The 72089-nt window shown below is 39.6% G+C and overlaps 2 protein-coding genes, 3 long non-coding RNA genes and 2 gene segments (V, D, J or C); 6 read left to right on the top strand and 1 right to left on the bottom strand.

The window, feature by feature from the left end:
• Positions 1-2368: 2368 nt before the first annotated feature.
• Positions 2369-4190, top strand: LOC131723301 (uncharacterized). Its single transcript, XR_009320217.1, has 3 exons — positions 2369-2508; positions 2949-3038; positions 3914-4190. It is a non-coding gene; the product is annotated as an uncharacterized LOC131723301 (long non-coding RNA).
• Positions 4191-6471: 2281 nt separating this feature from the next.
• On the top strand, positions 6472-8318 carry LOC131723297 (uncharacterized). The gene is made up of 3 exons (XR_009320216.1): positions 6472-6612; positions 7053-7142; positions 8018-8318. It is a non-coding gene; the product is annotated as an uncharacterized LOC131723297 (long non-coding RNA).
• Positions 8319-10584: 2266 nt separating this feature from the next.
• LOC131723296 (uncharacterized) lies at positions 10585-13519 on the top strand. Its single transcript, XR_009320215.1, has 4 exons — positions 10585-10716; positions 11157-11246; positions 12122-12879; positions 13409-13519. It is a non-coding gene; the product is annotated as an uncharacterized LOC131723296 (long non-coding RNA).
• Positions 13520-18131: 4612 nt separating this feature from the next.
• LOC131723270 (keratin-associated protein 10-1-like) lies at positions 18132-31006 on the top strand. The gene is made up of 13 exons (XM_059016906.1): positions 18132-18208; positions 18804-18923; positions 19362-19451; positions 21151-21270; positions 22745-22825; positions 23439-23552; positions 24370-24453; positions 24577-24696; positions 26069-26173; positions 27382-27501; positions 29101-29193; positions 29653-29769; positions 30203-31006. The coding sequence occupies exons 2-13, from the start codon at positions 18851-18853 to the stop codon at positions 30403-30405; spliced, it is 1320 nt and encodes a 439-aa protein (XP_058872889.1). The 5' UTR covers positions 18132-18208; positions 18804-18850; the 3' UTR covers positions 30406-31006.
• A 5303-nt stretch (positions 31007-36309) lies between these two features.
• On the bottom strand, positions 36310-42043 carry LOC131723272 (oocyte zinc finger protein XlCOF2-like). 3 transcript variants are annotated; one of them, XM_059016916.1, is made up of 2 exons: positions 41865-42043; positions 36310-37099 (listed from the first exon to the last, which is right to left on the bottom strand). In XM_059016916.1, the coding sequence occupies exon 2, from the start codon at positions 37043-37045 to the stop codon at positions 36332-36334; it is 714 nt and encodes a 237-aa protein (XP_058872899.1). In that variant the 5' UTR covers positions 37046-37099; positions 41865-42043; the 3' UTR covers positions 36310-36331. The 3 variants fall into 3 exon arrangements, with proteins under 3 accessions (XP_058872899.1, XP_058872897.1, XP_058872898.1); XM_059016914.1 differs by lacking the exon at positions 41865-42043 and adding an exon at positions 39104-39211; XM_059016915.1 differs by lacking the exon at positions 41865-42043 and adding an exon at positions 39104-39211 and having other exon boundaries at positions 36310-37094.
• Positions 42044-51777: 9734 nt separating this feature from the next.
• On the top strand, positions 51778-65007 carry LOC131723255 (immunoglobulin heavy variable 3-30-3-like). The segment is given in 4 exon segments: positions 51778-51963; positions 52059-52370; positions 56273-56422; positions 64892-65007. Coding segments are annotated over 4 exon segments (624 nt in total).
• Positions 65008-68543: 3536 nt separating this feature from the next.
• Positions 68544-69109, top strand: LOC131723254 (immunoglobulin heavy variable 5-51-like). The segment is given in 2 exon segments: positions 68544-68628; positions 68784-69109. Coding segments are annotated over 2 exon segments (372 nt in total).
• The last annotated feature ends 2980 nt before the right edge of the window (positions 69110-72089 follow it).

The following is a 72089-nucleotide window of genomic DNA, read 5'->3' as shown; positions in this document are numbered from 1 at the left end:
GGCCGTTGAGAGCAGTTGTGTTCATGTCTAAGGAGTCCATTCCTAGCAATCCTTTTCGTAATCCTCAAATCTAACATCACATACACCTCACTGCTTCATTGCTACTTTGCAGCCACATTTCCCATGTTTAGAGATTTAAAATACATAACTTTATTATCATCAACTGACTATTATTAAGCATGGTAGAGCCCTGTTTTAGAATAACGGAACACATAACTTTGTACAGTAACTTATGCCTCACATATTAACCTTCAGTGGACACTTTCTTTTTTCAAGAGCATGCAATATTGTCCCACATGGAAAAATAAAAGCAGTATGCTGGTACCGTAATATGTACATGTTAGTGTAGAGTCACCGAGGATTTGATTCTGTATAAATGCCCTGCTTATTGATTTGTCAGAATCACTGATTTGGCACTAGCTGGTTCTGTCACCACTAACCTTGCTTTTCTCCACCTTACAGGAGTGCCTGTTGTCACTAAGTCCTGTGCAGCTGATTGCAAAGCTGTTGACAATACAGCAGACAAAAACGTGAGGACAACTTGCTGCAAAACAGGCTATTGTAATGGTAAGGCTGCTATTAAACGTTAAAACAGTTCCACCCAAGCCTTAAAATCCACCAAATTGATACATTTTTGGTTTGCTTGTGTATGTTTTATTTTCACATTAATCTTTGATATGTATATAGTTTAAAAACACCATGGGATGTTTTATTAATTATATTTTTATTACATTTTTGAAGAGAGACAATGTAGGTTTATGTTACAAAATGAGAAACAAGGACACAATATTACTAAAGTGTTATATTAACCCTTTTTATTGTTTAAAATTAATATTCAAGTGATCTAATCCCTAAATCCTCTCTTCGTTTGTATCACGAAGACAGCCCTTCTCCTCGCTCACATAGTTATTTCTACAGGAAGAGGTTTGACTTTCTTAATCTTGCCACACAAAGCATCAGGTTCCTAGTTTAATTAGCCATTACAGATCGACCACAGTTTAGCTCAATTGAATAGCCCTCCATGCCTTTGATTCTGGATGGCAGTGCAATGAGCTGCTGGAGACCGATTCATTAAACCCCTGTGTTTGACTTTCAGGAAATGCCTTGAGTTGCAACACTTGTACTAATGAAGCTGAGGAACCAAAATGTGCAGCAACAGCCTGCGCTGCAGCTGACAAACTATGTCAGAGCACTTATACCCTCACTGCACCAGGTAAGCTGGATCACAAGGGGAAAGGTGACTGATACCTGTGTCTCTGTCACCAGCTCGTTCCTCTTTTGCACATTTAAAGGACAAGGGCCTGTGGGTCCACTCCATAGTAAATGTATGTTGTGGTATTTGTGAAGTACAGTGAGAGTCTTGAAGGTTGCAGGTTCATGATTACACTCTGAGTTGACTTATAAACAATAAAATTAATACAATAGTTAACTGTGGTTTTCCAGACCTGTAATTTGCTCTATATGGCACTTTATCACAGACCTTTTTGCACTGTATTTTAATAAGGGGTTGATATATCACCCAGGCTGTGGGAATCACCTGTGAGATTAATAAAGAGTTCATACGATGGTGGTATTGAGATCTATATTTACATACATTACATGCAGTGGTGTTGTGCCTTCCAGGACCCCCTTGACAATGAGAATACATTCAATGTCAATTGATTGCTAAGGGTGTCTGGTGCTGAATCTTGTTTGTTGTATTACTTTTATAGATGTTCCAGTATCAAAGGCATGTGCTGAGGCTTGCACACCATCCGCTACTGTGAAGTGCTGCGGTACATCTCAGTGTAACGGTAATGCTAACGTTATTGTTAATTATACAATGGCAGTCACTGAGGCGGCACACTGATTGGTCACATGTTCACATGTTCTAACTGGAGAACTTTAACAAAACACCACCTGGAGGCAAACAAACAAAACAACGGGAATCAGAAATAAAATAAAAAATAAAAGGGCTGTAATCATCCTCCAGTGTAGCTGCTCTCGCTCAAACTAGAAACCTTATTGAATCCTTGCACTACACTGTCTCTTTGTGTAGTCACACAACTTCACCCTGGTAAATGGGATCTCATTGCAGAAAGAGATTGCTAAAAAATAGTTATCGTTCAAGTTAATAGTTATAACTCAGCTGCATCCGGGTTAGGCTTTTAGCAGAGATACTGAGATGAGATGGGCTGGGTAACAGTCAATGATAAGGGGAGCACTGAAATGTTCACATTTACAAATGTCAGGTAGACAGTAATGTTTTATCAATAAGACTTTATCAATGTTTCATTATGAAGAGATTGATAAACGTATTGAAACACTATCAGGTATGTGTCTAATTGAGCCAGCCGTAGCCCAGCCTCTCCTTCCTTATTCATTGGCTCTCCCTGGCTTGTTTTGCAGTGGACCTCTTGAAATGCTACACCTGCACTGACTTGACAGATGAATCTAATTGTAAAGATATAACAGTCTGTGGGTATGGTGACAAGTTCTGTAAAACCACTTACAAACTAACTGGAACTGGTAAGTAATGATCCCGAAGGGCCGGGTTTCTCTGACTATAACAAGTTTAACTGGCTTCTCTTTCTCTCGTACATTCCTACTTAGTGTTGGGATTAACATAGATTTTTCCAGCAGCTTCTTTCTAAATAAGGACAAGAACATATTTGCAGTCATCACAAGAGACAAGTTTACATTGCACTAATGTTTCCCACATTTAAGTCACCATTCAATCAGCTAACAATAGTATTCAAGCCAGATAAATGTATCTCTACAATCAGGGCTGTTTTGAAAATGTACCTCCACCTACAAATCCAAGCTAAAATACTTTTTATTACAGGCTTCACATTGTTTTTATTCTCTAATACAATGTTTGAAATGGCAAGAGTAACAAAGGCCTGTGTCAATTGATGAGATAATAGTTATAGAATTATGACTAACTTTCTTTTTGCATTCATTGATAGTTGTCACCGTCAGCAAGGGATGTGCATCAACTTGTACTGTAACAACAGCTTTCCCGCGAGATGAGTGCTGTGAGGGAGAACTGTGTAACGGTAATACAGATACTATTGTAATATTGTTTATAAAATTAAAACTACAGGTGTTCTAATACATTTTTTTTGACTGCATATATATTTATTGTAAAACGTACATATATAAACAGAGCAGTCAGTACTTTTTTTTACACCTTGCTTAAAACAACTATGAAAGCACTTTTATCTGTCAAATGGCAATTATTTAAAATGTTGATTAAATGCTGTAAATAAAAAAAAAAAAAACAGAATGAAGAGCTCCCTCAATTTTCAAGTACCATTACCACAGATAATCCCCAATGAAATGCATGCACTAGAATGTCAGATTAATACATAGTTATTAATAAACGGTACCATTAATTATTCTCTTACCTGATGGGGAGCATTTACACTTGCTTCTTAGTAAATGGGATTTGAAGCCATTTGTACTTAAGATATTTATGTGATTCTTTCTAAATTTCACACCATTGAGTGTTGTAGTGTAATGGATTCGGTTGTAGGGTCTGTAAGTTTTATGTATTAAGTAGTTTTATTTTTAAACTGATATAGAGATTGAAGATATTCTTTATAAGAGGAAAGGAACCATGTGTGCCTGTTAAGACTTTCATCTTTATAAACATATTTATAGCTCTATATTATTATGAATTAGTTATTTAACAGATGTTTTTATCCAAAGCGACTCAACAACTGCTGCTGCAGTCACTTCCAATCGGACCTCGTTTGTTTAACGTCTCATCCGAGGGACGGAGCACAAGGAGGTTAAGAGACTTGCTCAGGGTCTCACACACTCAGCTTGACACGATGGTTGAGCTGGGATTGAATCTTTAACCACTGGACCACCAAGCCCCCTACTTACTCAAATGTATTGTTTAAACTAGGTCTTGCTTGTTTTACAGATAAATTGATTTGCTTCAAATGTGCTGAAACAACCGATGAAAGTTCCTGTACTTCGAGTCCATGTGCAGCTGAAGCATTCTGCAAGAGTGACTACAAACTGAACGGGGCAGGTAAGAGCTTCTCCTTCATTTGGGGTTTCTATTCTTTGTGTTTCCAGTTTGGTGCTTGTGAATTCCAGCTGGTGAACGGAGGCCGTTGAGAGCAGTTGTGTTCATGTCTAAGGAGTCCATTCCTAGCAATCCTTTTCGTAATCCTCAAATCTAACATCACATACACCTCACTGCTTCATTGCTACTTTGCAGCCACATTTCCCATGTTTAGAGATTTAAAATACATAACTTTATTATCATCAACTGACTATTATTAAGCATGGTAGAGCCCTGTTTTAGAATAACGGAACACATAACTTTGTACAGTAACTTATGCCTCACATATTAACCTTCAGTGGACACTTTCTTTTTTCAAGAGCATGCAATATTGTCCCACATGGAAAAATAAAAGCAGTATGCTGGTACCGTAATATGTACATGTTAGTGTAGAGTCACCGAGGATTTGATTCTGTATAAATGCCCTGCTTATTGATTTGTCAGAATCACTGATTTGGCACTAGCTGGTTCTGTCACCACTAACCTTGCTTTTCTCCACCTTACAGGAGTGCCTGTTGTCACTAAGTCCTGTGCAGCTGATTGCAAAGCTGTTGACAATACAGCAGACAAAAACGTGAGGACAACTTGCTGCAAAACAGGCTATTGTAATGGTAAGGCTGCTATTAAACGTTAAAACAGTTCCACCCAAGCCTTAAAATCCACCAAATTGATACATTTTTGGTTTGCTTGTGTATGTTTTATTTTCACATTAATCTTTGATATGTATATAGTTTAAAAACACCATGGGATGTTTTATTAATTATATTTTTATTACATTTTTGAAGAGAGACAATGTAGGTTTATGTTACAAAATGAGAAACAAGGACACAATATTACTAAAGTGTTATATTAACCCTTTTTATTGTTTAAAATTAATATTCAAGTGATCTAATCCCTAAATCCTCTCTTCGTTTGTATCACGAAGACAGCCCTTCTCCTCGCTCACATAGTTATTTCTACAGGAAGAGGTTTGACTTTCTTAATCTTGCCACACAAAGCATCAGGTTCCTAGTTTAATTAGCCATTACAGATCGACCACAGTTTAGCTCAGTTGAATAGCCCTCCATGCCTTTGATTCTGGATGGCAGTGCAATGAGCTGCTGGAGACCGATTCATTAAACCCCTGTGTTTGACTTTCAGGAAATGCCTTGAGTTGCAACACTTGTACTAATGAAGCTGACGAACCAAAATGTGCAGCAACAGCCTGCGCTGCAGCTGACAAACTATGTCAGAGCACTTATACCCTCACTGCACCAGGTAAGCTGGATCACAAGGGGAAAGGTGACTGATACCTGTGTCTCTGTCACCAGCTCGTTCCTCTTTTGCACATTTAAAGGACAAGGGCCTGTGGGTCCACTCCATAGTAAATGTATGTTGTGGTATTTGTGAAGTACAGTGAGAGTCTTGAAGGTTGCAGGTTCATGATGACACTCTGAGTTGACTTATAAACAATAAAATTAATACAATAGTTAACTGTGGTTTTCCAGACCTGTAATTTGCTCTATATGGCACTTTATCACAGACCTTTTTGCACTGTATTTTAATAAGGGGTTGATATATCACCCAGGCTGTGGGAATCACCTGTGAGATTAATAAAGAGTTCATACGATGGTGGTATTGAGATCTATATTTACATACATTACATGCAGTGGTGTTGTGCCTTCCAGGACCCCCTTGACAATGAGAATACATTCAATGTCAATTGATTGCTAAGGGTGTCTGGTGCTGAATCTTGTTTGTTGTATTACTTTTATAGATGTTCCAGTATCAAAGGCATGTGCTGAGGCTTGCACACCATCCGCTACTGTGAAGTGCTGCGGTACATCTCAGTGTAACGGTAATGCTAACGTTATTGTTAATTATACAATGGCAGTCACTGAGGCGGCACACTGATTGGTCACATGTTCACATGTTCTAACTGGAGAACTTTAACAAAACACCACCTGGAGGCAAACAAACAAAACAACGGGAATCAGAAATAAAATAAAAAATAAAAGGGCTGTAATCATCCTCCAGTGTAGCTGCTCTCGCTCAAACTAGAAACCTTATTGAATCCTTGCACTACACTGTCTCTTTGTGTAGTCACACAACTTCACCCTGGTAAATGGGATCTCATTGCAGAAAGAGATTGCTAAAAAATAGTTATCGTTCAAGTTAATAGTTATAACTCAGCTGCATCCGGGTTAGGCTTTTAGCAGAGATACTGAGATGAGATGGGCTGGGTAACAGTCAATGATAAGGGGAGCAGTGAAATGTTCACATTTACAAATGTCAGGTAGACAGTAATGTTTTATCAATAAGACTTCATCAATGTTTCATTATGAAGAGATTGATAAACGTGTTGAAACACTATCAGGTATGTGTCTAATTGAGCCAGCCGTAGCCCAGCCTCTCCTTCCTTATTCATTGGCTCTCCCTGGCTTGTTTTGCAGTGGACCTCTTGAAATGCTACACCTGCACTGACTTGACAGATGAATCTAATTGTAAAGATATAACAGTCTGTGGGTATGGTGACAAGTTCTGTAAAACCACTTACAAACTAACTGGAACTGGTAAGTAATGATCCCGAAGGGCCGGGTTTCTCTGACTATAACAAGTTTAACTGGCTTCTCTTTCTCTCGTACATTCCTACTTAGTGTTGGGATTAACATAGATTTTTCCAGCAGCTTCTTTCTAAATAAGGACAAGAACATATTTGCAGTCATCACAAGAGACAAGTTTACATTGCACTAATGTTTCCCACATTTAAGTCACCATTCAATCAGCTAACAATAGTATTCAAGCCAGATAAATGTATCTCTACAATCAGGGCTGTTTTGAAAATGTACCTCCACCTACAAATCCAAGCTAAAATACTTTTTATTACAGGCTTCACATTGTTTTTATTCTCTAATACAATGTTTGAAATGGCAAGAGTAACAAAGGCCTGTGTCAATTGATGAGATAATAGTTATAGAATTATGACTAACTTTCTTTTTGCATTCATTGATAGTTGTCACCGTCAGCAAGGGATGTGCATCAACTTGTACTGTAACAACAGCTTTCCCGCGAGATGAGTGCTGTGAGGGAGAACTCTGTAACGGTAATACAGATACTATTGTAATATTGTTAATAAAATCAAAACTACAGGTGTTCAAATACATTTTTTTTGACAGCATATATATTTATTGTAAAACGTACATATATAAACAGAGCAGTCAGTACTTTTTTTTACACGTTGCTTAAAACAACTATGAAAGCACTTTTATCTGTCAAATGGCAATTATTTAAAATGTTGATTAAATGCTGTAAATAAAAAAAAAAAAAACAGAATGAAGAGCTCCCTCAATTTTCAAGTACCATTACCACAGATAATCCCCAATGAAATGCATGCACTAGAATGTCAGATTAATACATAGTTATTAATAAACGGTACCATTAATTATTCTCTTACCTGATGGGGAGCATTTACACTTGCTTCTTAGTAAATGGGATTTGAAGCCATTTGTACTTAAGATATTTATGTGATTCTTTCTAAATTTCACACCATTGAGTGTTGTAGTGTAATGGATTCGGTTGTAGGGTCTGTAAGTTTTATGTATTAAGTAGTTTTATTTTTAAACTGATATAGAGATTGAAGATATTCTTTATAAGAGGAAAGGAACCATGTGTGCCTGTTAAGACTTTCATCTTTATAAACATATTTATAGCTCTATATTATTATGAATTAGTTATTTAACAGATGTTTTTATCCAAAGCGACTCAACAACTGCTGCTGCAGTCACTTCCAATCGGACCTCGTTTGTTTAACGTCTCATCCGAGGGACGGAGCACAAGGAGGTTAAGAGACTTGCTCAGGGTCTCACACACTCAGCTTGACACGATGGTTGAGCTGGGATTGAATCTTTAACCACTGGACCACCAAGCCCCCTACTTACTCAAATGTATTGTTTAAACTAGGTCTTGCTTGTTTTACAGATAAATTGATTTGCTTCAAATGTGCTGAAACAACCGATGAAAGTTCCTGTACTTCGAGTCCATGTGCAGCTGAAGCATTCTGCAAGAGTGACTACAAACTGAACGGGGCAGGTAAGAGCTTCTCCTTCATTTGGGGTTTCTATTCTTTGTGTTTCCAGTTTGGTGCTTGTGAATTCCAGCTGGTGAACGGAGGCCGTTGAGAGCAGTTGTGTTCATGTCTAAGGAGTCCATTCCTAGCAATCCTTTTCGTAATCCTCAAATCTAACATCACATACACCTCACTGCTTCATTGCTACTTTGCAGCCACATTTCCCATGTTTAGAGATTTAAAATACATAACTTTATTATCATCAACTGACTATTATTAAGCATGGTAGAGCCCTGTTTTAGAATAACGGAACACATAACTTTGTACAGTAACTTATGCCTCACATATTAACCTTCAGTGGACACTTTCTTTTTTCAAGAGCATGCAATATTGTCCCACATGGAAAAATAAAAGCAGTATGCTGGTACCGTAATATGTACATGTTAGTGTAGAGTCACCGAGGATTTGATTCTGTATAAATGCCCTGCTTATTGATTTGTCAGAATCACTGATTTGGCACTAGCTGGTTCTGTCACCACTAACCTTGCTTTTCTCCACCTTACAGGAGTGCCTGTTGTCACTAAGTCCTGTGCAGCTGATTGCAAAGCTGTTGACAATACAGCAGACAAAAACGTGAGGACAACTTGCTGCAAAACAGGCTATTGTAATGGTAAGGCTGCTATTAAACGTTAAAACAGTTCCACCCAAGCCTTAAAATCCACCAAATTGATACATTTTTGGTTTGCTTGTGTATGTTTTATTTTCACATTAATCTTTGATATGTATATAGTTTAAAAACACCATGGGATGTTTTATTAATTATATTTTTATTACATTTTTGAAGAGAGACAATGTAGGTTTATGTTACAAAATGAGAAACAAGGACACAATATTACTAAAGTGTTATATTAACCCTTTTTATTGTTTAAAATTAATATTCAAGTGATCTAATCCCTAAATCCTCTCTTCGTTTGTATCACGAAGACAGCCCTTCTCCTCGCTCACATAGTTATTTCTACAGGAAGAGGTTTGACTTTCTTAATCTTGCCACACAAAGCATCAGGTTCCTAGTTTAATTAGCCATTACAGATCGACCACAGTTTAGCTCAATTGAATAGCCCTCCATGCCTTTGATTCTGGATGGCAGTGCAATGAGCTGCTGGAGACCGATTCATTAAACCCCTGTGTTTGACTTTCAGGAAATGCCTTGAGTTGCAACACTTGTACTAATGAAGCTGACGAACCAAAATGTGCAGCAACAGCCTGCGCTGCAGCTGACAAACTATGTCAGAGCACTTATACCCTCACTGCACCAGGTAAGCTGGATCACAAGGGGAAAGGTGACTGATACCTGTGTCTCTGTCACCAGCTCGTTCCTCTTTTGCACATTTAAAGGACAAGGGCCTGTGGGTCCACTCCATAGTAAATGTATGTTGTGGTATTTGTGAAGTACAGTGAGAGTCTTGAAGGTTGCAGGTTCATGATTACACTCTGAGTTGACTTATAAACAATAAAATTAATACAATAGTTAACTGTGGTTTTCCAGACCTGTAATTTGCTCTATATGGCACTTTATCACAGACCTTTTTGCACTGTATTTTAATAAGGGGTTGATATATCACCCAGGCTGTGGGAATCACCTGTGAGATTAATAAAGAGTTCATACGATGGTGGTATTGAGATCTATATTTACATACATTACATGCAGTGGTGTTGTGCCTTCCAGGACCCCCTTGACAATGAGAATACATTCAATGTCAATTGATTGCTAAGGGTGTCTGGTGCTGAATCTTGTTTGTTGTATTACTTTTATAGATGTTCCAGTATCAAAGGCATGTGCTGAGGCTTGCACACCATCCGCTACTGTGAAGTGCTGCGGTACATCTCAGTGTAACGGTAATGCTAACGTTATTGTTAATTATACAATGGCAGTCACTGAGGCGGCACACTGATTGGTCACATGTTCACATGTTCTAACTGGAGAACTTTAACAAAACACCACCTGGAGGCAAACAAACAAAACAACGGGAATCAGAAATAAAATAAAAAATAAAAGGGCTGTAATCATCCTCCAGTGTAGCTGCTCTCGCTCAAACTAGAAACCTTATTGAATCCTTGCACTACACTGTCTCTTTGTGTAGTCACACAACTTCACCCTGGTAAATGGGATCTCATTGCAGAAAGAGATTGCTAAAAAATAGTTATCGTTCAAGTTAATAGTTATAACTCAGCTGCATCCGGGTTAGGCTTTTAGCAGAGATACTGAGATGAGATGGGCTGGGTAACAGTCAATGATAAGGGGAGCAGTGAAATGTTCACATTTACAAATGTCAAGTAGACAGTAATGTTTTATCAATAGGACTTTATCAATGTTTCATTATGAAGAGATTGATAAACGTGTTGAAACACTATCAGGTATGTGTCTAATTGAGCCAGCCGTAGCCCAGCCTCTCCTTCCTTATTCATTGTCTCTCCCTGGCTTGTTTTGCAGTGGACCTCTTGAAATGCTACACCTGCACTGACTTGACAGATGAATCTAATTGTAAAGATATAACAGTCTGTGGGTATGGTGACAAGTTCTGTAAAACCACTTACAAACTAACTGGAACTGGTAAGTAATGATCCCTATGAGCCGGGTTTCTCTGACTATAACAAGTTTAACTGGCTTCTCTTTCTCTCGTACATTCCTACTTAGTGTTGGGATTAACATAGATTTTTCCAGCAGCTTCTTTCTAAATAAGGACAAGAACATATTTGCAGTCATCACAAGAGACAAGTTTACATTGCACTAATGTTTCCCACATTTAAGTCACCATTCAATCAGCTAACAATAGTATTCAAGCCAGATAAATGTATCTCTACAATCAGGGCTGTTTTGAAAATGTACCTCCACCTACAAATCCAAGCTAAAATACTTTTTATTACAGGCTTCACATTGTTTTTATTCTCTAATACAATGTTTGAAATGGCAAGAGTAACAAAGGCCTGTGTCAATTGATGAGATAATAGTTATAGAATTATGACTAACTTTCTTTTTGCATTCATTGATAGTTGTCACCGTCAGCAAGGGATGTGCATCAACTTGTACTGTAACAACAGCTTTCCCGCGAGATGAGTGCTGTGAGGGAGAACTGTGTAACGGTAATACAGATACTATTGTAATATTGTTTATAAAATTAAAACTACAGGTGTTCTAATACATTTTTTTTGACTGCATATATATTTATTGTAAAACGTACATATATAAACAGAGCAGTCAGTACTTTTTTTTACACGTTGCTTAAAACAACTATGAAAGCACTTTTATCTGTCAAATGGCAATTATTTAAAATGTTGATTAAATGCTGTAAATAAAAAAAAAAAAAACAGAATGAAGAGCTCCCTCAATTTTCAAGTACCATTACCACAGATAATCCCCAATGAAATGCATGCACTAGAATGTCAGATTAATACATAGTTATTAATAAACGGTACCATTAATTATTCTCTTACCTGATGGGGAGCATTTACACTTGCTTCTTAGTAAATGGGATTTGAAGCCATTTGTACTTAAGATATTTATGTGATTCTTTCTAAATTTCACACCATTGAGTGTTGTAGTGTAATGGATTCGGTTGTAGGGTCTGTAAGTTTTATGTATTAAGTAGTTTTATTTTTAAACTGATATAGAGATTGAAGATATTCTTTATAAGAGGAAAGGAACCATGTGTGCCTGTTAAGACTTTCATCTTTATAAACATATTTATAGCTCTATATTATTATGAATTAGTTATTTAACAGATGTTTTTATCCAAAGCGACTCAACAACTGCTGCTGCAGTCACTTCCAATCAAACCTTGTTTGTTTAACGTCTCATCCGAGGGACGGAGCACAAGGAGGTTAAGAGACTTGCTCAGGGTCTCACACACTCAGCTTGACACGATGGCTGAGCTGGGATTGAATCTTTAACCACTGGACCACCAAGCCCCCTACTTACTCAAACGTATTGTTTAAACTAGGTCTTGCTTGTTTTACAGATAAATTGATTTGCTTCAAATGTGCTGAAACAACCGATGAAAGTTCCTGTACTTCGAGTCCATGTGCAGCTGAAGCATTCTGCAAGAGTGACTACAAACTGAACGGGGCAGGTAAGAGCTTCTCCTTCATTTGGGGTTTCTATTCTTTGTGTTTCCAGTTTGGTGCTTGTGAATTCCAGCTGGTGAACGGAGGCCGTTGAGAGCAGTTGTGTTCATGTCTAAGGAGTCCATTCCTAGCAATCCTTTTCGTAATCCTCAAATCTAACATCACATACACCTCACTGCTTCATTGCTACTTTGCAGCCACATTTCCCATGTTTAGAGATTTAAAATACATAACTTTATTATCATCAACTGACTATTATTAAGCATGGTAGAGCCCTGTTTTAGAATAACGGAACACATAACTTTGTACAGTAACTTATGCCTCACATATTAACCTTCAGTGGACACTTTCTTTTTTCAAGAGCATGCAATATTGTCCCACATGGAAAAATAAAAGCAGTATGCTGGTACCGTAATATGTACATGTTAGTGTAGAGTCACCGAGGATTTGATTCTGTATAAATGCCCTGCTTATTGATTTGTCAGAATCACTGATTTGGCACTAGCTGGTTCTGTCACCACTAACCTTGCTTTTCTCCACCTTACAGGAGTGCCTGTTGTCACTAAGTCCTGTGCAGCTGATTGCAAAGCTGTTGACAATACAGCAGACAAAAACGTGAGGACAACTTGCTGCAAAACAGTCTATTGTAATGGTAAGGCTGCTATTAAACGTTAAAACAGTTCCACCCAAGCCTTAAAATCCACCAAATTGATACATTTTTGGTTTGCTTGTGTATGTTTTATTTTCACATTAATCTTTGATATGTATATAGTTTAAAAACACCATGGGATGTTTTATTAATTATATTTTTATTACATTTTTGAAGAGAGACAATGTAGGTTTATGTTACAAAATGAGAAACAAGGACACAATATTACTAAAGTGTTATATTAACCCTTTTTATTGTTTAAAATTAATATTCAAGTGATCTAATCCCTAAATCCTCTCTTCGTTTGTATCACGAAGACAGCCCTTCTCCTCGCTCACATAGTTATTTCTACAGGAAGAGGTTTGACTTTCTTAATCTTGCCACACAAAGCATCAGGTTCCTAGTTTAATTAGCCATTACAGATCGACCACAGTTTAGCTCAGTTGAATAGCCCTCCATGCCTTTGATTCTGGATGGCAGTGCAATGAGCTGCTGGAGACCGATTCATTAAACCCCTGTGTTTGACTTTCAGGAAATGCCTTGAGTTGCAACACTTGTACTAATGAAGCTGACGAACCAAAATGTGCAGCAACAGCCTGCGCTGCAGCTGACAAACTATGTCAGAGCACTTATACCCTCACTGCACCAGGTAAGCTGGATCACAAGGGGAAAGGTGACTGATACCTGTGTCTCTGTCACCAGCTCGTTCCTCTTTTGCTCATTTAAAGGACAAGGGCCTGTGGGTCCACTCCATAGTAAATGTATGTTGTGGTATTTGTGAAGTACAGTGAGAGTCTTGAAGGTTGCAGGTTCATGATTACACTCTGAGTTGACTTATAAACAATAAAATTAATACAATAGTTAACTGTGGTTTTCCAGACCTGTAATTTGCTCTATATGGCACTTTATCACAGACCTTTTTGCACTGTATTTTAATAAGGGGTTGATATATCACCCAGGCTGTGGGAATCACCTGTGAGATTAATAAAGAGTTCATACGATGGTGGTATTGAGATCTATATTTACATACATTACATGCAGTGGTGTTGTGCCTTCCAGGACCCCCTTGACAATGAGAATACATTCAATGTCAATTGATTGCTAAGGGTGTCTGGTGCTGAATCTTGTTTGTTGTATTACTTTTATAGATGTTCCAGTATCAAAGGCATGTGCTGAGGCTTGCACACCATCCGCTACTGTGAAGTGCTGCGGTACATCTCAGTGTAACGGTAATGCTAACGTTATTGTTAATTATACAATGGCAGTCACTGAGGCGGCACACTGATTGGTCACATGTTCACATGTTCTAACTGGAGAACTTTAACAAAACACCACCTGGAGGCAAACAAACAAAACAACGGGAATCAGAAATAAAATAAAAAATAAAAGGGCTGTAATCATCCTCCAGTGTAGCTGCTCTCGCTCAAACTAGAAACCTTATTGAATCCTTGCACTACACTGTCTCTTTGTGTAGTCACACAACTTCACCCTGGTAAATGGGATCTCATTGCAGAAAGAGATTGCTAAAAAATAGTTATCGTTCAAGTTAATAGTTATAACTCAGCTGCATCCGGGTTAGGCTTTTAGCAGAGATACTGAGATGAGATGGGCTGGGTAACAGTCAATGATAAGGGGAGCACTGAAATGTTCACATTTACAAATGTCAGGTAGACAGTAATGTTTTATCAATAGGACTTTATCAATGTTTCATTATGAAGAGATTGATAAACGTGTTGAAACACTATCAGGTATGTGTATGTTGAGCCAGCCGTAGCCCAGCCTCTCCTTCCTTATTCATTGGCTCTCCCTGGCTTGTTTTGCAGTGGACCTCTTGAAATGCTACACCTGCACTGACTTGACAGATGAATCTAATTGTAAAGATATAACAGTCTGTGGGTATGGTGACAAGTTCTGTAAAACCACTTACAAACTAACTGGAACTGGTAAGTAATGATCCCGAAGGGCCGGGTTTCTCTGACTATAACAAGTTTAACTGGCTTCTCTTTCTCTCGTACATTCCTACTTAGTGTTGGGATTAACATAGATTTTTCCAGCAGCTTCTTTCTAAATAAGGACAAGAACATATTTGCAGTCATCACAAGAGACAAGTTTACATTGCACTAATGTTTCCCACATTTAAGTCACCATTCAATCAGCTAACAATAGTATTCAAGCCAGATAAATGTATCTCTACAATCAGGGCTGTTTTGAAAATGTACCTCCACCTACAAATCCAAGCTAAAATACTTTTTATTACAGGCTTCACATTGTTTTTATTCTCTAATACAATGTTTGAAATGGCAAGAGTAACAAAGGCCTGTGTCAATTGATGAGATAATAGTTATAGAATTATGACTAACTTTCTTTTTGCATTCATTGATAGGTGTCACCGTCAGCAAGGGATGTGCATCAACTTGTACTGTAACAACAGCTTTCCCGCGAGATGAGTGCTGTGAGGGAGAACTGTGTAACGGTAATACAGATACTATTGTAATATTGTTTATAAAATTAAAACTACAGGTGTTATAATACATTTTTTTTGACTGCATATATATTTATTGTAAAACGTACATATATAAACAGAGCAGTCAGTACTTTTTTTTACACCTTGCTTAAAACAACTATGAAAGCACTTTTATCTGTCAAATGGCAATTATTTAAAATGTTGATTAAATGCTGTAAATAAAAAAAAAAAAAACAGAATGAAGAGCTCCCTCAATTTTCAAGTACCATTACCACAGATAATCCCCAATGAAATGCATGCACTAGAATGTCAGATTAATACATAGTTATTAATAAACGGTACCATTAATTATTCTCTTACCTGATGGGGAGCATTTACACTTGCTTCTTAGTAAATGGGATTTGAAGCCATTTGTACTTAAGATATTTATGTGATTCTTTCTAAATTTCACACCATTGAGTGTTGTAGTGTAATGGATTCGGTTGTAGGGTCTGTAAGTTTTATGTATTAAGTAGTTTTATTTTTAAACTGATATAGAGATTGAAGATATTCTTTATAAGAGGAAAGGAACCATGTGTGCCTGTTAAGACTTTCATCTTTATAAACATATTTATAGCTCTATATTATTATGAATTAGTTATTTAACAGATGTTTTTATCCAAAGCGACTCAACAACTGCTGCTGCAGTCACTTCCAATCGGACCTCGTTTGTTTAACGTCTCATCCGAGGGACGGAGCACAAGGAGGTTAAGAGACTTGCTCAGGGTCTCACACACTCAGCTTGACACGATGGTTGAGCTGGGATTGAATCTTTAACCACTGGACCACCAAGCCCCCTACTTACTCAAATGTATTGTTTAAACTAGGTCTTGCTTGTTTTACAGATAAATTGATTTGCTTCAAATGTGCTGAAACAACCGATGAAAGTTCCTGTACTTCGAGTCCATGTGCAGCTGAAGCATTCTGCAAGAGTGACTACAAACTGAACGGGGCAGGTAAGAGCTTCTCCTTCATTTGGGGTTTCTATTCTTTGTGTTTCCAGTTTGGTGCTTGTGAATTCCAGCTGGTGAACGGAGGCCGTTGAGAGCAGTTGTGTTCATGTCTAAGGAGTCCATTCCTAGCAATCCTTTTCGTAATCCTCAAATCTAACATCACATACACCTCACTGCTTCATTGCTACTTTGCAGCCACATTTCCCATGTTTAGAGATTTAAAATACATAACTTTATTATCATCAACTGACTATTATTAAGCATGGTAGAGCCCTGTTTTAGAATAACGGAACACATAACTTTGTACAGTAACTTATGCCTCACATATTAACCTTCAGTGGGCACTTTCTTTTTTCAAGAGCATGCAATATTGTCCCACATGGAAAAATAAAAGCAGTATGCTGGTACCGTAATATGTACATGTTAGTGTAGAGTCACCGAGGATTTGATTCTGTATAAATGCCCTGCTTATTGATTTGTCAGAATCACTGATTTGGCACTAGCTGGTTCTGTCACCACTAACCTTGCTTTTCTCCACCTTACAGGAGTGCCTGTTGTCACTAAGTCCTGTGCAGCTGATTGCAAAGCTGTTGACAATACAGCAGACAAAAACGTGAGGACAACTTGCTGCAAAACAGGCTATTGTAATGGTAAGGCTGCTATTAAACGTTAAAACAGTTCCACCCAAGCCTTAAAATCCACCAAATTGATACATTTTTGGTTTGCTTGTGTATGTTTTATTTTCACATTAATCTTTGATATGTATATAGTTTAAAAACACCATGGGATGTTTTATTAATTATATTTTTATTACATTTTTGAAGAGAGACAATGTAGGTTTATGTTACAAAATGAGAAACAAGGACACAATATTACTAAAGTGTTATATTAACCCTTTTTATTGTTTAAAATTAATATTCAAGTGATCTAATCCCTAAATCCTCTCTTCGTTTGTATCACGAAGACAGCCCTTCTCCTCGCTCACATAGTTATTTCTACAGGAAGAGGTTTGACTTTCTTAATCTTGCCACACAAAGCATCAGGTTCCTAGTTTAATTAGCCATTACAGATCGACCACAGTTTAGCTCAATTGAATAGCCCTCCATGCCTTTGATTCTGGATGGCAGTGCAATGAGCTGCTGGAGACCGATTCATTAAACCCCTGTGTTTGACTTTCAGGAAATGCCTTGAGTTGCAACACTTGTACTAATGAAGCTGACGAACCAAAATGTGCAGCAACAGCCTGCGCTGCAGCTGACAAACTATGTCAGAGCACTTATACCCTCACTGCACCAGGTAAGCTGGATCACAAGGGGAAAGGTGACTGATACCTGTGTCTCTGTCACCAGCTCGTTCCTCTTTTGCACATTTAAAGGACAAGGGCCTGTGGGTCCACTCCATAGTAAATGTATGTTGTGGTATTTGTGAAGTACAGTGAGAGTCTTGAAGGTTGCAGGTTCATGATTACACTCTGAGTTGACTTATAAACAATAAAATTAATACAATAGTTAACTGTGGTTTTCCAGACCTGTAATTTGCTCTATATGGCACTTTATCACAGACCTTTTTGCACTGTATTTTAATAAGGGGTTGATATATCACCCAGGCTGTGGGAATCACCTGTGAGATTAATAAAGAGTTCATACGATGGTGGTATTGAGATCTATATTTACATACATTACATGCAGTGGTGTTGTGCCTTCCAGGACCCCCTTGACAATGAGAATACATTCAATGTCAATTGATTGCTAAGGGTGTCTGGTGCTGAATCTTGTTTGTTGTATTACTTTTATAGATGTTCCAGTATCAAAGGCATGTGCTGAGGCTTGCACACCATCCGCTACTGTGAAGTGCTGCGGTACATCTCAGTGTAACGGTAATGCTAACGTTATTGTTAATTATACAATGGCAGTCACTGAGGCGGCACACTGATTGGTCACATGTTCACATGTTCTAACTGGAGAACTTTAACAAAACACCACCTGGAGGCAAACAAACAAAACAACGGGAATCAGAAATAAAATAAAAAATAAAAGGGCTGTAATCATCCTCCAGTGTAGCTGCTCTCGCTCAAACTAGAAACCTTATTGAATCCTTGCACTACACTGTCTCTTTGTGTAGTTACACAACTTCACCCTGGTAAATGGGATCTCATTGCAGAAAGAGATTGCTAAAAAATAGTTATCGTTCAAGTTAATAGTTATAACTCAGCTGCATCCGGGTTAGGCTTTTAGCAGAGATACTGAGATGAGATGGGCTGGGTAACAGTCAATGATAAGGGGAGCAGTGAAATGTTCACATTTACAAATGTCAAGTAGACAGTAATGTTTTATCAATAGGACTTTATCAATGTTTCATTATGAAGAGATTGATAAACGTGTTGAAACACTATCAGGTATGTGTCTAATTGAGCCAGCCGTAGCCCAGCCTCTCCTTCCTTATTCATTGGCTCTCCCTGGCTTGTTTTGCAGTGGACCTCTTGAAATGCTACACCTGCACTGACTTGACAGATGAATCTATGTGTAAAGATATTACAGTCTGTGGGTATGGTGACAAGTTCTGTAAAACCTCTTACAAACTAACTGGAACTGGTAAGTAATGATCCCTATGAGCCGGGTTTCTCTGAATATAACAATATTACCTCACTCCTCTCTTTCGTCCATTCCTACTTAGTGTTGGGATTAACATGGATTTTTCCAGCAGTTTCTTTCTAAATAAACACAAGAACATCTTTGCAGCCATCACAAGAGTCAAGTTTACATTGCACTAATGTTTCCCACATTCAAGTTGCCATTCAATCAGCTAACAATAGTATTCAAGCCAGATAAATGGATCTCTACAATCAGGGCTGTTTTGTAAATGTACCACCACCTACAAATCCAAGCTAAAATACTTTTTATTACATGCTTCCCACTGTCTTTATTCTCTAATACAATGTTTGAAATGGCAAGAGTAACAAAGCACTGTGTCAATTGATGAGATAATAGTTATAGAATTATGACTAACTTTCTTTTTGGATTTGTTGATAGATGTCACCGTCAGCAAGGGATGTGCATCAACTTGTACTGTAACAACAGCTTTCCCGCGAGATGAGTGCTGTCAGGGAGAACTGTGTAACGGTAATACAGATACTATTGTAATATTGTTAATAAAATCACTAACAGCTACCTCCTGCTGTCAGTACCAGTCTTCCTTCTCACTGTATATCTGAAACCTGCCCCCAACACACATGCACACCAACTGGACTGTATAAGAGAGTGTCTTTGCAATGTGACCTATAACTTATGCTCAGTAACCTTTGGGTGGAAAATAACTAAGTGCTAAAGTGTTTAAGAGTGTCAAAGAGGGGGGGGGGGGTTAAAGGTCAGCGCTGGTGCACGACTTCAGCTGCTGCAAAACTCAGAGCAAAAGCATGTTGTAAGCAAACTGCAAAATCATGAGACGGAGCAGGAAATGGAACAGCACGTGGTAAGAGTGTGATTAAAGTAACGTTCTGTGGAAACAACTCTGCTGAGAAGAATGTAGACATAAGAGGTAATTTTAGCACAGCACACAGGCCTGTTTATCTGTCTGTATAAACTGGGAGTGCTCACAAGCGTTCAGAGAGACAGACTTTTGAGACAGCTTCCATTCTCCTCCCCGGGCATCGTGCTGAGGTGTGCCCAACGTGACTCCCAATGGGAAGGTAATCTGGCCGACTACCTAACTATGGTTTAGAGCCTAGTGACCATTTTAACATTCTAATATTGTTCTCTTCTGATGCATAAGTGCATCGGACTTATACTGAGTCAAATGAATCAGTATTATGAATGTAAGAAATTAAATCCACAACCTTACACTCACAGTCTGCTTTACCACCAGATTTGTTTTGCTTAGCACAAGCAACAGTTTATCACAGCATGTCAATCTGTCCCTTTATTGCATGAGAATCCACACTTTGTTTTTTTTTTTCTGGTCGTTACTATGACCAGGAACAATAAGAGAAGATATATCTCACTTCAAGGATAAATAATACAAACATTGAAATCCACATTCCTTTCCATTTCTGCTTAGATGGTTTACCAAGATGATGTCAATTTTCAGTCCTGAAAAAGATCAAAGATGATTTAGAAATGACCACTAAACCTGAGGGAACACAAAGTCATTTGGCTTGAAACTCTCTTCTGGGATGTCACACAGCAATAATTAGCCAGGGGGCAATCAAATCAGTCATTCTGAGCCTTGTATTTGAATAAGGCTAAGCACTAGGAACAAAATAAATTGTATCTCTACATTCCAATGACAGACTTCAAAAACATCATTGATTTTTTGTTGATTTGCTATTTGTGGTTTTATTGAATTCTGACTTTTCTATGATTTTCTCTTCATACTGCAAAATTATTCAAAGTCAGGAAATATACAGTACATTATGTTTAATTATGCCAAAAATGAAATGAAATCTTTATACTAGAAACATTTTAAAAACCTGTGTGACACAGTTAATAAATGAATGACCAGACGTATAATTAAAAAGCAAGCAATAGTCACAACTGTTTTGCAGGCCAAGAAAAGAGAAAGAAATATAACAAGCTACTTTTTTTTATTAAGTTATAAGTAAGGACATTATATTACTTTTTTTCTGAAGAAATTAACATGTAAGACTCTGGATTCTACAGAGACATGCAGTCTGGTGTGAAAGCAGGCCCTTCAGAGATTTTTGTCCTTAAATCCCAATTATATTTGATTTATATAATCTATACAATATATTTAAACATTTATAAATGGTGTATCTTTTTACTTCCCACATTATCCACTGTGTTCTCTGGGCTTATTTTGCAGCACCTCTAATCAAGTCTTGTCAGACATGTGATAATGAGAAGGTTGAAAGTAACTGTGTGGAGAAAGATTGTGCAACCCCTAGCTCCTTCTGCCAAAGAAAAATCGACTTCACTAAAGATGGTAAGCAATGAAACTCTCGACATTTCTGCCATCAGTTTGTCTTTCTCCATTTCATCCTGACATTCATGCCATCTCTCGCCTCCTCCAGCTCTGAGTTACAGCTGAGCAAAGTTTGCAATTCTTCTTGAAATGAAAATTACCACCAGTTGCCTGCACACCCATGTGATTAAAATACATCTCTGTTCCAATTCTATTTTTCAGATGTTCCCTTTTATGATACAGTATCATAGTTTAGCCTTCATGGTGTTGTAAATACATTACCTGAAAAAAAGTGTTTGTGCTGTTGTAACGGGCAGTGTTGTGAAATGCACTGCCGTTACGGATTCTGTCCCCTGTCAGTGAGATGAGGTTAAAAGCTCCAAGCTATTTGTAGAACCTATTCTGTCAATTATTCTTTTATGTTAACTGTGAACTAAAATATCACCTAAATTAGCTTCTCTTTGAATGCTACAACTGGGGACTTAAGAAATATTTTTTTCAGTTTTTTTTTTTAATTATGTAGAATTTGCAAGTGTTTTCGAACTATCTGAGAAATATTAAGGAAAAATTTAGAGTAAATCATTACTAATGGGACTCTTTTGAGAGTCCTTTTTATCTCTATTTTTATAATCTAGTAGATCATCTCTTTTTAGTTTATCTGCTTTTCTTAACTCCGTCTCTAATTATTTCTTTGTATCCTCTTTTTTTAAGATTTGTTTTTAATACATTTCTTTGTTTTACAGAGTCACTTTCTTTTGAGCATATTCTTCGTATTCTTATTCCTAGACCCTTTGGGGTTGCTCTTTTAGTGTGTATTGGATGTGCAGAGGACATGTGTAAATACTGGTGCAATTGAACCTACAAGCTTTACTGTGGTACCTAAAAATTCTATTTATTTTCTTGTCCATCGAAGGTCCAGCTTAATATTACTGTGTATTTAATTTGCTATTTTATGAAACTGGAAAAGAGATTCTTCTCCATGTGTCCAAAACCTAAAAATATCATCTATAAACCGAGTGTATTCTAAAGGTTCTCTTTCCAATTTTTTAAGTAATTGTTCTTCCCATTTCCATGTATGCACTGGCAAAATGCATTCCTAATTTAGATCCTATTGCTGTACCATCGTTTTGTTTGTAATTCTTATCAACAAATGTAAAAACTGTTTTCTATCATCTAGTGCTTTTTGACAAGCTTCTAAAGTTTCTTTAAGAGCGACACTTGGGTACATGATTTATCATCCATGCAAAATAAAATTGTATCCTCTGGAAGGTTGTGCTTTAGTGATTCAGGTCTTTTTAAAAATGATGCTGTATCCTTAACATAGCTTGATAATTTCTCACCGTGTGACCCAAATCATTTTTTCACTGTTTCAGCTGTTATGTGTGTTGGATTATCAAATGTTCTTTTTCCCACAGAATCCTGTTTCTTTAGTCCTGGGGATATCTTTTCCCAAACCAGCTGGAGTCTAAATCTCCTTTTTGTATCCTGATTACAGGATTCCCTGTTACAAAGGGATGTGCAGCACAATGCACTGCAAGTGACACAGCGTCGTGCTGTCAGGTATCGAACTGCAGAGGTAATGCGCATTTTCTTATTCATTGATATTAGTGTTATCTCTTGTTATTCACAGTACAGCAATTACAAAAGAGTGTGCATTAAAGTATACATCAGTGCATCAGATTGGACTTGACTGAAGTCTTTAAAACCATAAATGGTATAGATAAAGTTAGCCCAAGACACTACTTCAAATTTAGCAGAGAGACCTAAATGGAAGTAAAAATACATTTAGAACAGAAAGTAGGACGCACTTTTTACACAGAGTTAGAAATGCTTGGAATAGCCAACCAGCTGAAGTAGTAGGCTCTAAAACTTTTCTTAAGTGTTTATGTTCTAGAACAAGAAATCATGTTATAAATCATGTTATAGCCAAAATGCTTTTCACACTTGGCTTAGCTTGGATTTTTTTATATACTTTAAGTAGGGATACAGTATTTTCTGTTTTTTACCACTTTATGTTACTTTGTTGTGCAAACGTACATTTCTGGTGGGGGTGTCTTTGGTATACTTGTTTCAAAACTGATGATTCAGTACGACACAGACCCTCCATGCACAACTCATACTGGGTAAACTCATACTACTACTGCACGTCTGCCTTATTATTGATTGTGTCCCCTGTGCTTGCTTTGCAGTAAACACCTTGAGTTGCCTGCAGTGTGATGCTCAGACTGATGAAACTCAGTGCAAGGCGGGCGTGTGCACTGTAGGCACTTTCTGTCAGAACAGCTACACCTTCACTAACCTTGGTAAGCAGTAAACAGCAGGGTTAACTGTGCAAAGCTGTTTCCTCTGTGTGGCTTCCTGCAGTCCATGTTACAAGCCTCTTGCCTTATTGCTGCTGTATAAGCCTCCTTCTTGTCAATACTGACAGATTTATCTAGAAATAGTACATACAGTAGTACTGGGATAAACTTGGTATTCTCATGTTCAAATATCTGGTCAAAATTCAGACAGCTACTTGGATATTCGTTCATTTACAAAACATTGTCAAAGTCATCATATTTAAAACGATATTAAAGTTAAAAATAAATAGGCCAGAAGAATAGGTTGTCAAAGCCTTACTTTACCCTCCCCTCCCTGAATTATCTACAAAGCAAAGAAATAAAAAGTCAATAAAGTAGATATCACACTTTTTTTTAATTCCTGCCATTGTCACTTCTTTGCAATAAACAAAGTGGCAAAAGACACATTTTCATGAAGTAATAGCATCACTGAGGTTTATTTATGCCTTTTATGGCTGAACAAGCAAGTGAAAACTCGAATTTAAGTAAAAAAAAATATATATAAAATAAAATAAATGAATCCAACTGCTATTGAGTGAGATTTCCTGCTCAAATGTAATAATGCTGGCGTTTAAATTAGGAATTCATTAGCATGTCATACTCTCTAAACAAGCTGGGATCCCTTTCAGGAAATGTACTGCACAAGATTGTATGCCCAGCAGTCACTGGAAACGCATGGCATGTGAATCTTTGAAAAATATAACCCTAGCTATCTGTACAGAGTGTGCAGTACCTCGTGGGTGTGTGGCCTCTAACATTCTCTCTTGTATCTCTATCACAGCCAGCATCAAAGTCACAAAGACATGTGAGTCCGCTTGCACAGCAACCAACACAGTGAACTGCTGCCAAACATCCAACTGCAATGGTAATGCTGACATTGCTCTTAATCACGGAACTAACTCCGGTCTTTCTAGTTTCATAGTCTCTCAGGTATCACCCAACAACCCTTTCTGCATTATTCATTGTGTCTCCTTTGCTTGTTTTGCAGTGAAAGCCTTGTTCTGTTATACCTGTGACAAACAGAGTGATGAAACGCTGTGTACAACTGTAAAAGCCTGCGGATCAGCTTCGGGAAAATGTTCATCTGTTTATGAAACAGGTGTAGATGGTAAGCAATGACTGATATGGGCAGCTTTGGAGATAATACTGTACCCTGTCCTTCTCTCTCTGCCTCTTATATAAATCCTTTCCCTTTCAATGTACGTTTTTTTCTGTTTTACTCAGTGTGAACAATTGCAGGCTTGGTGGTCCAGTGCTTAGAGAAAGGGACTTGTTACCAGGAGGTTCCAGGTTCAATCCCAGCTCAGCCACTGACTTACTGTGTGTGTGTGTGTGTTACCCTGAGCAAGCCACTTAACCTCCTTGTGCTCCGTCCTTCGGATGAGACGTAAAACAAACGAGGTCCTATTGGAAGGGACTCTGCAGCAGCAGTTGTGATGCATGGTTCACCCTCTAGTCTCTATAAGTCGCTTTGGATAAAAGAGTACTATATGATTTATGAAGAACTGAACTGTAGTAAAAGTTTAACCTCCAAATCATGCAGTTAAATTAATTGTAAGTAACACAATCATTCCATGAAGCCATTTGGCAGCTCAATTAGCTATATGCAGTTTTAAATAGTTCACATGTTATAGCACACATGTATTTAAATTAGAAAACATGCTATCTGGTTCTACTTTAGGTTAAAGGAGACTCTTCGTTTCTATTCCTTTTTCTTGGTCCGATGTTTGCACTTGTACTCACTCGGTCATTTCACCTCAGCAGTGTCTTCTGGTTGAAAGCATAATACTGCTGAAAGTGTGTCAGTCAATAGCGGAAGCAGCTGATTGGTTATTGAGTTGAAAGAAGCCAGTGAAGGGGTGGGAACAATTTCACTCTCCTGGTGAAATGACCCAGGAAGTAGAAGACAGTCAGAAAGCATGGCTCCCTAATAGTTTTCTTTAACCAAGTGTAGCACCAGAGATCACGCTCTGAAATGAAAATACACATGTGCTACAACATCTGTTTCTGGCCGTTTGAGACGCATAGATGTGCACTGCCTAGACATTTAATGGAACTCGTTCTTTTAATTACTTTAAATAAGAACAAAACACAGTTACAATTGAGCTCAGAAAAAGTCATGGAATTCATATGATTGATGAAACTTAACATGTTTCATCAAACAGTGAGTGAGTGGACTGATGAATGTTATTATTATTATTATTATTTATTTCTTAGCAGACGCCCTTATCCAGGGCGACTTACAATTGTTACAAGATATCACATTATTTCACATTATACAGATATCACATTATTTTACATACAATTACCCATTTATACAGTTGGGTTTTTACTGGAGCAATCTAGGTAAAGTACCTTGCTCAAGGGTACAACAGCAGTGTCCCCCACTGGGGATTGAACCCACAACCCTCCGGTCAAGAGTCCAGAGCCCTAACCACTACTCCACACTGCTGAATGTTTTATTTTTACTTCACTGTTAGGTAAACTCACTGTGACAAAGGGCTGTGAGGCGTCTCGTGGTGCCTGTGTACCCGGAAGAGTGGGCAACAAGCAGACAACATGCTGCGATACGGACCTCTGTAATGGTAATACCAATACTGCTAATTTCACTGTATTTACTTAACCTCTATTCCCACTGTTAAGACAATTGCCTCTTTTAACGAGCTGAACCTAGCGGCTTGTTAATCAGCTGAATCCTGGAGGTTTGGGCACAGCCTGGCTCGTGTCAGTAGGGGTCGCTATAGAGGTGGACTAAACCAGAGGATTTTCCTCCCCAACCCACAGGGACGCAAACAGCAATGGGCAGCCACGCTTAGTACCTCAGCACAAACAGGATTTGAACTAGCATGCCATGCCTTGTGAATGCATGCCATGCCCTCGATGTGGCCTTGCCTTATCCCCCTTAGATATTTAAAGATATTTCAAGAGTTCATATTACGTGGTACTGCACCATGATATTCTGTGCATCCCCCTATTTACATGTAAAAATTTAAAGTTTGACGTATATTGGGGCCCCAAATAATCCTTGTCCCTGATACACTCAATACAGTGTGGGCCTTATTTAAATTGTATTAACCAGGAGTATTTAATTGCTTCCCCCTTTTTAAATCAAACAAGTGCTTTTGTTTTCCAGCTAATTCAATGGCCCAGTTTCAAAGAGCCAGTTTCGCACTACTCTTGGACTGCCTTACCTAAATTAACATTAACTAGTCTGAAGACTAGTGCTAATCAGGGTCTGTGAAACCAGCCTTAAATGTGTTTAAGTTCAAACACTTAGGAAATGGAATGAATTCTAACGTGCCTAATTAGCACAAGTGATCTAATGCCAAGACTCCCTTATTTGCATGCATTTTATAGTTGAGTTTGGAATGCGCAGACGTTTCAAAGACAATGGGAACTGCACTGTTGGTTCTTGTTAGCCAGTCCCCTAACAGCAATCAGTCTGTGGTACAGTCAAGATACCAGGTTGTATCTGTATGTCTTTTGCATTGTAATTGAAATGTTTGCTAATGATGAACTTTTTTACAAAGAATTGTGAAGGTCTGGAACCAACTCCCCAGTAATGCTGTTGAAGCTGACAGCCTGGGATCCTTCAAGAAGCAGCTTGATGAGATTCTGGGATCAATCAGCAACTAACAACCAAACGAGCAAGATGGGCTGAATGGCCACCTCTCGTTTGTAAACTTTCTTATGTTCTTAACTAAAAAATAACCATCGCCTGTCCCTCCTCGATGTGCAATTATTACACAAACCCTCCTGCATATTCATTATCTCTCTCATGCTTGTTTTTCAGTGCCAGTTTTGAAATGCTACACTTGCAACAAAATTAAGTCTGAAACTGACTGCACTACCTTAACTGCCTGCGACTTCAGTGTCGGGTCCTGTTTTGCCTATTATGATACAACTCCAACAGGTGAGCCATTACGATACAACTCCAACAGGTGAGCCATTACGATACAACTCCAACAGGTGAGCCATTACCATACAACTCCAACAGGTGAGCCATTACGATACAACTCCAACAGGTGAGCCATTACCATACAACTCCAACAGGTGAGCCATTACGATACAACTCCAACAGGTGAGCCATTACCATACAACTCCAACAGGTGAGCCATTACCATACAACTCCAACAGGTGAGCCATTACCATACAACTCCAACAGGTGAGCCATTACGATACAACTCCAACAGGTGAGCCATTACGATACAACTCCAACAGGTGAGCCATTACGATACAACTCCAACAGGTGAGCCATTATGTGTGAGTGCACATGTATTTACTATGTAAATGCACAGTGATTAGAGACACTTCATGGAAAGTTACCATTTTGACTATTTTGTTTAGACACCATTTACAAAACTATTACTTATACCCTGCAGATTTATCCAGCTTTTAGTCATTTATAGAAATAAACACCATTGTTAAAAAGCATACTAATATGTTGCCCAGTACATGATATCACATTTGCAATCTTAGTAAAGTTAATATCTTACACATGAAAAGAAACTTCTCATTACACCCAACCCCCCACACAGACAGTACTGGGTTAAAGAAAGGTATAGTCTGTCTGCACCACTTTCTTATTAACTAAAGGGGGACCTCAACACACACTGAATGGCTGCTAAGCCATGCTGTATTATTTGCTTTAGCACACTCTAGAAACAACATCACTGCTCCATCGTTTTTTTTTCTTTCTGTGCTGCTGGTCAATCCAATGGTCTTGCATAACATCACATTCTAAAGAGTAAGTAGCGGGGTTCTGAAAAATACAGCGTTCCACGTCCCCACGTGTTGCTACAACTGTAAATAACTCACCTGTCATTTCTCTTTTCATTGTTAACATCCTGACATATTTTTTACACTTCTAACTTTAAAGTCTGTTTCAAAGCTCTTTTTACAATGTCCGCTCTAGTGCACTGATAGTGTCAGGATTATTGCCCACATTGTCAAACCAGTAACACAGCAATAACAATCCATGATGTGGTACGGAACAGAAAAGTCAGGGCACTTGTTCGGGTTTATTAATTTTTTGTTTTATTGCTCTTCCTGCAGTGATTTAGAGGACAGATCTCAAACCCCAGGGCACTAGAGCAGACATTTTGAAAAGAGCTTTGAAACAAACTTTAAAAAGTTAGAAGTGTAAACAAGATGTCAGGATGTTAACAATGAAAAGAACTGACAGGTACATTATTTAAACAGTTGTAGCAGCACTCGGGGACGGGTAACGCTATAACGTTGTCATTCTTGACTGAGACAAGATAGTTCTTGATTTATATAGGTGATAAAGGCCTATACAGTAGACTGAAAACTAACCAGACTCTCACAGTGCAGTGTGCTTAATGCAACCTGCAGAGCAGTGACTGTTTCCAGCACCACTGTAGGGGTGATTTCAAGAAAGGTTACAAGAGGCTGTTGTGGCTGCACACATTCACCCTGTTGACTGCATTTCAGAAACACTGATATTCTTGAGTGGGTGAAGGCTAATCATATTCTTTGAACCCGGTCTTAGGAACGACCGTCACAAAGGGCTGTGACAGAACCTGTGCCAGTCTTGATGATCTGTCAAAGAGGAGAACTTGCTGCACTACAGACCTGTGCAATGGTAAGACAGACCCTACAGTTTTTCAAAAACACTTCCACAAAGAAAGAGATGATTCTGTTTCTGTTTAGATGAGTAGGTGCTAGTGTAACAGGGCGTAGGCTGGGCGTGAACGGGCGACACCCGGGCACCGCACGCGAGTGTCTTAACCACAATGCTAAAACAGCCGGGCTCGTCTGTGCTCGTGGTTTTAGAGCTTTTAATCTCATCTGACTGACAGGGGACAGAGTCCATAACGACAGTGCATCTCACACCCGTTACACTAGTACCCACCCTGGTTTTCCCTGGCAGATCTCAAAAGTTCTGTGATACCTTGAAGGTTCTCCTGCCTCAATCCTACTTAATTTGCCAAATCAGAATCAGAAAGTGTCCAATGATCCTGAAAAGCCATGGATCAAAGGTAAGCTGCTTCTAATAGTTTTACATCTTGTGTTTACTGTGTTTCTTGTGCTTGTCATGCAGAGCCTAAACTGAGTTGCTACACCTGTAATGGACTGGCAGATGAAAAGCTGTGTAGAATGGTCACAGCATGCAGTGCTGAAAACAAGTTCTGCAAGACAGTTCGCAACACCATTGCAGGTAAGCATCCTCTTAACCCCAGCACCAGGGATTGAAATGAGTGATCCACGTGCGGCTTAGAATATAAACATGCAGAATTCATAACAAAGATCCTTAGCACAAACGTGGACCAGAGGTTGTTGGGGTGGATTATCTGTGGAGAGATTAGGAGAGGTAGGCAGTCAAAAAATAAAAAAGGGCAGACTCCTTTTTTATATCTAACCTGGCCGTGTTTGTAGAAATCACATCTCTGTATGGCTGGTCGCTCTAACTTTCTGGACAGGTTATGTTTTTGGACAGATGGTATGTTACTGTTGCCCCTTGAAGAGACCTCACAGGTTGACTGGAGCTCCTGACTCTGAAGCAGTTGGGATGTTTAAATCTTTGCTTTCTGATTGGAGAACGCACTTAGTCTGGGGGAAGGTTAACCTTCTTTGTAAATTCTTCCTCTCAGGAAAAATGACTGCTGTCACGAAGACCTGTGAGGCCACTTGCACAGCATCGTGCACAGCCTTCCAATCTATAGAGTGCTGCCAGGCCAGCCAGTGTAACGAATACCAAGAAAGGGGTACAGGTGCGTCCCCGTCCACCCAAGCCAGCCCCCTCCTGCTGGCCGTGTCGATCAGCCTGCTCACCATGCTGCTCAAATCAGCATGAGAGGATTCTACCACCAAAAACTCTGAATGCAATGAATTGGTTGGCAATACAATGAGTCATTCAGGTTGTGAAAGATATACATTAAAAACAATTACTTAGGTATTTAGTACCAGAGCATATATTACACAGTACTCACTCAGGTGTTATGTGGTAGCTATAGTTTAGTTTAAAGGGAAGGAAGGTAACTTTGTAAAGAATTATGTAGGTGGGTTGTAACGGTAGTAAGTGGCACCAAGGCTTCGTTTTCTGTGCTTCAGTGTACGCAGTCTTGTCACTAAGCCCCTCTTTCGTTGTGGTGGAAATCATTTGTTTGTTTGTAATTTAATTGAGGATTTATATTTCAAACAACTGCCTGACATGAATTAAAAAAATAGAACCAAAACCAGAACCAAATGATAAACACTAGAAAGGGGGGCCTGTGATAATGCTGCTCCAGCTAATGCAAGGCCACAGAGAGGAGTTTCTTTAATTCTGGGCTTTGGGATTTCTTATAGGACTTGTACTCTGCAGTACTTACTGTCTAGCTTGTGTTTCAGAATATGTTGTTCATGTATCGTGTTTCGTACAATAAACACTATTTTTCTGATGCTATCATTGTTAAATCAGACCTCTTTTTTTCTGTGTAAATGTTTTTTGTCTGCTATGCAGAGTTGGGGGTAACACAACGCATTACTGTAATCATATTGCTAATATTGCATTAGATTTGTAACGGGAGTAATAATATTTATTACCTTCCACAAAACAAAGTTACCTTTTCTCTGTGGTACAATTACAATAGTGGTCTTTTCAGTTGTAATGATAAACTGCTGTTGATATTCCTTACAGACGCACCCTCTCTTTCTACTCTGTGCTTCAGTAACTGAAGCTCCTTTTGATGCAATACAACAGGGACTATTTAGATTTATAAACAAAACGTTTAAAATAGTTTCACTGAATGTGCGCTTTGAAGAACTCAAAATTGCATGCATATGAAACACACTGCAGTATAATTAACACATATTATATATCAATGCATCTACATAATACCCGTGTGCATCTATTGTGTGAAGTCATTTAACCATCTTTTCTATACATTGTCAGTTTTTTTACTTCACGTTTTCATGTTTGGACTACAGCTGTAAAATGCCATTTTCTGGTCTTTCTACACTTTTTTTCTGCAAACCTTCGTATACCTGAACGTTTGAATATGTCCTGCAAGCTCATTTTCTGTTGTACAAACCGAAATACTATAAATTGATGTTTTGATTCTCGAACCATCAGCGCTGAAGGTTAATTCAGCTTTTTGTAGTAATGTTAAGGGTTAGGATTTTAGTTCTGCAAGCCTTTTAAGAAAAAGAAAAAAAGTATATTGATTTGAATTACTTCTATTCTTACAGCTTTGTTTAGTAAATACAATCTTTTCTGTGTCCTTTTTAATGCTGAACCCTTGCAAATTAACAAAACATGTCCTACTTTTCACACTGAACATTAGATAGAGATAGATAGATAGATAGAGAGATGGAGATAGAGATAGATGGATATAGAGAGATAGAAATAGATAGATAGAGAGATAGATAGATAAACGACCAGTTAGATTGCTGGTAGTGAGGGCATGCAGGTGACATTGTAGTTTAAAAAAAGAAAAAGCACAAAGAGATTTAATTATTAGTATCATTTTTTGCTTAAAATCATAGCATTTGAATTATTGAAAGACTAGTAATAGTCAGCGAAACTTTGACATCATAAAGCTCTATAACAAGACAACATATTCCTAATTCTTAAACTGATTTGTTTGTTACCCGACAGTTAATACAATTGTTTTAATTAAGATATTTTAAATATCTTTAAAAAACAAAAAAAATCATAATACAGGTTAAATATTTGTATGCCCATCAGACTGTGTTAAACATCTATCCTCATTGCAGCTGTGTAACAGTAAAACCACTTGCAAATCTCACTTTCTCCTCCTCGAGCTGTCTTCTACTCCACATTTGCTTATTTTCCCCTTATTTTTATGGATCTCCAGTAGCTTTTAATTGCAGCTAGAAAATATATGTATATTTAAATACTGTAATAAAATCATTCAAGGTAGATATTCCCTGCCATGTCGCATTTTAACCACTAGAGGTCTCTGGAAACGCGGTCAAATGGAATAAATATTAAATTATGCATACAGGCTGAGGTACTGCGCTTTTTATGGCGTTTTAAGCCATGTTTCCTCACTAAAGTAATTTGATAAAGTGTTATTTAAAACTAATTAAAATGTACCATTAATTAGATCCAGTGCTTAATTTGTGCCAGCACCTCTGGGCTTGACGAGGCACAGCCCTGGCATCTCTTCAGCTGTGAAAGTTAAAAATGTCATGAAACGTTTTGCTGTCCAATGCGTTTTCTTACAATTCTTGTCACAGTTTCATCCATTCTCAAAAAGGACTGTGACTCTATTGTCGTTTTTTTATACACAAATAAGCTTACTTGGTTTGAAAAACGTCTTGAACGAAACAAGCAAATTCCTACACTACTTGGTTTGACTGAAAGAGTCGTAGACAACAAGCTTCTATATGAAAACTGAACATCAACATACGCTGAACGAGGGCTTTCGTTTCTAGAGCCCCCTGCAAGCACAGTGTAATCAGCTGGACCCCTCCCCCCTCTCACTTTTTGTAAATTACAAGCTGGCCATAGTGAAATGCATTAAAATATCAGATTCATTTTAATAGAGCTCTAGCAAACAATACAGTTTAACTAGTATTGCAGGCATTCGCTATTGTCGCATTAACACAGGGCTGTAGTTAGGTTAGAGGCAGGAATCAAAGCTGATTGCCTTCAATCAACAAAGATGTATGTTAATGAAACACAAAACACAGTTAACCACAGTCCACAGCTCTGTAAGCTTCTCAGGACATGACTGTGATAACAGTGACAGATCCCACCACCCACCCCCCCAAAAAAAACATTTACAATTGCCTTTAATACCTCTTTAAAATCAGCATAGAAGTAGATTTGAAAAAGCATGTTCCTTATTGTAGGCAAATGCATTGAACTGTGAGGCACACAGGGATATGTAATTCACAGGCATCTACTGTTTGTATTTTTATAAGAAATGTGCTTCTCTTCAGTAACAGTTAACAGGAATATGTAAGCATGTATGTAATTAATTGGAATGCACTATACTTGTATAATTAATAAACCTACAGTCATATGACATTGGCACACTGTGGCTAGATTGTAAAACACTAATCTGTAAATGTAGTTTTGTCTTCATTTTCCAGAATATATATTCACTGCTGGCACTACACTTAAACAAGGCTCTTACAACTGAATTACTTTCCTCTGCCACATGCGTTAGGCATCCACCTGTGCCCAATACCTGCTGCACATGAAGTGATCAGTCAAAGTAAATCTAACATAATACTAGAGGTCAGAGGTCAGAGGTCACGGCTGCCACTTGGCATGATGTCACAGTACATCCACCATCTTGGTAAAGGAAGGACTTTCACATTATGAATAAATCTTAGGGAACAAAATGTTTTCAGACTGGAAAAAAATGCTTTAGAACATCCTCTAAAACTAAAAAAAAATATTAAAACACAATTTTAAAGTGGATTAATAAAAAGCACACAAACCACAAGTAGCCTGTCTGAACTTCAGACGAACCTGTTTGAAGTGACTGAAGAGAAAGCTTCATTCGTTAATCTCCTTTTCTGTTACATTGCTGAGATGCACAAAAGAACCAAACACGTTTTATTAAAAAAAATAAGACAATTTAACACCTCAAAATACTGCAGCAAATTAAATTAAATATACAGACGCATCTTCTGTTTAAGTTTTACGTTACAATATAGTATCCAACACAATATACATATATATTTTTTTTTTATCAAGCTTCTTACCTTGAAACTTTTCTCTTATTTTTCTTAAACGTTTATTATTTTTATTGCAAAAGCCTTCCGCTTAATAGAGCAACACCGATTTACTAATTTGAGCGGGCTGAGTGATATTTACATAAACCGCGCGGGCGCTCACGAGCTGGAAAGTCCCTAGCCAATTGCGTTTCTGCATTCTTTCGTATTCTCGTGCACTGGACACACGTAATTATTTTTTAAAATTGAGAAATAAGGTTGATTATATTAGTTATGGGGGCACTGTGATCAGACGTTTCACTAATTTGTCTTATCACTAGACTGTCCTGGTTCGCAGAGCTTAATGTGTAAAGAAAGAGGTGCCGGGTCGCGAGCAATGACAATAATAGCGTTCTTAAGAAGCGCGCATTCAAAATCATAACACGTTTATTTGAAAGAGTATTGTACGTAATGGTGCTAGATTTTATAAACACATATTCTACATCATATACAAACGAGTAATATGTGCAGAAAAATACATTAAAGGCAACCGCAGTGCAAAAAAAACCACAAATACGCCTGTATGCATATCCACGTAACCCGTAGGGCAGAGAGGACAGTGCCACCCGCTCTTTGGTGGGGGGTGAGACGGGACGATGTGTGTTTGGTCCATCCATTTTTCTTTGTATTTGCAATATGATTCAATGTTTTGTTACGGTTACTGTTTAAAATTAAATAAAAAGTGGAAAGGCATTCAGACGACTCCAGAAGGCCGACATTGATAATAAAAAAAGATACACCGCACCCTACACAAACATTGGTTTGACCCATGGTCCGCGCTGTTGTGATAATTTAGAGCGCGTTTTAAAACGCTATCAGTGCCGTGAATCCAACAGAACCCGCAGTTGATTGCAAAAAATAGAAAAATTCTATTTAGGCTACATAGTTGTTAGCTTGGTTTGTTTCTCTTCTCTGTTAATTAAATTATATTTCTAACAGCAACCAGAATTATCCTGGGTTTAAAAGGGGACTTTTTCGACCTGAAAAAAGAAACAAGGACCAGGGGTCACAAATGGAGATTAGATAAAGGGGCATTCAGAACAGAAAATAGGAGGCACGTTTTTACACAGAGAATTGTGAGGGTCTGGAACCAACTCTCTGGTAATGTTGTTGAAGCTGACACCCTGGATCCTTCAAGAAGCTGCTTGATGGGATTCTGGGATCAATAAGCTACCAAACGAGCAAGATGGGCTGAATGGCCTCCTCTCGTTTGTAAACTTTCTTATGTTCTTCTTATTATTCTTGAATTAGCAGCTCTTTAGTGGGCCTCAAATTTATCCGTGTTGTTATGGTTACCAAACTAGTCTCCCTTTCTCATTCTGGGTATATATATTTTTGAAGGCGCAGCACAGTTATCATTAACTCAAGAAAGGGGCCCTGGTTGTCATAGAGACCAGGCCAGCTGACTTTCAGAAGGACACTGGATCCAATGAGTCTCTTCTGTTCCAACAGTATTACCTGCAGCACTTAGAGTCGGGTGCAAATGTATTCAAACTCCTCAGGGCCTTATCGAGCAATATATTCTGCAATTTCGAATACTGACTTGGGATACTGTTTTAAATTCTGGATAACATTTTGAATTTATTTTGCTGTTGGGTCCTTAACGAGGAATTTTACACACTGCTACAGTATGTACCGGATTTCAAAGTATGTCCTGTATTACAGTTAACATGTCGTCTCTTTAATTTTGGCAAGTGATATTTTCAGAATCCTATCGTCCTGAATTAAAATACTAATGTTGAAATTATAGTACTGTACCAACAAAGCCAATACATCTAAATGGAAGCCTACTTATTTTAAAACAGTCCTTTCAGATATGTATTTTTTAATGGCCAATGCCCAATGAGAAAAGCTACTTTTTTTGTTCATGTCTGGCAACACAATGTACTGCATATGAAAAATACTGGACTGTGAGGCTGGATTTCAAAGATAATACTACAGCAGAGTGGCTAAGCATTACAGGGTTAAGCAGAGGGTGGGGTAACACAGACAACAAATCCACCACAAAAAGTCAAGGGACAAATTATTATTATTATTATTATTATTTACATTCCAGTTTTATTTATGAACTCGTTAAGGTTTCCTAACAGATTAAAATTCTTCCCACATTCCGTACAGTGAAACGGTTTCTCTCCCGTATGAACTTGCTGGTGAATTTTAAAGCTATTTAAATGTCGGAAACTCTTCCCACAATCTGGACAGCGTAGCGGTTTCTCTCCCGTGTGAATTCTCTGGTGGATTTTAAGATTGTAGAAATCCCTAAAGCTCTTCCCACACTCCGTACAGGAATGCGGTTTCGCTCCAGTGTGACTTCCCAGATGCTTTTTAAGGTCGTTTATCTTCTTGAAATTCTTCCCACATTCTATACAGCGATACGGCTTCCCGTCCGTGTGAGTTCGTAAGTGCCGTTTGAGCGATTTTAAGAGACTGAAACACTTTCCACATTCAGCACACTGATGGAAGTTGCCAGCAGTTTGTGAATGGTTATCAGATACTGGATTCACTGTCGAACCATTTCTTGATTGTAAGGAGGGATGTATTTGGATGGGGTGTTTAAATGGAGTGGGACCCATCTCAGTCTCCTCTTCAGTATTGGGACCCATGCTGTTACTTAATACAGCTTCTGGGGTCTCCTCTTTAAAATGGATTAATCCCAGTTCACTGATATCCTTTGCAAACTGCACAGGTTCTAGGTCAGCAGGCTCCTCCTTAATGTGGACAGGTTCTAAAACTTCCTGTTTTATGTTGACAGCCTGCATCTTTACTGCTGGGTTTAAACCAAGGTAAGCTAGTTGGTTTTCAGCAGCCCTGTACTGGAATAAAAAAACATAATTCAGGATTTTACAATGTCTTTGTATATATTGCACATATTCACCATACATACATGCAATGGGAAGTATCGATTTTGAACAATATGCTTTGAACTTTATGGTTTTTGTTCTGATATGAACGAAAACCACAATCCAAACCCAACTGTATAAATGGGTAATTGTATGTAAAAAATAATGTGATATCTTGTAACAATTGTAAGCCACCCTGGATAAGGGTGTCTGCTAAGAAATAAATAATAATAATAATAATAATAATAATAATAATAATAATAATAATAATAATAATAATAATAATAAATGGAGGAATAAGAAGGGTACATCCATCCATCCGTTCCCATGGCGTTGCTATTGTAAAAAAAACGTAGTTGAATAGATAGAAAAGAGTTAACTTTCCAGGTAACATTAGCATTTTTGTTTCGTTTTATTAATAAATTTGGTGGCACTTTATGAAGTAAACACTCTTGAATTAACATAAATGTTTAAATAAAAAAGATGGTATGTATTCATTAGTGCTGGGACGATCACTGCATTTTCATGTTCAGATATTCACTTATAAAAGGCATGTCGTATGCAGACAGGCTAAAAGAATTGAATCTATTCAGTCTTGAACAAAGAAGACTACGCGGCGATCTGATTCAAACATTCAAAATCCTAAAAGGTATAGACAATGTCGACCCAGGGGGCTTTTTTGACCTGAAAAAAAAAACAAGGACCAGGGGTCACAAATGGAGATTAGATAAAGGGGCATTCAGAACAGAAAATAGGAGGCACTTTTTGACACACAGAATTGTGAGGGTCTGGAACCAACTCCCCAGTAATGTTGTTGAAGCTGACACCCTGGGATCCTTCAAGAAGCTGCTTGATGAGATTCTGGGATCAATAAGCTACTAACAACCAAACTAGCAAGAGGGGCTGAATGGCCTCCTCTCGTTTGTAAACTTTATGTTCTTATAATTTAAATATTTGTTTGTTTTCAAAGTAATAAAAGCCATTATATTAATGTGAACGCAGGTAGAGATGCTAGCAGCAGGGGGCGTGGCCCTTGTGTGTGACTTTACAAAAAATACCTTAACACAAAAATAGAGAAATATCCGAGGATTAAAGCATATGTTGTGTAGGTCTTACTTTACCCCAGTGAATGAACTACAAAACAAAGGATGCCAAATAGCAGCTCAAGTCAAACGTTGTTATTCCCGAAATAAATAGAACATAAAGCTGACACCTTATAGGATAATAATTCAAGAGGTATGTCTTCCGGACACATAGCATTAACCAAGTATATCATCTTTGTTTTTCGAAATACCGTCCCAAAAAATGTTTTTTTTTTTCCGACTTCAGAACGTTACCTTTGCTGTTTAAACTGCCTGGCGTTCAGCACAGGAGACAAACTCGTAATTCAAATTCAAAATATTTACATTTTGTCAATAAGCTTTGTAGGAAAAACGTAACTATAGTAAATGCACTCGAAAGCTTACTGCTAAAAGTAAAACACCTTATTTTTAAAATAAAAATATTAGTTTACCACTGTACTTATTTAAAATCGCCGTTTTTAAAATGTATTTTAAAAATGACATTATACCGTGGTGTGAAGATAACTGCGGTATATTTTTTGTTGGTTATTAACGTTGTGAACAATGCCTTCGTCACAGTATTAACGCTTTGAAATGCGCTGCTATTACAAGCATTACAGTACATCTGCACGCCGCCTCCACTCAGCAGAACATTGGTAAATAACTCATTTTACTGCATGTATATTTTATAATCCCGACACTTACATTTAAACCATCATTCTCTAATAGTGAAAAGTATTGCATCTGTTTTTGTTTTGTTTTTTTTTAAATCCCCTTTGAATAGGACGGTTGTGGGACATGTCTTCAATTCCTAATGGACAGATTGATTCGTGACGTCAACAGCCAAGGCAGGGCACCTTAAGAAACACACATCGAGCAAGCACACAATTAAAAGAAAGAAAAAATTATACCGTACCGTTATTATCTAGTAAATAAAATGTAGCTGCAATCTCTCTCTCTCTCAGATTCTGCAAATTTGGGTAAACAGCATGATTTTCCTGTGTGAGTCACAGGAATTACACTCCCCCTGCTTCCCGCACATTAGTTCCGCCTAACTTTGATTCCCTTTAGTACAAATAACGGTGTGTTTGTAACCACAAAGGATGATTAATATTGTGCAAAGTAATGCGTGTATTGAGCATATTTGTATAATGTCTAAATGTGGTTAGCTACAATGATTGAGGAGTGGTCTAAAATGAAGTATTTTCAGATCTATACGATATAGGCGATACATAAATGGGAAATTAAATATTAGTCAACATGTTTGCAGAAATATACGTTTGGGGCCACTTTCCTGCTCCCAGGCAGAATATCTCCCTGTAAACTCTTCATGTTGCATTCTCCAGTCAATCTGTGTGTCATTACTGTATAATACATGGATGAAGGCTATATTTGCATCCTGAGCCATTCAAAAAAGGCATAAAACCACAGTAGTGACGTCAAGAAGTGATGAGTCCTCTCTAGAGGAAAATATACTTGAACTTTGACCCATTCGACTCCTCTAGACCGTCGCTTTCAATTCAAACACAAAATGTTTCGTTTTCAATCACACGACAACACAGAAATGTTCATTAATGACCAACAAAATGAGAATACATAAAAAAAATGATGTAAACTGACACATTTGTATCTCAGCGAAACTGGAGAGGAACGGGAAATTAAAACAAGGTAAAGGCAATCATCCAATCATACAGCTGAAGCGCTAAAGGATAACGACACAGAACGTCTGTACAGCACTGAAACAAGGTTTTAAAAAAAACAACTGTACTGCTGAACCTCGTCTTCTTTAATATTAGCATCACAAGGGTATCAGTGGATTATAAAAACTAATAGATGGGCCTCTTCAGTGAGTCACAGGGAAACAATTCCACCTGGGGTTTGTGTGACAGTTATTTTTATAAACTGTAACAGAAACCCGAGATATAACTGTTTTCCTGTAACTCACTGAAGAGACCCATCTATTATTCTATATATAATATTACTATCGCCTAAATACAACGTGGATAATCCATCTCTCTCTCGGAGTTCTCCTCGTTGTTCAGGACTTAGGAGTCCATCCCAAATATGTCTTAAAATAATGTCCAACTGTCACACGCAGCTATTAGAACATCACCCGCGCTCACGTTTAAACATGTCTCCGCCCACACAAGACAACCAACGAATCACTGACGACCAGCTGGAGCGACAGCCAATCCCAGAGGCGAGGAAAATGGTTCTATTTTAGCTCGAGGTTTGACCAGTCGATTTGATTGGCTGTTTGGCTGTCTTCTGATTTATACTCATGAATATGCATTTCAGTTCTATTAATGTGATTGGCCAGTTGGCAGTCTCCTTGCAAATCGCAGCCCTGAACTCGACACAACCCTCAACTCCACTAGCTGCTTGCCAATCGGGCACTGTCTGAAATAAACCTTCAAGTATCCCAATGGCTTCAAATGCAAAAGTCAAATGCATCTAAATACACCAGAACAGAGTTTTCTGGTTTGGGGGTTTATTTTTGAGAACTATCTGCACACAACGAAGGATGCAAAGCGTTTTATTTTGCGGCAAAGCAAATTGTAAAAGGACCTAAATGAAGAATTATTAGTATAATTTGCACCGAGGCCCGTGCCTCTAGCTGGCTCCGGCTGCAAGTTCATTCAATCCACACAGTGCCTGTCATTAAGAAACACAGACTCAAGTTGGGACAGGCCGGGAAACGCTTGTTCTCCTCCTGTAACAAAAAATGAACGCGCTTCTTTGGTGTGACGTCACATCCACGGTGATTGTTGCTAGGCGGTTCCAAACAAACAGGCGAGTGTAAGAGTAATTAGTGCGTTTTAAAACATCTGTGCAATTGTATAGTAAGAGAATAATGAAAAAATGCAGTCCGAACACCATGAGACGCCCATTTCACATCTATGCCATTCTAGATTGCGTGGTGACCTTAATCATTCAGAAACAGTTAAGCTTGTTACTAATTAATGTATCTATTGTTCGGGTCTGCTCTTTGCGATAGAGTATTGGAAATCTGCTTCACGAAAACAAGAATATCAGATTAACAAAGGCTTTCCACTCAAAACACGTATTACAATATTCTGAGGTAATGTGTCCATACGGAGAACAACGAAGTGAAACTCTTAATTTATAGCAGACTAATACATCGGTGACCGCTATTGCACGTCTTTCTCAATAATATTATCTACTATTATTATTCTTGTTTAAAAATGGATTTTTAAAGCATTTTATATCAAACGATAAAGTCTGAGAAAGTTACCTAAACATCGTAAGTTTTAGCCTTCATAACGGCATTAACTTTGGCTTTCAAGACACCAAGTCTGCCATCATATAAGAATGATTGAAATTCCCCTCACTTGAGGGAGTTCTCTCCCTTTTTAATTCGTTGTTCTTCCAAAACATTGACAGCGTCATGTTGTTGGTACAGTTGTGTTATTTAATTTATATTTCCCCAAACGTTTTAACATAACAATGTACTAATAGAAACGGTAACTGTACAAACGTAATGTATATCAAAATACGGAGTTGAAATACAAAGCAAAAAATAAAATAAACTATATATGACACACACATTAAAAAAAAAACAAACATAGTACTACATCCAGAACAACCCCCACACACACACACGAATACAGTAAATATAAATCTATGGTTAACGGGTGACATTATTTCAAGCATACCGGTTTAAGTTATTTTGCTTCAAAAATGTAACCCCGGTTCCCTGAAAGAGAAGATGACCGCCAAACCATACTTTTGGGAAAGTATACCAAAGCCGTCATGAGGGAGAATGAGCGGACAGCATCTGAAGGACATCTCGCTACCGCCATCTAGTGTTGGTGGTGAGAGCGTGCAACCTCAAGGACCCTGGTGCCTATTGAAGGCAAAGAGGGATCTACGACATTAAGTCGGTAGAACCTGGACAGTGTCTGCTTACAGAGGGCGTGACCTGGGGTAACCATGACAGATGAAGAGCTGGTCAGACTGATGCAGTGTTCTCGTTCTATCCACATAGCATCTCAATGCCCGAACCAAGCATAGGGAATTCAATCTCCTATCCGACTCCTCTGCCAAGGGACTAACAAACCCTATTATTAATTTAATTGATCTTAAATGATTCATTCATTAAATTAGTCTTATCTATACAGAACACGATCATCTGGCCAGGTTTCTGTCACTCAGTTAAGTGCAGAACGCAGCAAAATTCCTTATGCTGTTGTGATGTAGCCAATGCTACAAGTTCACTCCCATCAATATACACAACTGAGTAACACTTTCCATGAAGTGTCTCTAATGTGTATTTACACAGCAGTGACTTAGTAAACATGTGCACTTACACATCATTACAATGCTATCATGCATCCTTACAATGGACTTAACGTGTAAATCTGAATGGAAAGTGTTACAAAGTACTGAAATACAGGACAATGCAGATATTACCATTGTCATTTACAACCGCAACATTGCAAATGCTAGGAGGCTTTTGAGAGTTTGCTAAGTGTGATTTACAGCACCTCCACACACTACAGTTCTCATCTCCTGACAGTAGATGGCAGTGTCTCCTTCAGAATGGCAGCACTGGAACAGAACAAAGTTCAATGTGAAAACACTGCAGGCTGTGTATTACTGAGCTCCAGAGTAACAGTGAGAGCAGCCTGCTGTGCTTCCCTGCAAAACAGATTCACACTCCCCCACCTAATCAGCTCACTGCAGCATGGATGTGTGGAAGACTGCATGTGTGCAGCATGGATTTATACATGGAATATCTGCTTTGAACGCATTTCTCTAGATCTCTTACATGCAGGATCAAGGAGATGGAATTAAAACAGTTTACTTGTGAATTCTCAAAAGAAATATTGAAAAAAGCTTCTTTCCTAAAATCAATAAGGGGTGTATATTTCAAGCCTGATGCCTGTGCCAGTTACCCTTTAAACAATGATCTGTGTGAATCAATCAGGGCCCAGGTGTTTGCTAATAATCTGTGCTAATGGGCTGATTGTTCTATTAGTGCTCAATACACAGTCTAGGCTGAGTCTAAACTGACACATGGGACTGAATTAAAGAGGAGAAAATCCCTCCTTGAAATACTCAAGGTCCTGTTTAGAAATGAGAAATGATCAATTATAAAACACATGACTTGAGTTGATGAGAATAATCAGATTTCTTTGACACATCTCTCCAGCCCCTCTGTCTTTGTAGAGGGATTCCAGTGTGCAGTGTTTCTAGGAGTCAGCAATATAAACAAGCTGCTTTAAATAATGCAGAGAAACATATGCAAATGTCCAGGGCTTCACTTCCTATTTAACTCTGCTGCAGTGCAGATAGGAGCAGGAGAGGTAGCCTGTCTGCTGGTTACAACACTTTCTTCTTTCAATAACCACAATACTGCAGTACAATGGGGATTTTAACAGCTCTCTGTATAATAATGACAGCTCTATCAAGTAAGTATCTGACACTTGTGGAAATTAGCCTGCATTGATTCTGTATATTACTTGATGTTTTAGCAGTAGTTACTGTACGTTGTTTGCTTTTTTCCTCAAGGTGTCCGGTCTGATGTAGTGTTGACTGAGTCCGGACCAGCAGTTGTAAAGCCTGGAGAGTCCCATAAACTGTCCTGTAAAGCCTCTGGATTCACATTCAGCAGCTATGGAATGGGCTGGGTTCGACAAGCTCCTGGAAAGGGTCTGGAATGGGTGTCTACTATAAGCTATGATGGCAGTGATACATACTATGCCCAGTCTGTCCAGGGAAGATTCACCATCTCCAGAGACGATTCCAACAGCATGGTGCATTTACAAATGAACAGCCTGAAGACTGAAGACACTGCCGTGTATTACTGTGCTCGAGGCCCACAGTGAGGAAGTGCAATGCAGGACTCGTACAAAAACTATTCCATTAGATACATGTGTATAGAAAGAGGAAGTGTGACTGGTAACTGGTATTCTGGTCTCTACATGCTCCTGATGAATTCACACTGTGATAAATGTGTTTCATGAAAATAAAATAAAGAGAGACGCTGTTCTGCTTTGATACTTACCCTAATATTGAATTAAAATGTCACTGCTGTATTTATTTTGAGGTGATCATCAATATGTATAATTCCACTATTCTAACAGAAATGGGAATTTTCACAGTGAACGACATATTACACAACAATGGGAACGTTTCACTGAAATCATGAAATCTGTGAGAACCATGAAAAAATACAGCCTTACTTATATGGTACTGTGAAAGAGTGGGGGGATCTGCTGTGAGAGAAACAGAGAGACAGAGGGACAAAGAGACAGAGATACACAGGAACAGAGATACAGAGAGACACAGAGACAGAGAGAGAGAGAGGGATAGAGGGACAGAGACATAGGGACAGGAAGCCGGAGTTCAGACTGTACATCAACCTGCCTGCAAACCCCTACAACCGTGGGGACAATGAGGGATGCTGTGCGATAGTTTGCCAACCCTACTGCTCACATGTTAAAAATAAAGAAATCAATATTAATAAAAGCAATCCTTGTTGTGAGTGCAGTACTGGGGCCCCTTTTCAGAGGCTTCATGAGGCAGCTTGTATCTTTGACATGGCTCCCCACTGTAGTATTGGAGATCAAACACTGCTTTGAGCTAATTATAATCAAAACTACTTCAACGTTTTCAGAACTATTTTATTCATAACAGGGCTGAAACTCCCAAAATACATGGGGAACTATATTTGATTTGATGTTTAAAAATAGTTTTCCTATCAATAGCAAAGTTGCCTCAAGCTAGGTCTCCTGGAACCAGGAACCAAAAATGGACGACAAAGCAAAACAAGCACAGTATATTTCGTCTGAGGACCGTGTCGAGACATTCCCCAAAGAAACTGTACATGCAGATGGAGGGAATTGTTTTGCACATCTTGTAATGTGACTCAAAGAAAATACGATAGATCGCGAGAACTTCAGAATCCCACATTAAACAAAAGGCGACTACAGAGGCTGCTGAACAGAACAGAAAACAAACAGCTTTCAGAAAACAAACTGGAAAGTCAGCGCAGACGAAAAAGTATTCCTGTGTCGGTTGTAGCCAAGTTAAATCAGCACTAAAGTTCCAATCAAGCACAGCTACCTCGCTTCAAACAGCCTGCTCTTTACTTTTTAAACGCAGTTAGAATTGTAGACCTGAATAGGTTTCCAAGGATGGAGCAGGCTGCAGATTGTGCAATAAAAAGCAATGGGCTTTCATCAGCGCAGAATTCATGTACAGCTCTTACGGATGCTTTTCATTTTCTGTTACAGATGTCCGATCTGACGTGGTCTTGACCCAGTGTGACCCAGCCATGAAGAAGCCTGGAGAATCTGTCCAGTTGTCCTGTCGGATCTCGGGGTTCACCTACGCTGGCAGCAGGAGCTATTATATGAACTGGATGAGACAAGAGCCTGGGAAGAGTCTGGAGTGGCTCGCAAACATGAGAGGAGACAAAACTTACACTAACAATACCGACTCCATCAAAGTTCATCTACTACTCTGTACCTGCAGATGAACAGCCTGAAGCCTGTGTGCGTGTGTGTGTGTGTGTGTGTGCATGTGCGTGTGTGTGTGTGTGTTTTGCGTGCGTGCGTGCGTGCGTGTGTGTGCGTGTATTTACGTTTTTTTTGTCACATTTGATGTAAGAGTGTTTCAGTCTTTTGGTACAGATGGTAATTCTAAGTGATTTCGTTTTGCCGCTGCAACATGGTGAAAACAGCTAAACTCTTGGAGCTGTATAGAGACTCTCGGTCGTTTCAAACACGTTTTTCTAACTCCTCTCAATCCCATGACAAAAACATTGTCAATGTAAAAAAACAAGTTAGAAAAACGCAACAGCCGTTTAAAGGGGTGATATCAAACACAAAAGCCCAAGTTAGGAGAAGCAATTAGGCCAGTCTTGTCAAGCATCAAGCAAATAGGCACACTTGGAAAGGTGCTGGGGCCCAAGATTCACACAATTCCTGCTTCTAACTTGGCGCCTTTTTTTGATCGCGTCGCTCCACTTTATCGCTCCACTTGAAATGCTCTTTGTATGACTTGAAGTGACTGAGACACACACACACACACACACACACACACACACACACACACACACACACACACACACACACACACACACACACACACACACACACACACACTGAGACACACACACACTTATGCTATGCACTTGTTATGCTAATTGTAAATATGCAAATGTAAACATTACAAGAGCCAATCAAATCGTGTGAAAGCATGAAGCGAGCAGAGCTCATTTGCATACAAACTCCAGATTTAGTTGCCAGTTAAATATTTAACTAAATGTTAAATCTAGCTAAGAGATTTAAGATTTATTTAAATATTTAGCAAACTGTTAAATCTAGCTAAGAGATTTAAGATTTATTTAAATATTTAGATGAATGTTAAATCTTGTAACTAGATTTCTAAATGATATCTGAATGCACACATTTATAAAAAGCTGTATTTATTTTCTCCTCATTTCTGGCAGCCCATACTAACGGCGCTCGGAACTTTCGCATTTTTAAATCCTAACGGTCTCTGCTCAGCGGAGTGGAATGTTCAGGAGCCGGTTGCCTAGCAGCGTCTCCGCCTCCTTCTCTGCCCCGCCCCCTCTCTCCCTCTCTCGTTGCTCCAGCTAGGAGTTCACATTCAGCTTCCTTAGATTATATAGCGCCATTCTTTACTAACTTTTACAAATGAGCTTATTGGAGGCTTCGTGTTTTTAAGATGGTTCAGGTGCGGTCCGGGCAGACTGACTGCAGCATCATTACAGTATACCGCACTGCGCTCGGCTTTGTGTGGAGGCTGATACACAAAATAATGAACGACTGGTAAAGAAATCACATGGATTGCTTTTTAATGCTAAATGTGTCTCTGGTATTCTAAGTATTACCTACAGTTAATAACTCAGCTATATTCATATTCAGAATGTGATACAGTATTAAGACAGGGTCCAGTATTAGAAATAAATAAACACGCTTTGAGGGTGGATTGCTCAGATTGAGATTCAGTCTGGATCAGACTCGATCTCGGATTGAATCTTGGATTGATATTTTTTTCCGTTGTGCAGATCGAGATTGAAATTCACACACACACACACACACACACACACACACACACACACACACATACACACACACACACACACACACACACACATACACACACACACACACACACACACACACACATATATATATATTAAGAGGAAGTGAGAATGTTTACAGATGTTTGGTCTGATATTGTTTTGAGCCAGTCTGGTTCTTAACTGAGAAAGCCAGGGGAGTCTGTAAAGATGTCTTGTGAAGTCTCTGGATTCACATTAAGCAGCAGCTATTGGATACACTGGATCAGACAAGCTCCTGGGAAAGCTCTGGAATGGTTGCTGAACTGAACATAACCAATATTCAATACTGTCCATCGATATAAGATCATTCTACTGGTTTCCATGGATACTTCCACCACAGCATAGCTGCAAATGAACAGCCTGAAGACTGAAGACACTGCCGTGTATTACTGTGCTCGAGACTCACAGTGAGAGAAGTGAAGCCTGAGCCCTTACAAAAACCCACTTGTGTGAATCCACTCATTCATGTCAATGGGGAATTCATCCCATGTGCATGTGTTGTTTCAGTTCACACACAACGGCATCATTACAGTTACAGAGACAGAATATAACAATGTGGTTTAGAATATCCTACGTGTGGCTCAAGCCTTTACTCAAACACAAGACCTGAATATCCTCATTACAATGTCCCTCCCCATTTCTCCCAAATACAATGAAACAACACAGTGAGCCACACAGAGAGACGTTCTCCAACATTAAATTCACACAGACAGGTCAGACCCCTTCCCTAGCAAGTATTGGGACAGATTCGGGCTGGGGGGACATTACCCAAAAACAATGGGTTTCTGCAATGAAAAAGTCAGTACAAACCTCTAGTAACTCTAGTATTAGTTTGCTCAGGATTTCCAGAGACTGCTCCTCCACCCTGGTGTAGCTGCAAATGAACAGCCTGCAATCTGAAGACTGCTGTACCAGTGCATTGTCTCTTTCCTTCTCATTGTGTGCTATTGCTTTACATGCAGCAGTTCTCATTTCCTGCCAGTAGATAGCAGTGTCTCCCTCAGAGTGGCAGCACTGTAACAGTATAAAGATCTGACACATGTGCATTACTGAGCTTCACAGGAACAGAGAGATCAGTCTGCTGTTCTGCCTGCAAAACACAGTCACACTTCAACACCTCAGCAGCTTCATAGGACACAGAGAAGTCAAGAAGCATTTAGGGTTTATTGGAAGCAGTTTACGGCTGGATATTGTTAAAATACAGCAAACAAAAAACCCAACTCTCTCCCCCCTGTATGAACATAATGTTTGTGTTTCAAATGCCACTGATCAACACTGTTCCAAGGTTGTGGATTTCCCCAGCCCCTCTATCATAGTCGAGGGATTCCAGTGTGCAGTGTTTCTGGGAGGCAGCAATATAAACAAGCTGCTTTAAATAATGCAGAGAAACGTATGCAAATGTCCAGGGCTTCACTTCCTATTTAACTCTGCTGCAGTGCAGATAGGAGCAGGAGGAGAGGTAGCCTGTCTGCTGGTTACAACACTTTCTTCTTTCAATAACCACAATACTGCAGTACAATGGGGATTTTAACAGCTCTCTGTATAATAATGACAGCTCTATCAAGTAAGTATCTGACACTTGTGGAAATTAGCCTGCATTGATTCTGTATATTACTTGATGTTTTAGCAGTAGTTACTGTACGTTGTTTGCTTTTTTCCTCAAGGTGTCCGGTCTGATGTAGTGTTGACTGAGTCCGGACCAGCAGTTGTAAAGCCTGGAGAGTCCCATAAACTGTCCTGTAAAGCCTCTGGATTCACATTCAGCAGCTATGCTATGGGCTGGGTTCGACAAGCTCCTAGAAAGGGTCTGGAATGGGTGGCTCTTATTTACTATGACAGCAGTCGTACAGTTTATGCCCCGTCTGTCCAGGGAAGATTCACCATCTCCAGAGACAATTCCAACAGCATGCTGTATTTACAAATGAACAGCCTGAAGACTGAAGACACTGCCGTGTATTACTGTGCTCGAGACCCACAGTGATGCAATCAAACCAAGCAGCCGTACAAAAACCCCTCTCTTCAGGACTGCAGCAGTGATCACTCACAGGTTTTGCTTTCTTTTTCATGGTTGAGTTGTGGTCGATCAACCATGAGATTCAGACTCTTGTCTGTTGGAAAACCACACCCTCAATTTCAAAGAAAACACAAACAAGTGGCAGATCTATCTGTCGTGTTTTACTTGTACCTGCAGTCAGGGCCAGCGTGACCATATAGGCAGAACAGGGCAGCAAATTGAAGGGGGCGGCAATCTGCTCTCCCGTGGTAACAGGCTCGTGGCTGTTGAGCCCGTTGCTAAGCAAAGGACGCTTTGAAGTTCCTTGCGTATTCAAAAGGGGCGGGGTTTCATATGCCGCACCCCTAAACATTACCATTGTATTACAAATAAAAAATACACAGCTGCAGCTCATGAGCGCAGACTTGTCTTTGTAATTTAGTTGTAAAACTGTTATAGTTATAAGAACCTTTTATATCATCTGATACAAGGTTAGACTCCTACAGAAAATATAGTGAGTGGACTCTAGGGCACGCAATGTGGACACAACGGTGCATATTCTCCTACGCAGGGGTCTGGGATCAGGCTACCCCAGTGGGGTCTAGGGTCCAAGCCCCTGGGGAATTTTTCTGATTTATAGTGTCAGTGCAGTCCATTTTACCCCTAAAAAGATGAAGATGTTAATAGGGGAGCCTGGGTCCATGACAAATCATACTGTTATTTGGATGGGAAAATGTTAATTTGCATATAAATAATTATATTATATTAAGTTTTAGGCTACCAATAATCTGTATAATAATTAGAATTAATGATTGAACACGCTCAATTGTAAAATGCTGCCAACCTCACTGTTGGGTAGATTGTCTATGGAAGCTTCCCAGCCCAGAATAAAAAAGGAGACTCTCACTCTAAACTAGGAGGGCTATCCTTGCCTGTTCTATATTATTTGGCTGCAAGGATATATTCGGCAATACTGGATTTTCAAAAATGTTAATGTCGAATGTACCCACATGAAACCATTTGGAAAACAATCTGACAATTCAGATTTTGTAACTGGTCCCAAAGAAAAGGGTTAAACATTTTAAAAAAATAACATAAAATAAATAATAACAGTTATTAAATACACTAAATGGCTGGTATAATGTTTAAAACAGTGTTAGGGTTAGACAATGATTATTTAAAACCAGAGAACAAAGATAAATCTCCCACAAAAAGAGAGGCAACTAACAAGGCCTTGATGTAACATGTCCACTGTAATGATGAACACCCTTCCTGCTTTCCATCATCGGTGTGTTATTTATTGATACTACTACTACTACTAATAGTTCCTCTTCCTGTGCTGCATCACGAGGAGTGGCTTCTGGTACGGAAGGAGTGTTGAGTTCATGTTTAATGTGTTGTTTCTGTGCACCCGAGCGCACTCCCTGTGCTGCTTCACGTCGGGGAGAACACTTCCTGTCTCCTCATTGCTATAATCCACTCACTGATCAGGAGGAGTGAAGAGCAACAAGCAAACCGTTTCCAAGCTGAAGTTCAGCTCCTAGACTCTGTTGTAAAGGGTTATGAAATCATTGCTTTCCACTTGTACTTGCTGCATACACGACCTTTGCTGACAGTAGGTTCTAGAGGTCACCATCTGTTCTAGAATCTGGCATTCATGACATAATCTCCAGATTCTCAGCCTCTAGAGACACCAGTGAATTGTTACTTTGGGGTGATTTTAATGAGGACTGTCTTTCTGCTCAATCTAATGCTTTCAAATGCTTACACTTGGCATTGGGGCCAATCCAACTGAGAGATGTGCCGACCAAAAAGATGCAACTAAATCTGGTTTAATTGAGTTGGGTTTCACAAATACTCCTGACAGTTTGGCTGGGACATGTTGTAACATGGGAAACGCATTGGAAACCTGCAGAGATACTGTGCAGCAATACTGCTGTAAACTATTACAAGGGACTCAGCTGGGATGAGCCCCTAACACTGGGCAATTTAAATGTCCCAGCTGACCTGCTAGTATCAGTCCTGTGTATATATCTGCTTCATTCTTTCCTTGGATAACACAGAATAGCCCCCTGCCTGCTTTATAATGAAACATGCCCAATGCATCAACTCCCTGTTTACTGTGAAGGATTGTATTCCATGTGAAGAAGAATCCTCACCTCTCTTCCCTGATAAAATAGACACGAACTCCATTTAAACAAAAGCAAAAATGACACACAAACTCAATGTGTTCAAATCCCCTCCTATCTGTGTGTCTGTTAATGAATCGCCACCCGCACATGAAAACTCCCAGCGCAGTGGAAGCAGTGACACAGTGGGAGTGTGTGCTTCTGCTTTACTGGGACTTACTACAAGATGAACTACTTATTCACATAGACTTCAATACGTTCCTATGTTCCTACCCTCGTACAGAAATGTTGCCCTTTGATAAGTGAAAAGAGAGCTTGGTGTTTTATATGAAAAGCCTCAGCAGCATCTATTTGAATAGACTGCACACAAAGCCTCTATGCAAAGCTGCTAGCAGCTGCTCTCAGTATAAATAGCAGAAGCCAGCTCTCATACAGCAGTCAGTGGAGACATACACACCTGATACAGCTGAAGACAAGCCTTCACACAATGCGTTTACTGAGACATGTGTTGCTGCTCTGCTTGGGTTTGCAATGTAAGCTTTTCACAATATACTATGAAAAACAATGATTTTAATAATTATCATCATTCGAATTAATGTTAAAACTTGTGTGTGTTTGTTATTTTCAGATGCAGGCTGTGCTGATGTTATAACCCAGTCCAGTCCTGAAGTCAGAAAGCCAGGAGAATCTCTCAAGCTGTCTTGTAAAATCTCTGGATACTCTTTGACTGACAGCAGTAGCTGGTTTGCCACAGTCTGGATTCGTCAGCCTGTCGGGAAAGCACTGGAATGGCTGGCGTTTATCGGCTATGATGCAGATACAAGCTATGCACAGTCAATCCAGGGCCGGTTCACAGTCAGCAAGTCTGATTCCAGCAGCACTGTGTTCTTACAGATGAACAGCCTGAAGACTGAAGACACTGCCGTGTATTACTGTGCTCGATACCCACAGTGAGGAAGTGCAATGCAGGACTCGTACAAAAACTATTCCATTAGATACATGTGCATAGAAAGAGGAAGTGAGAATGTTTACAGATGTCTGATCTGATATTGTTTTGAGCCAGTCTGGTTTTGAACTGAGAAAGCCAGGGGAGTCTGTAAAGATGTCTTGTAAAGTCTCTGGATTCACATTAAGCAGCAGCTATTGGATACACTGGATCCGGCAAGCTCCGGGGAAAGCTCTGGAATGGTTGCTGAACTGTACATAACCAATATTCAATACTGTCCATCAATATAAGATCATTCTACTGGTTTCCATGGATACTTCCACCACAGCATATCTGCAAATGAACAGCCTGAAGACTGAAGACACTGCCGTGTATTACTGTGCTCGAGACACACAGTGAGAGAAGTGAAGCCTGAGCCCTTACAAAAACCCACTCGTGTGAATCCACTCATTCATGTCAAGGGAAAACGCAGAACTCTGCCAGACTTTGATTTGTTAATGTATACTGAACATGAAGTTACGTGATTTCATTGAATTTCATGTATCTGACATATAGGTTGAAATATCTGTGTCCAGTGCTGACCACACAACTCCTCCTCAATTCAAATGAAATTCCTCTTGGTCACACTTCTGGACATTCCCAGCTTATTATAAAAACATCTTTAAAGAAGCACAAACCCTACAGTGGCCCCGATATTATTGACACTGTTACCCTCACTTTCAATAGCCGTCCGAGTTCTCATATATTTAGGTGGAATTGTGTTTTAAGAAACTTTGCATTGTACTGTTATATAAAGGGAAGATTTAGCACAATCCATGATGATGTGTTGCTGACTGACCAGCCTTTCATACCTCTGGGGGCCTGGGTTCCAGTCCAGCTGGTCAGGACTCCAGTACAATCAGTGTGGTGGTCACTTCTAGGTGTCCAGTGAACATTAGTCCACATCACAAAAACAACCACACGATTCAGGGCAACACTTTCCATGAAGTGTCTGGAATTACTGTGTATTTACAGAGTAGTTACTTAGTAAATACATGTGCACTTACACATCATTACAATGTTAATTACAATGTACTTAATGTGTCCAATGTCTTTGCACGATATACCCTGAACCCTATCCCTAACCCGAACCCTGTCCCATAGGAGTTAATGATGCCACTGTGTGAAAAGTATCACTATGAAGGACTGCAGGTACCTGTAAAGAAACATGCTTTGTATGTTCACTGAGTCCATAAATCTAAGCTGCTTACACTGCCAATAAGAAGCGACTATTCATCCAAATCTCCCCACACTAATTCACAACACTATTGATGCATATATGTCTAGTGGTTTCCTCCCTGATTACAGAGTGCAATCCATGCTAAACAGATACAGAATGGAAACTAGTGGAATGTTAGGTCCTGTGCACAGTATTGACAGCAGCCTGCTTTTCTCATTTTCGTCCAGTAGATGGCAGTGTCTCCCTCAGAATGGCAGCACTGTAACAGTATAAAGATCTGACACATGTGCATTACTGAGCTTCACAGGAACAGAGAAATCAGTCTGCTGTTCTGCCTGCAAAACACAGTCACACTTCACCACCTCAGCAGCTTCATAGGACACACAGAAATCAAGAAGCATTTAGGGTTTATTGGAAACAGTTTACAGATGGATATTGTTCAAAACACAGCAAACAAAAAACCCAACTATCTCCCCCTCTGTTTCGCTCTATTTTCTTTCTCCAAAATATGAACATAATGTTTGTGTTTAAAATGCCACTGATCAACACTGTTCCAAAGTTGTGGATTTCCCCAGCCCCTCTATCATAGTCGAGGGATTCCAGTGTGCAGTGTTTCTGGGAGTCAGCAATATAAACAAGCTGCTTTAAATAATGCAGAGAAACATATGCAAATGTCCAGGGCTTCACTTCCTATTTAACTCTGCTGCAGTGCAGATAGGAGCAGGAGGAGAGGTAGCCTGTCTGCTGGTTACAACACTTTCTTCTTTCAATAACCACAATACTGCAGTACAATGGGGATTTTAACAGCTCTCTGTATAATAATGACAGCTCTATCAAGTAAGTATCTGACACTTGTGGAAATTAGCCTGCATTGATTCTGCATATTACTTGATGTTTTAGCAGTAGTTACTGTACGTTGATTGCTTTTTTCCTCAAGGTGTCCGGTCTGATGTAGTGTTGACTGAGTCCGGACCAGCAGTTGTAAAGCCTGGAGAGTCCCATAAACTGTCCTGTAAAGCCTCTGGATTCACATTCAGCAGCGCCTACATGCACTGGGTTCAACAAGCTCCTGGAAAGGGTCTGGAATGGGTGGCTTACATTAGCACAGCTAGTAGTCCTATATACTATGCCTCGTCTGTCCAGGGAAGATTCACCATCTCCAGAGACGATTCCAACAGCATGCTGTATTTACAAATGAACAGCCTGAAGACTGAAGACACTGCCGTGTATTACTGTGCTCGAGACCCTCACAGTGAGGAAGTGCAATGCAGGACTCGTACAAAAACTATTACATTAGATACATGTGCATAGAAAGAGGAAGTGTGACTGGTAACTGGTATTCTGGTCTGTACATACTCCTGATGAATTCACACTTTGATAAATGTGTTTCATGAAAATAAAATAGAGAGAAGTTGTTCTGCTTTGATACTTACCCTAATATTGAATTAAAATGTCACTGCTGTATTTATTTTGAAGTGATCATCAATATATATAATTCCACTATTCTAACAGAAATGGGAATTTTCACAGTGAACCACATATTACACAGCAATGGGAACGTTTCACTGAAATCATGAAATCTGTGAGAACCATGAAAAAAATACAACCTTACTTATATGGTACTGTGAAAGAGTGGGGGGATCTGCTGTGAGAGAAACAGAGAGACAGAGGGACAAAGAGACAGAGACACAGAGAGACAGAGAGACACAGGAACAGAGATACAGAGAGACACAGAGACAGAGACAGAGGGATAGAGGGACAGAGACATAGGGACAGGAAGACAGAGTTCAGACTGTACATCAACCTGCCTGCAAACCCCTACAACCGTGGGGACAATGAGGGATGCTGTGTGATAGTTTGCCAACCCTACTGCTCACATGTCATGAATGAAGAAATCAATATTAATAAAAGCAATCCTTGTTGTGAGTGCAGTACTGGGGCCCCTTTTCAGAGGCTTCATGAGGCAGCTTGTATCTTTGACATTGCTCCCCACTGTAGTGTTGGAGATCAAACACTGCTTTGATTTCATTATAATCCAAACTACTTCAACGTTTTCAGAACAACTTTATTCATAACAGGGCTGAAACTCCCAAAATACATGGGGAACTATATTTGATTTGATGTTTAAAAATGGTTTTCCTATAAAAAGCAAAGTTGCCTCAAGCTTGGTCTCCTGGAACCAGGAACCAAAAACGGACGACAAAGCAAAACAAGCACAGTATATTTCTGTTGAGGATCGTGTCGAGACATTCCCCAAAGAAACTGTACATGCAGATGGAGGGAATTGTTTTGCACATCTTGTAATGTGACTCAAAGAAAATACGAGAGATCGCGAGAACTTCAGAATCCCACATTAAACAAAAGGCGACTACAGAGGCTGCTGAACAGAACGGAAAACAAACAGCTTTCACAAAACAAACTGGAAAGTCAGCGCAGACGAAAAAGTATTCCTGTGTCGGTTGTAGCCAAGTTAAATCAGCACTACAGGTCCAATCAAGCACAGCTACCTCACTTCAAACAGCCTGCTGTTTACTTTTTAAACGCAGTTAGAATTGTAGACCTGAATAGGTTTCCAAGGATGGAGCAGGCTGCAGATTGTGCAATAAAAAGCAATGGGTTTTCATCAGCGCAGAATTCATGTACAGCTCTTACGGATGCTTTTCATTTTCTGTTACAGATGTCCGATCTGACGTGGTCTTGACCCAGTGTGACCCAGCCATGAAGAAGCCTGGAGAATCTGTACAGTTGTCCTGTCGGATCTCGGGGTTCACCTACGCTGGCAGCAGGAGCTACTATATGAACTGGATGAGACAAGAGCCTGAGAAGAGTCTGGAGTGACTCGCAAACTTGAGAGGAGACAAAGCTTACACTAACAATGCTGTCTCCATCAAAGTTCATCTGCTACTCTATACCTGCAGATGAACAGCCTGAAGCCTGTGTGTGTGTGTGTGTGTGTGTGTGTGTGTGTGTGTGTGTGTGTGTGTGTGTGTGTGTGTGTGTGTGTGTGTGTGTGTGTGTGTGTGTGTGTGTGTGTGTGTGTGTGTGTGTGTGTGTGTGTGTGCGTGTATTTATGTTTTTTTTGTCACATTTGATGTAAGAGTGTTTCAGTCTTTTGGTACAGATGGTAATTCTAAGTGATTTCGTTTTGCCGCTGCAACATGGTGAAAACAGCTAAACTCTTGGAGCTGTATAGAGACTCTCGGTCGTTTCAAACACGTTTTTCTAACTCCTCTCAATCCCACGACAAAAACATTGTCATTGTAAAAAAACAAGTTCGAAAAACACAACAGCCGTTTAATGGGGTGATATCAAACACAAAAGCCCAAGTTAGGAGAAGCAATTAGGCCAATCTTGTCAGGCATCAAGCAAATAGGCACACTTGGAAAGGTGCTGGGGCCCAAGATTCACACAATTCCTGCTTCTAACTTGGCGCCTTTTTTTGATCGCTTCGCTCCACTTTATCGCTCCACCTGAAATGCTCTTTGTATGACTTGAAGAGACTGAGACTGAGACACACACACACACACACACACACACACACACTGAGACACACACTTATCCTATGCACTTGTTATGCTAATTGTAAATATGCAAATGTAAACATTACAAGAGCCAATCAAATCGCGTGAAAGCACGAAGCGAGCGGAGCTAATTTGCATACAAACTCCAGATTTAGCTGCCAGTTAAATATTTAACTAAATGTTAAATCTAGCTAAGAGATTTAAGATTTATTTAAATATTTAGCAAACTGTTAAATCTAGCTAAGAGATTTAAGATTTATTTAAATATTTAGATGAATGTTAAATCTTGTAACTAGATTTCTAAATGATATCTGAATGCACACATTTATAAAAAGCTGTATTTATTTTCTCCTCATTTCTGGCAGCCCATACTAACGGCGCTCGGAACTTTCGCATTTTTAAATCCTAACGGTCTCTGCTCAGCGGAGTGGAATGTTCAGGAGCCGGTTGCCTAGCAGCGTCTCCGCCTCCTTCTCTGCCCCGCCCCCTCTCTCCCTCTCTCGTTGCTCCAGCTAGGAGTTCACATTCAGCTTCCTTAGATTATATAGCGCCATTCTTTACTAGCTTTTACAAATGAGCTTATTGGAGGCTTCGTGTTTTTAAGATGGTTCAGGTGCAGTCCGGGCAGACTGACTGCAGCATCATTACAGTATACCGCACTGCGCTCGGCTTTGTGTGGAGGCTGATACACAAAGTAATGAACGACTGGTAAAGAAATCACATGGATTGCTTTTTAATGCTAGATGTGTATCTGGTATTCTAAGTATTACCTACAATTAATAACTCAGCTATATTCATATTCAGAATGTGATACAGTATTAAGACAAGGTCCAGTATTAGGAATAAATAAATACGCTTTATATTGACTTCCCTGAGTACTGACTTCCTGTAGTCAGGGCAGTACCTGTAGAAGATATTGAAAGGGGGGAGAGCTGATTTTAAGTACGTTTCCCTCTGCTTGTTTTGAAGTATAGTTTTAATGCACGTGTTAGATTAATGTTTACTTATATATATATATATATTCATTGATTTGTTTCTTTTTGAATACTTTATTTATTATTGATAACTGTTTGCTGGTTTGTTTCTATATACCCACCTGCAGAATGGTTTATTCTGGGGGAGGGGGAGGTCTGGAAGGGTATAAAGGCTGTTAGTTTTGTTCAGTCAGGATCGTCTTTTTGTGCAGATCAGAGGGCAGTTTTGCAGCTCTGTGGTTGGACTCAGTTATTGGAGTCAGTACCTGTGATTAGGTGACTAAAAATAGTTCTTTTTGGTTTCCTTTTGTTTATCATTGTTCTTAAATAAAAATAATTGGTTTGGCACCAAACTTCTCTGTGATGCGTGTGTGTGTGTCTGTGTGCGGATCAGTACCTGTGTGTGTGTGTGTGTCTGTGTGCGGGTCAGTCACACACACACACTGTGACACTCATAAGCTGAGACACACACACACTGAGTCAAACACACACCGAGACACACACTGAGACACTCACACACTGAGACACACACACTGAGATACACACACACCGAGACACAAACACACCGAGAGACACACACTGAGACACACATTGTGACACAAATACACTGAGACACACACACTGAGACACACATACAGGAACTGACACACACACTCACACACACGGCTACTGACACACACACACACACACAGGAACTGACACACACACACACACACACACACACACACACACACACTAAGCGGGCTGAGCTCATTTGCATACAAACTCCAGATTTAGCTGCCAGTTAAATATTTAACTAAATGTTAAATCTAGCTAAGAGATTTAAGATTTATTTAAATATTTAGCTAAATGTTAAATTTTGTTAAGAGATTTAAGAGTTATTGAGACACACACTGAGAAACACACTGTGAGACAAACACACATTGAGACACTCACACACTGAGACACATACACACCGAGACACACACTGAGACACACACACTGAGACACAAACACACCGAGACACACACTGTGAGACAAACACACACTGAGACACACACACACACACACACACACACACACACACACACACGCACACGCACGCTAAGCGGGTGGAGCTCATTTGCAGACAAACTCCAGATTTAGCTGCCAGTTAAATATTTAACTAAATGTTAAATCTAGCTAAGAGATTTAAGATTTATTTAAATATTTAGCAAACTGTTAAATCTAGCTAAGAGATTTAAGATTTATTTAAATATTTAGATGAATGTTAAATCTTGTAACTAGATTTCTAAATGATATCTGAATGCACACATTTATAAAAAGCTGTATTTATTTTCTCCTCATTTCTGGCAGCCCATACTAACGGCGCTCGGAACTTTGGCATTTTTAAATCCTAACGGTCTCTGCTCAGCGGAGTGGAATGTTCAGGAGCCGGTTGCCTAGCAGCGTCTCCGCCTCCTTCTCTGCCCCGCCCCCTCTCTCGTTGCTCCAGCTATTATTATTATTATTTATTTCTTAGCAGATGCCCTTATCCAGGGCGACTTACAATTGTTACAAGATATCACATTATACATTATTTCACATTATACAGATATCACATTATTTTACATACAATTACCCATTTATACAGTTGGGTTTTTACTGGAGTAATCTAGGTAAAGTACCTTGCTCAAGGGTACAACAGCAGTGTCCCCCACTGGGGACTGAACCCACAACCCTCCGGTCAAGAGTCCAGAGCCCGAACCACTACTCCACATTATATAGCGCCATTCTTTACTAACTTTTACAAATGAGCTTATTGGAGGCTTCGTGTTTTTAAGATGGTTCAGGTGCAGTCCGGGCAGACTGACTGCAGCATCATTACAGTATACCGCACTGCGCTCGGCTTTGTGTGGAGGCTGATACACAAAATAATGAACGACTGGTAAAGAAATCACATGGATTGCTTTTTAATGCTAAATGTGTATCTGGTATTCTAAGTATTACCTACAATTAATAATTCAGCTGTATTCATATTGAGAATGTGATACATTATTAAGACAGGGTCCAGTATTAGAAATAAATAAACACACTTTGAGAGTGGATTGCTCAGATTGAGATTCAGTCTGGATCATTAGATTAGTCCATGTCACAAAAACAACCACATGATTCAGGGCACCACTTTCCATGAAGTGTCTGGAATTACTGTGTATTACAGAGTAGTTACTTAGTAAATACATGTGCACTTACACATCATTACAATGTTAGTTACAATGTACTTAATGTGTCCAATGTCTTTGCACGATATACCCTGAACCCTATCCCTAACCCGAACCCTGTCCCATAGGAGTTAATGATGCCACTGTGTGAAAAGTATCACTATGAAGGACTGCAGTTACCTGTAAAGAAACCTGCTTTGTATGTTCACTGAGTCAATAAATCTGAGCTGCTTACACTGCCAAGAAGAAGCGACTATTCATCCAAATCTCTCCACACTAATTCACAACACTATTGATGCATATATGTCTAGTGGTGTTCTCCCTGATTACAGAGTGCAATCCATGCTAAACAGATACAGAATGGAAACTAGTGGAATGTTGGGTCCTGTGCACAGTATTTTCTTCAGCCTGCTGTTCTCATGTTCTTCCAGTAGATGGCAGTGTCTCCAACAGAATGACAGCACTGTAGCAGTATAAAGATCTGACACATGTGCATTACAGAGCTTCACAGGAACAGAGGGATCAGTCTGCTGCTCTGCCTGCAAAACACAGTCACACTTCACCACCTCAGCTGCTTCATAGGACACAGAGAAGTCAAGAAGCATTTAGGGTTTATTGGAAACGTTTACAGCTGGATATTGTTAAAAATACAGCAAAAAACCCAACTATCTCCCCCTCTCTTTCGCTCTATTTTCTTTCTCTAAAATATGAACATAATGTTTGTGTTTAAAATGCCACTGATCAACACTATTCCAAGGTTGTGGATTTCCCCAGCCCCTCTATCATAGTCGAGGGATTCCAGTGTGCAGTGTTTCTGGGAGTCAGCAATATAAACAAGCTGCTTTAAATAATGCAGAGAAACGTATGCAAATGTCCAGGGCTTCACTTCCTATTTAACTCTGCTGCAGTGCAGATAGGAGCAGGAGGAGAGGTAGCCTGTCTGCTGGTTACAACACTTTCTTCTTTCAATAACCACAATACTGCAGTACAATGGGGATTTTAACAGCTCTCTGTATAATAATGACAGCTCTATCAAGTAAGTATCTGACACTTGTGGAAATTAGCCTGCATTGATTCTGTATATTACTTGATGTTTTAGCAGTAGTTACTGTACGTTGTTTGCTTTTTTCCTCAAGGTGTCCGGTCTGATGTAGTGTTGACTGAGTCCGGACCAGCAGTTGTAAAGCCTGGAGAGTCCCATAAACTGTCCTGTAAAGCCTCTGGATTCACATTCAGCAGCGCCTACATGAACTGGGTTCGACAAGCTCCTGGAAAGGGTCTGGAATGGGTGGCTTGGATTAGCACTGATGGTAGTAGTACAAGCTATGCCCAGTCTGTCCAGGGAAGATTCACCATCTCCAGAGACAATTCCAACAGCATGCTGTATTTACAAATGAACAGCCTGAAGACTGAAGACACTGCCGTGTATTACTGTGCTCGAGACCCACAGTGATGCAATCAAACCAAGCAGCCGTACAAAATCCCCTCTCTTCAGGACTGCAGCACTGATCATTCACAGGTTCTGCTTTCTTTTTCATGGTTGAGTTGTGGTAGATGAACCATGAGATTCAAACTGTCTGTTAGAAAACCAGACCACACTTTCTACAGGAAAATACAAACTGTAAAAGCGGCCATGCTGAGATTGTCACACACACCCCTCCCTCCCCACCACCAGGTGTAATTTAGAACTTTATTCATTACACAAAACATCTCGGCTAAAAGCTCAAACACTTTTTCATGGTCCTCCCTACTGCAATGGTACCACATTGATGGACAGTTCTCTGTTCAGGAATGCCGAGATACTGAGTTATCAAGGAGTCTAACATTCTATATTTTAGCAGCTAACCAAAATACAATTTGCTAAGCAAGGGGAGGGCTTGTTTGTCTTGTTTTAAGCTCTTTCAGTCAATACAAACTCTAGTAACTCTAGTATTAGTTTGCTCAGGATTTCCAGAGACTGCTCCTCCACTCTGGTGTAGCTGGAGATCAGGGGCGGCACCACGCTTGGGCCCGAGGGGCTTGGGCCCCCCCATTTTGCTCATGGTCCTACCCAGTTACGGATCAATTGACAATTAAAAACATTTCATGCCAAACCGTATCAGACTGTAATCCGCTGCGGCGAGTCTAGCTCATCCTTGTGGTTCAAAAACTATATCCGTCCCACCCACCTCAGCACCGTTGTCATGGTTATGAAAAAAAAGATTGGTGATTGGACGGCTGAGATATGAGATCATACGTCTTCGATACTGTAGCATCGAAATTACAGCGTGTCAGCAGCATACATACAGGAACATTTCTTTTATTGCAAGGCATGCAAGCAACTAGCTTGTGCAGCTGCTGTTTAGTTATTTGTTACATTTGTAATTAGCTATCTAATTACCTAGAGAGGGCAGCAGTGTGGAGTAGTGGTTAGGGCTCTAGACTCTTGACCGGAGGGTCGAGGGTTCAATCCCAGGTGGGGGACTCTGCTGCTGTACCCTTGAGCAAGGTACTTTACCTAGATTGCTCCAGTAAAAACCCAACTGTATAAATGGGTAATTGTATGTAAAAATAATGTAATATCTTGTAACAATTGTAAGTTGCCCTGGGTAAGGGCGTCTGCTAAGAAATAAATAATAATAATAATAGAAAGAGGAAGTGAGAATGTTTACAGATGTCTGATCTGATATTGTTTTGAGGCAGTCTGGTTTTGAACTGAGAAAGTGAAGCCTGAGCCATTACAAAAACCCACTTGTCTGAATCCACTCATTCATGTCAATGGAGAATTCATCCCATGTGCATGTGTTGTTTCAGTTAACACACAACGGCATCATTACAGTTACAGAGACAGAATATAACAATGTGGTTTAGAATATCCTACGTGTGGCTCAAGCCTTTACTCAAACACAAGCAGTGACTATCTTCATTACAATGTCCCTCCCCATTTCTCCCAATACAATAAAACAGCACAGTGACCCACACAAAGAGACGCTCTCCAACAGTAAATTCACACAGACAGGTCAGACCACTTCCCTAGCAAGTATTGGGACAGACTCAGCCTGGGGGAACATTACCCCAAAACAATGGGTTTCTCCAATGAAAAAGTCAATACAAAGCTCTAGTAACTCTAGTATTAGTTTGTTCAGGATTTCCAGAGACTGCTCCTCCACCCTGGTGTAGCTGCAAATGAACAGCCTGCAGTCTGAAGACACTGCCGTGTATTACTGTGCTCGACACCCACAGTGAGGAAGTGCAATGCAGGACTCGTACAAAAACTATTCCATTAGATACATGTGCATAGAAAGAGGAAGTGTGACTGGTAACTGGTATTCTGGTCTCTACATGCTCCTGATGAATTCACACTTTGATAAATGTGTTTCATGAAAATAAAATAAAGAGAGACGCTGTTCTGCTTTGATACTTACCCTAATATTCAATTAAAATGTCACTGCTGTCTTTATTTTGAAGTGATCATCAATATGTATAATTCCACTATTCTAACAGAAATGGGAATTTTCACAGTGAACGACATATTACACAGCAATGGGAACGTTTCACTGAAATCATGAAATCTGTGATAACCATGAAAAAAATACAGCCTTACTTATATGGTACTGTGAAAGAGTGGGGGGATCTGCTGTGAGAGAAACAGAGAGACAGAGGGACACAGGAACAGAGATACAGAGAGAAACAGAGACGCAGAGAAAGAGGGATAGAGGGACAGAGACATAGGGACAGGAAGACAGAGTTCAGACTGTACATCAACCTGCCTGCAAACCCCTACAACCGTGGGGACAATGAGGGATGCTGTGCGATAGTTTGCCAACCCTACTGCTCACATGTCATGAATAAAGAAATCAATATTAATAAAAGCAATCCTTGTTGTGAGTGCAGTACTGGGGCCCCTTTTCAGAGGCTTCATGAGGCAGCTTGTATCTTTGACATGGCTCCCCACTGTAGTATTGGAGATCAAACACTTCTTTGAGCTAATTATAATCAAAACCACTACAACGTTTTCAGAACTATTTTATTCATAACAGGGCTGAAACTCCCAAAATACATGGGGAACTATATTTGATATGATGTTTAAAAATGGTTTTCCTATAAAAAGCAAAGTTGCCTCAAGTTAGGCCTCCTGGAACCAGGAACCAAAAACGGACGACAAAGCAAAACAAGCAAAGTATATTTCTGTTGAGGATCGTGTCGAGACATTCCCCAAAGAAACTGTACATGCAGATGGAGGGAATTGTTTTGCACATCTTGTAATGTGACTCAAAGAAAATACGAGAGATCGCGAGAACTTCAGAATCCCACATTAAACAAAAGGCGACTACAGAGGCTGCTGAACAGAACGGAAAACAAACAACAGCTTTCAGAAAACAAACTGGAAAGTCAGCGCAGACGAAAAAGTATTCCTGTGTCGGTTGTAGCCAAGTTAAATCAGCACTACAGGTCCAATCAAGCACAGCTACCTCGCTTCAAACAGCCTGCTCTTTACTTTTTAAACGCAGTTAGAATTGTAGACCTGAATAGGTTTCCAAGGATGGAGCAGGCTGCAGATTGTGCAATAAAAAGCAATGGGTTTTCATCAGCGCAGAATTCATGTACAGCTCTTACGGATGCTTTTCATTTTCTGTTACAGGTGTCCGATCTGACGTGGTCTTGACCCAGTGTGACCCAGCCATGAAGAAGCCTGGAGAATCTGTCCAGTTGTCCTGTCGGATCTCGGGGTTCACCTACGCTGGCTACGCTATATGAACTGGATGAGACAAGAGCCTGAGAAGAGTCTGGAGTGGCTCGCAAACATGAGAGGAGACAAAGCTTACACTAACAATGGCGACTCCATCAAAGTTCATCTGCTACTCTATACCTGCAGATGAACAGCCTGAAGCCTGTGTGTGTGCGTGTGTGTGCGTGTGTGTGTGTGTGTGTGTGTGTGTGTGTGCGCGTGTGTGTGCGTGTGTTTACGGTTTTTTTGTCACATTTGATGTAAGAGTGTTTCAGTCTTTTGGTACAGATGGTATTTCTAAGTGATTTCGTTTTGCCGCTGCAACACGATGAAAACAGCTAAACTCTTGGAGCTGTATAGAGACTCTCGGTCGTTTCAAACACGTTTTTCTAACTCCTCTCAATCCCATGACAAAAACATTGTCAATGTAAAAAAACAAGTTCGAAAAACGCTGAAGATGAAGAGCTGGTCAGACTGACGCAGTGTTCTCGTTCTATCCACATAGCATCTCAATGCCCGAACCAAGCATAGGGAATTCAATCTCCTATCCGACTCCTCTGCCAAGGGACTAACAAACCCTGTTATTAATTTAATTGATCTTAAATGATTAATTCATTAAATTAGTCTTATCTATACAGAACACGATCATCTGGCCAGGTTTCTGTCACTCAGTTAAGTGCAGAACGCAGCAAAATTCCTTATGCTGTTGTGATGTAGCCAATGCTACAAGTTCACTCCCATCAATATACACAACTGAGTAACACTTTCCATGAAGTGTCTCTAATGTGTATTTACACAGCAGTGACTTAGTAAACATGTGCACTTACACATCATTACAATGCTATCATGCATCCTTACAATGGACTTAACATGTAAATCTGAATGGAAAGTGTTACAAAGTATTGAAATACAGGACAATGCAGATATTACCATTGTCATTTACAACCGCAACATTGCAAATGCTAGGAGGCTTTTGAGAGTTTGCTAAGTGTGATTTACAGCACCTCCACACACTGCAGTTCTCATCTCCTGACAGTAGATGGCAGTGTCTCCTTCAGAATGGCAGCACTGGAACAGAACAAAGTTCAATGTGAAAACACTGCAGGCTGTGTATTACTGAGCTCCAGAGTAACAGTGAGAGCAGCCTGCTGTGCTTCCCTGCAAAACAGATTCACACTCCCCCACCTAATCAGCTCACTGCAGCATGGATGTGTGGAAGACTGCATGTGTGCAGCATGGATTTATGCACGGAATATCTGCTTTGAACGCATTTCTCCAGATCTCTTACATGAAGGATCAAGGACATGGGATTAAAACAGTTTACTTGTGAATTCTCAAAAGAAATATTGAAAAAAGTTTATTTCCTAAAATCAATAAGGGGTGTATATTTCAAGCCTGATGCCTGTGCCAGTTACCCTTTAAACAATGATCTGTGTGAATCAATCAGGGCCCAGGTGTTTGCTAATAATCTGTGCTAATGGGCTGATTGCTCTATTAGTGCTCAATACACAGTCTAGGCTGAGTCTAAACTGACACATGGGACTGAATTAAAGAGGAGAAAATCCCTCCTTGAAATACTCAAGGTCCTAATTAGAAATGAGAAATCATCAATTATAAAACACATGGCTTGAGTTGATGAGAATAATCAGATTTCTTTGACACATTTCTCCAGCCCGTCTGTCTTTGTAGAGGGATTCCAGTGTGCAGTGTTTCTGGGAGTCAGCAATATAAACAAGCTGCTTTAAATAATGCAGAGAAACGTATGCAAATGTCCAGGGCTTCACTTCCTATTTAACTCTGCTGCAGTGCAGATAGGAGCAGGAGGAGAGGTAGCCTGTCTGCTGGTTACAACACTTTCTTCTTTCAATAACCACAATACTGCAGTACAATGGGGATTTTAACAGCTCTCTGTATAATAATGACAGCTCTATCAAGTAAGTATCTGACACTTGTGGAAATTAGCCTGCATTGATTCTGTATATTACTTGATGTTTTAGCAGTAGTTACTGTACGTTGTTTGCTTTTTTCCTCAAGGTGTCCGGTCTGATGTAGTGTTGACTGAGTCCGGACCAGCAGTTATAAAGCCTGGAGAGTCCCATAAACTGTCCTGTAAAGCCTCTGGATTCACATTCAGCAGCTACTACATGGGCTGGGTTCGACAAGCTCCTGGAAAGGGTCTGGAATGGGTAGCCAGCGGTGCTGGTAGTAGTACATACTATGCCCAGTCTGTCCAGGGAAGATTCACCATCTCCAGTGACAATTCCAACAGCATGCTGTATTTACAAATGAACAGCCTGAAGACTGAAGACACTGCCGTGTATTACTGTGCTCGACACCCACAGTGATGCAATCAAACCAAGCAGCCGTACAAAAACCCCTCTCTTCAGGACTGCAGCACTGATCACTCACAGGTTCTGCTTTCTTTTTCATGGTTGAGTTGTGGTTGATCAACCATGAGCTTCAGACTGTTTGTCTGTTAAAACACCAGACCACACTTTCTACAGGAAAATACAAACTGTAAAAGCGGCCATGCTGAGATTGTTACACACCCCCTCCCCCCCTCCCCCCCTCCCTCCCCACCACCAGGTGTAATTTAGAACTTTATTCATTACACAAAACATCTCGTCTAAAAGCTCAAACACTTTTTCATGGTCCTCCCTACTGACAATCCCAGCTACTGCTGGGGAGTAATCAGGTTTGGTTTATTTGCCAATACTTGATGGAGGGAAGTATTAAAATAGGTAGAGCCTCTAAGTTAGAAAATACCAGAACACACTATTGACATGTCCAGTGGCTTCCTCCAATATTCCAGAGTGCAATCCATCATAAATGGATACCATGTGAAAGGGACTGCAGTTCCATTGTCTGCCAATAGATGGTGATGTCCTCAAGGAAAAGGTTTAGATGTGTTTTAAAAAAATGATCTATAAAAAGGTTATTTTCTCATTAGCAAGTCAAACTGCTATTTCCACTGGAGTATCTGAACAATAAGCAACCTCCCTCCTTTATAATCAACACGTCCGGGTAGTCAGCTTGTTCTTTAGTGTGAAGGATTTTATTCCATCTCAATAACAATCCTCACCTCTCTTTACCAGGAAAAATAAAGACACAAACCCCAGAAATCAATGTGTTCAAATCTCTTCCCATCTGTCTGTCTAATGAATAGATAGCCCATTATAAAACACTATAGCCTGCTAGTACTAATAGTACACTAAACCTATAATGTTTTTACCCAGGTATATTTGCAGAGTATTGCTTCTTTTTGTAAGGGACATGTCATTCTAAAGTGAAGCATCTAAATGGAAGCAGTCAGTTACAGAATTGGATTGTGTGTTTCTGTCTTATCAGTATTTATTACACGATGAACTGTTTATTCAGAGACTCTTCAATGCTTCTCCTCTACACAATTGTTGCCTAATGATCCATTGAACTGTTTGCTGTTTTATATGAAGAAAATCGCAGCTCCATTTGAATGCACTGCACACAAAGCCTCTATGCAAAGCAGGTGGCAGCTCCTCTCTACTTAAATACCTGAAGCAGCTCTCAGTGTTAGTCTGAGGAGAGACTGAAGCATCTGATACAGTAGAAGCCAAACCTTCAAACAATGCGTTTCCTGAGAGATTTACTGCTGCTCTGTGTGGGTTTGCAGTGTAAGGAATCACAATCTAATATAAGAAACCAATTCTAATCAGAATTAGTATTATTATTATTATTATTATTATTATTATTATTATTATTATTTTTATTATTATTATTATTATTATTATTATTATTACTACAACTTGTGTGTGTTTGTTATTTTCAGATGCAGGCTGTGCTGAGGTTATAACCCAGCCCATTTCAGAAGTCAGAAGGCCAGGAGAATCTCTCAAGCTGTCTTGTAAAATCTCTGGATACTCTTTGACTGACAGCAGTAGCTGGTACGGCACAGGCTGGATTCGTCAGCCCCCCAGGAAAGCACTGGAATGGCTGGCAGTTGTGTGGTATGATGCAGACACAGCCTACCTGCCTTCAGTCCAGGGCCGGTTCACAGTCAGCAAGTCTGATTCCAGCAGCACTGTGTTCTTACAGATGAACAGCCTGAAGACTGAAGACACTGCCATGCATTACTGTGCTGGAGACCCACAGTGAGGAAGTGCAATGCAGGACTCGTACAAAAACTATTCCATTAGATACATGTGCATAGAAAGAGGAAGTGTGACTGGTAACTGGTATTCTGGTCTCTACATGAACTTCATGAAGTGCATCAAACTCTATTAAATGTGTTCAAAAGAATGAACATAAAGAGAGCCCCTGATATTATTGAGTCGGGTCACAGAGCTGAGGCCTGTGTGGAACACAATTCTATTGTCTCTACAGAGAAGCTGTTCAGGATCAGTTCTGTTGGAAGGACTGGCTCACTCTTTCAGCTCCAGGACTCTTTGTTGTGTAGTAATGATTTGTAACAGCACAGGCTGAACCTTTAATCTTGTTAAGTTATTTATTTTTTATCATCATTTTTTGCAGTTGTGCTTAATGTATTATGTCTATAGTCTATATATTATTATTTGTTTATTTAGCAGATGCCTTTATCCAAGGAGACTTACAGAGACTCGGGTGTGTGAACTATGCATCAGCTGCGGAGTCACTTACAATTACGTCTCACCCGAAAGAGGGAGCACAAGGAGGTTAAGTGACTTGCTCAGAGTCACATAATGAGTCAGAGGTTGAGGTGGGATTTGAACCGGGGACCTCCTGGTTACAAGCCCTTTTCTTGAACCACTGGACCACACAGCCTCCATATTGATGCGTAACAAGTTTAGAGTGAATTTACTAAACAGTTGGCCAGTCTACAAGTTACAATCTAAAGATAGTTCTCATTTATACACCTCTCCCCAATCAGAAATTAACACAGAATTCAATATTATATTAAAGAATCATAGAAACTATTTACAATATTCTGTGTCGGTATTTTTCAGTTCAATTACAGCATGTCTCGTCTCACTGCTTTCATCTACAGATCCTGCAGTGCTGAAGTAGGGGTTGAATCCTTCGCAAACTGCACACAGACATGACTTTGGTTTTTTTTCGCACAAAATGGTTGCTTGGTGTTTTTTTTTTGGGGGGGGGGTGGAGGTGGGGGGTCCAGTTCACAGTCTTCCACCAGGGTCCAGAAACTCCCAGCGCGTCACTTTCCACTTGTTTCTATTCTCGCGACACCAGTTTCAAGATCTCCTTCCCACTCATGCCCTGGCAATGGCAATGCAGTGGAAATGTACCCAGGATTCTCTGCTGCAGTACCAGCCCATCGGGGCAGTGGAGACAGAAACCAGCAATGTACCATTGAGGCTTCATTTACACACTCTGAACAGCCTGAAGCCTGTGTGTGTGTGTGCGTGTGTGTGTGTGTGTGTGTGTGTGCGTGTGTGTGTGCGTGCGCGTGTATTTACGTTTTTTTTGTCACATTTGATGTAAGAGTGTTTCAGTCTTTTGGTACAGATGGTAATTCTAAGTGATTTCGTTTTGCCGCTGCAACACGATGAAAACAGCTAAACTCTTGGAGCTGTATAGAGACTCTCGGTCGTTTCAAACACGTTTTTCTAACTCCTCTCAATCCCATGACAAAAACATTGTCAATGTAAAAAAACAAGTTCAAAAAACGCAACAGCCGTTTAAAGGGGTGATATCAAACACAAAAGCCCAAGTTAGGAGAAGCAATTAGGCCAATCTTGTCAAGCATCAAGCAAATAGGCACACTTGGAAAGGTGCTGGGGCCCAAGATTCACACAATTCCTGCTTCTAACTTGGCGCCTTTTTTTGATCGCTTCGCAACACTTTATCGCTCCACTTCAAATGCTCTTTGTATGACTTAAAGTGACTGAGACTGAGACACACACACACACACACACACACACACACACACACACACACACTTATGCTATGCACGTGTTATGCTAATTGTAAATATGCAAATGTAAACATTACAAGAGCCAATCAAATCGCGTGAAAGCACGAAGCGGGCGGAGCTCATTTGCATACAAACTCCAGATTTAGCTGCCAGTTAAATATTTAACTAAATGTTAAATCTAGCTAAGAGATTTAAGATTTATTTAAATATTTAGCTAACTGTTAAATATCTTGTAACTAGATTTCTAAATGATATCTGAATGCACACATTTATAAAAAGCTGTATTTATTTTCTCCTCATTTCTGGCAGCCCATACTAACTGCGCTCGGAACTTTCGCATTTTTAAATCCTAACGGTCTCTGCTCAGCGGAGTGGAATGTTCAGGAGCCGGTTGCCTAGCAGCGTCTCCCCCTCCTTCTCTGCCCCGCCCCCTCTCTCCCTCTCTCGTTGCTCCAGCTAGGAGTTCACATTCAGCTTCCTTACATTATATAGCGCCATTCTTTACTAACTTTTACAAATGAGCTTATTGGAGGCTTCGTGTTTTTAAGATGGTTCAGGTGCAGTCCGGGCAGACTGACTGCAGCATCATTACAGTATACCGCACTGCGCTCGGCTTTGTGTGGAGGCTGATACACAAAATAATGAACGACTGGTAAAGAAATCACATGGGTTGCTTTTTAATGCTAAATGTGTATCTGGTATTCTAAGTATTACCTACAGTTAATAACTCAGCTATATTCGTATTCAGAATGTGATACAGTATTAAGACAGGGTCCAGTATTAGAAATAAATAAACACGCTTTAAGAGAAACAGCAGTGATGTTTATTGACCATTCCCATCCATTCTCTAGATGTTTCTACATTGTGGTTGCAATCCACAGGGACAAGGGACTCAGCGATGTTAAATAAAAAAACTAGAGCCCACAATTAACCAATATAGAAAGGAAGGGGGGAGAAATGTATTGCCTGCATGCAGTACCTTCCACTTTCCTCTATTAAATGTCATTTGCCATGTGTCTGCCCAGTTCTGAACGCTGTCTAGATCATTTTGAATGGCCTTTGCTGCTGCAACAGTGTTTGCCACTCCTCCTGTTTGGAACTGCAAACACAAGTCAAAAAGGAAGTTAGAAAGGCCAAGAGAGAGACAGAAATGAACATTGCTAAGGGGGTGTGAGGGAGGAGACGCTCACATTGTCTCAGTATGTATCTGGACATTTACTGCAA

The sequence above is a fragment of the Acipenser ruthenus genome, chromosome 54 (genome assembly GCF_902713425.1).
Source record: "Acipenser ruthenus chromosome 54, fAciRut3.2 maternal haplotype, whole genome shotgun sequence".
Lineage (NCBI taxonomy): Eukaryota > Metazoa > Chordata > Actinopteri > Acipenseriformes > Acipenseridae > Acipenser > Acipenser ruthenus.
Note: the sequence above shows the minus strand (reverse complement) of the source record. Positions and strands in the feature narration are given on the sequence as shown.

Coding starts and splice junctions, on each gene's coding strand:
- LOC131723270 (XM_059016906.1), top strand. CDS start 18,851: ATGTGTAAAGATATTACAGTCTGTGGGTATGGTGACAAGTTCTGTAAA. Junction 24,697..26,068: donor TTATGAAACAGGTGTAGATG/GTAAGCAATGAC, acceptor CTTCACTGTTAG/GTAAACTCACTGTGACAAAG. Junction 26,174..27,381: donor CGATACGGACCTCTGTAATG/GTAATACCAATA, acceptor CTTGTTTTTCAG/TGCCAGTTTTGAAATGCTAC.
- LOC131723272 (XM_059016916.1), bottom strand. CDS start 37,045: ATGCAGGCTGTCAACATAAAACAGGAAGTTTTAGAACCTGTCCACATT.